This window comes from Lathyrus oleraceus, chromosome 4 (genome assembly GCF_024323335.1).
Source record: "Lathyrus oleraceus cultivar Zhongwan6 chromosome 4, CAAS_Psat_ZW6_1.0, whole genome shotgun sequence".
In the NCBI taxonomy this organism is placed as follows: Eukaryota; Viridiplantae; Streptophyta; class Magnoliopsida; order Fabales; family Fabaceae; genus Lathyrus; species Lathyrus oleraceus.
In genome coordinates, this window is record NC_066582.1 from 367,099,100 (window position 1) to 367,171,188 (window position 72,089).

General features: G+C 38.7%; 1 non-coding gene across 1 annotated transcript; it reads left to right on the forward strand.

Annotated features, from left to right (window-relative positions):
- Positions 1 to 40,162: 40,162 nt before the first annotated feature.
- Positions 40,163 to 40,269, forward strand: LOC127077529 (small nucleolar RNA R71). The gene has a single exon (XR_007787327.1). It is a non-coding gene; the product is annotated as a small nucleolar RNA R71 (small nucleolar RNA).
- The last annotated feature ends 31,820 nt before the right edge of the window (positions 40,270 to 72,089 follow it).

Here is a 72,089-nt window from a genome sequence, read left to right on the forward strand (position 1 = left end):
TGTTTTGATAATATTAAAATGACTAATATGTTAATAAATGTAATGGTTTATACGTTTGGTTGATGGATCGTTGCATTGTTGTAATATCATGGTGTGATAATTATGTTGTTATGTCGATGATGTTAAGATGTTGAAGAGTTGCTGCTATTTTGTTTATATTATTCATATGGTAACATGAATTGGTTGTTGCACGATGAATGATGTGATGCATAAATGATGAGATGTATGTGGGGATCCTTTAGGTGAACTTTGTTGTGTTGATGCATGTTATTTGAGAGTCATACATCTTGGTGTACGACCTTCGATCCAATTCTGGTGAGCCTCGATTCTATGGTGATAGATCGGGTGTGAGTAGCTAATTCTTATTATGAGGGATTAGTGAAGTGTTACCTATGTTGATGGTAACGAGTTTTTGTGAGCCTTGATCCCATTGTGATGGATCGAGTGCGAGTAGCTAATTCCTATTATGGGGGATTAATGATGCATTGCATATGGTGATGGTAGCGATTTTGGTGTGCTCCGGTTCCAAGAGGGAATCGATCCTATGGTGGGGATCATGGAGTGAGATGAACCTGAGTGTTCATATTTGGTACCACATGCATGTCGAGTCGGTGTCTAGTATATTACATAAGTGTTGTACTTGTATTGGTTGTTGTTGATGTGTTGTTGGATGAGATATTGTTGCATATGATGTTAATGATAATTGAGATATGGTTGTGTATAATGTTGATTATAATTTGGATGTAAGAATGTGGTATATTGTTGTGCATGATTGTGTAGATGTTGTACTGTATTCTTCATTCTATATCGTTATTATTGAAATGAATTCTCACCCCTTATGTTTGAATGTTGCCTTTACATAGGCATCATGCATATACTCAAGATTAGTATTGTTGAAGTAAGTGGAAGGTAGCTCTTGGATTACTTCTTTATTTTGTCGCTTTTACTAGTGGTATCTTGCTTTGATCATGTAACATCGGGTTGGGTTAAACGATTTTTTTATTCCTTATGTCTGATTATGTTTAAGTCATAAGACTAATTTTGTTGTTGATAATTCTTAAGATGTTGAGTTGATTGATTACAAATATCTTATTTTGTTATTATAATTGAAGTTAAGACTAGATGTTATTACTTGCTTTATCTTCCATAATTGTGATGATAATTCTGTTGCAATGATACTTTAAAATGGAAGTGAGCATGCAGTGACAAGTTATAAATGTCTTATTATGTGAATATATAATACCGATCAGGTGAGATGGATGCCGTGTAAACATCCCAGGTATGATTCAGATAAGTGGGATGTCATGTAAACATCCTTATTATAAATATGTGTATTGAAATTTACTATTGAAACCCGTGTTACGGAGCAAGTCATGTGTGTTATGAATGTGTGACACCCTACGTGGTTTTATTTTATATATAATTTACGCAATAAATTATGTGTGGGGTTTTGGGTGTTACATTAGTGGTATCAGAGCAGGTCGGTCCGTCCGGCGAGGTTGTTTAATTATGTTTGTTCCCTAGTATGCGACATATGTGTGAGAACATTGTCGATGCTTGTTTTGTTTTCCATTTGCAGGTTGGGAATGAAACAAGTGGCGGAGAAACGTTTGCTTCTCTTTGATGTTCCAAATGTATAGAGCTTGGACATCATGTTGCTGCATACAAGAGTGCGGTGTTGACTAGTTAACTTGTTTTGAGAATGTTATAATTTTCCTGAACCCAAAGAAAGGTCGGATTCGAGGATGGTGTCGGTTAGCAAAATGGTGTGATCCTTGAGGGAATACGGCCAGGTGTTCTCGTTGGTCGCTTCCTTGTGTGGGGGAAGGCATGTTTTGGCAAGAGATGAGCTAGTGGTTTGTTAAGTATCATGACGTGTTCCCTGAGGATGTGTACAATTTTTATTTTGTTGGGACAAGTTGACATTATTCTTGGAATGAATTGGTTAGAGTTAAACCAAGTGTTTACCAATTGTTTTGATAAGTTGGTGTAGTGTACCGCTGATTGCAAGAGCTCAGGCGATGGTAAAGTTGTGTTGTTCCTAACACTGAAGATGTTGTAGATTCGAGATTCCTGTCTGTCGGTCAAGTTGGGAAATATTTAGGTAAAACGATAAGGTATTGTTAATGTTATTTCTCGGAGAGTAGAGAGCAATGTGACAACTAGTGTTATGCCAGTGGTGTGTGATTCTTGATGTTTTCTTGAAGATGTTTGCGACTTGCCTCCAGAGTGTGAGTTTAAATTCAATGGAGGTGAAGAGTTTTGATGCTTGTATCAACTAAGCAAGTGAGAGAGTCTGTGAAGGATATGGCACAAGTGTTTATGATGTTAGCTTCGTTGGAAGCTAGATAAAAAGGTGTAGTTCGGGTTCTTCCTAGAGTGTGTGAATTTCTTAAAAGTGTTTCCTGAAGACATCAGTGATTTGCCTCTAGAGCGCGAAGTGGATTTTCTAGTCGACTTAGTACCTGGTACTAGTCCAATGTCGATGAATCCTTATAGGGTGTCTGCTTCAGAGTTGGGGAATTGAAGAAGCAACTAGAATATTTGCTTGAGAAGAAGTATGTTCAACCAAGTGTTTATCTGTGGGGTGTGTCGGCGTTATTAGTGAAGAAGAGGGACGGTAGTATAAGGCTATGAGTGATTTGAGAATTGTATTGTAGGCATTGAAAGAGAACCATTTATACGTAACGTTTTTCCAAGTAAGAGTTATGGTTAAAGTAAGTGAGTTTCCTTGGTCATGGGATTATAGTGGTGGTATAGTTATGGATCTATCGAAGATAGATGCCGTGTTACAATGGGAGACTCTGAAGTTTGCCACTGAGATTAGAAGTTTTTATTGGATTGACTGGTTACTATAGGAAGTACATTAAAGGTTTTTCAAATTTAGCACTGTCATAACTCAATTGACTCGAAAGGGTCAAGCCTATGTTTGGGATGTGCATTGAGAAAAGAGTTTCTAAGAACCTAAGAAGAAGTTGATGTGTGCTCCAGTTTTGATTTCGCCAAATCCAAGTGAGTCATTTGTTGTATATTGTAATGCTTCGAAGATGGTTCTACGAGGTGTGTTGTTGTAGAATGGTCAGGTTGTAACTTATGCTTAGATACAATTGAGATTTCATGAAAGGAATTACCCTACGCATGATCTTAAGTTGACAACAATGGTATTCATGTTGAAGATTTGGAGGCACTACCTATTTGGCTCCAAATTCGAAGTGTTCAGTGATCACAAGTGTTTGAAATATTTATTTGATGAGAAGAGTCGAACATGAGGCAGGGGAGATGGCTTAAACTTTTGAAGGGTTATGATATTAATTTGAGTTACCATTCGGGTAAAGCTAATGTCGTAGTTGATACGATGAGTAAGAAGTATTTACACAGGTCGATGTTTATGGCACGAGAGTTAGAACTGATTGAGCAATTCAAAGATATGAGTTAGTGGGTGGAGAAACTCTAAACAATGTGAAATTGGGTATGTTGAAGTTGATGAGTGGTATCCTTGAAGAGATCGAAGAAGGTGAGAGGTCTGATTTGAGTTTGATAGATTGTCTCACATTAATCGACCAAGGTAATGGATGTGATTTCTGAGTTGATGAAAATGGTGTGATGATGTTCAGAGATAGAATTTATGTTTTTGATATACCCAAACTTAAGAGGAGTGTTCTAGAGGAGTGTCACAAAACTGGATTGAGTATTCATCCTGGTGCTACGAATATGTATCAATATTTGAAGAAGATGTTTTGGTGGCCAGGAATGAAGAAAGAGGTTTCTGAATTTGTGTATGCTTGTTTGACCTTCCAGAAGTCAAAGATCGAACATCAGATGTCGTTGGGTATGATGCAACCATTAAATATTCCATAATGGAAATGGGATAGTATTTCCATGGATTTTGTAACAGGTTTATCGAAGACTTCAAAGGGATGCGATTCAATTTGGGTGATTATGGATAGATTGACTAAATCGGCTCATTTTGTATCGATGAGGATCAATTATCCTTTGTAGAAGCTGGTTGGATTGTACATTGATGAGATTGTGAAGCTGTATGGTAATCCTTCAAGTATTATGTCAGATAGAGATCTGAGATTTACATTGAGGTTCTGGGAGAGTCTGCAGACTACTTTGGGTACTAAGCTGAAGTTGAGTTCTTCTTATCTTACATAGACGGACGGTAAAATAGAGAGGATTATTCAGTCTTTGAAGGACTTGTTGAGGGCTTGTGTGCCAGAACAATGAGGTACTTGGGATAGCTATTTATCGTTGATTGAGTTTACCTACAACAACGGTTTCCATTCTAGTATCGAAATGAACCATATGAGGCGTTGCACGATATGAGGTGTAGAACTTATTTGTGTTGGTATGAGTCAAGCAAGAGTGTTGTGCTCGGACCTGAGATTCTTCACTAGACGAATGAAAAGATCAAGATGACCCAAGAAATGATGAAAGCATCGCAGAGTCGTTAGAAAAGTTACCATGACAAGAGGAGGAAAGCCCTTGAGTTCCAGGAGGGAGACCACGTGTTTTTGAGATTTACGCATGTAACTGGTGTTGGTCGAGCTTTGAAGTCTCAAAAGCTCACGCCGTGTTTTGTTGGTCCGTACCATATTTTAAAGAGGATAAGAGAGGTGGCCTATCGGATTGCTTTGTCGCTGCCGCTTGCTAATATTCATGATGTGTTTCATGTGTCTCAGTTGAGGAGATATATTTCGAATCCATCTCATGTGATCCAACTGGATGATATGTAGGTGGGAGATAATCTGACTGTTGATGTATCACTCATACGGATAGAGGATCGGGAAGTGAAGTAGATTCATGGTAAAGAGATTGTCTTAGTGGAGGTAGTTTGGGGTGGACCAGCTGGTGGGAGCATGACTTGGGAACGTGAGAAGCAGATGAAGGAGTCGTATCCAACTTTGTTTTCCGCATGTAATTTTCGAATGCAATTTTTTTTTAAGTGAGGGAGATTTGTAACACCCCATTTTTTATTAGGTATTTTATTATATTTTAATTGTTTGAATTATGGATTTTGATGATTTATTTTATGGCTGGGTGTTGGTGGGGTATGTATCCTTGAGTTAGGGGTATAGAGGGATGATAGAAGTAAGTAGAATAATTTAGAATTGTTTTGATAATTAAAAATAATGTTTTATTTATTTTTATTATATTAATCAGTGAAGATAGAATAATTGGGCCAAATATTAGAAATTGAGAAAGTTAATGGGAGGAAGAAATATGAGATAAGTAAGTTTGGGTCAAGTTGGTGATTTGGAAAAGTTTACTCTAAAATTAAAAAGTTAAGAGGAACCTAGGTTTATGGAGATTTTCACAGTACGTGACATTTGAGAGAAAAAAAAGCAAAAAGGCAATAGGAAAGGTGATTAAGAGAAGAGAATGAAGGTTTCAATTCAGAATTTTTGCAAGGAATTCAAGTAAGTCTGGGAACTTGTTCCAATAGTAATAAGTATGGTAGAAGGGTAGAATGGGGGAACCTTTAACCTCCTTAGGGTTGGACGTTTTGATTCATAATTTTGAATTTGGATGCTATGATGATTGTTATATGATGAGTTTTGTGTCCCTTATGTGCGTGTAATTTTCTGTTTTTATGATTGGACATATATCCACCATTGTTGCAATTTTGAAGGTTTTAGGCATAATTTTAAAACAATGATTAGATGATTTAATTGTGTTAAAACTGTAAATAAACTTTAGATAATTATAGTATTGCATGGTTGTAACTTTCTGAACATTTTCCTTTTTATGGAATCAAAATCGGCAGTCCAGAAGGCCTCCAATAATGAAAAATGTAGAAAATTCTGCATTCTTTCCGTCACGACCGCGCTCAGCGCCGGAGCCTTTTTTTGTATTTTTCGGTTGAAATCGTTTTGGCCATAACTTTTGATCCGTAGGTTCAAATCGAGTATCATTTGAAGTGTTGGATATTTGGAACAGAGGGATATAACTTTGTTTCAGGGATAAAATGATTTTGATGATTATTTCATGGATGTTTTTGGGTTGAAGAAGATGAAAATTGTGTTGGAAATTTTAGAAAACAACAACTTTTTAGTAACGCCTTCGCGAACGGTTTTGATCATAACTTTTAACTTGTGAATCATTTTGGGTCGGGTTTGAAGCATCGGAAAGTTGACTCTAAGAGATATAATGTGATGGTCATAAGTAAATTGATTGAGTATTATGCTTATGCCTACTATATTGGTGAAGTTTTTGTTCATACGTTCGATTAATGAATTGTTGACATATCCCAACGATTTTGGTCATAACTCTTATTCCGTAAGTTCGATTTTGATGTTGTTTGAAGCGTTAGAAAGCTAACACTTAGACCTATAACATGGTAGAGATTGTTGAGATGTTTTAACAATATTCACATGCCTAATATGTTAATAAATGTATTGGTTTATATGTTTGGTTGATGAATCGTTGCATTCTTGTAATATCATGGTGTGATAATTATGTTGTTATGTCGATGATGTTAAGATGTTGACTAATTGCTTATATTTTGTTGATATTATTCATATGGTAACATGAATTGGTTGTTGCATGATGAATGATGTGATGCATAAATGATGAGATGTGTGTGGGGATCCTTTAGGTGAACCTTGTTGTGTTGATGCATGTTATTTGAGAGTCATGCATCTTGGTGTACGGCTCCAGTCCAATTTTGGTGAGCCTCGATTCTATGGTGACGGGTCAGGTGCGAGTAGCTAATTCTTATTATGATGGATTAGTAAAGTGTTACCTATTTTGATGGTAACGAGTTTTGGTGAGCCTTGATCCCATTGTGATGGATCGAGTGCGAGTAGCTAATTCCTATTATGGGGGATTAGTGAAGTGTTGCCTATGGTGATTGTAGCGTTTTTGGTATGCTCCAGTTCCAAGAGGGAATCGATCCTATGGTGGGGATCATGGAGTGAGATGAACCTGAGTGTTCATATTTGGTACCACATGCATGTCGAGTCGGTGTTGAGTACATTGCATAAGTGTTGCCTTTGTATTGGTTGTTGTTGATGTGTTGTTAGATGAGATGTTGTTGCATATGATGTTAATGATAATTGAGATTTGGTTGTGTATGATGTTGATTATAATTTGGATGTAAGAATGTGATATATTGTTTTGTATGATTGTGTAGATGTTATACTCTATTCTTCATTCTATATCCTTATTATTGAAATGAATTCTCACCCCTTATGTTTGAATGTTGCTTTTACATGGGCATCATGCATATACTCAAAAGTAGTATTGCTGAAGTAAGTGGAAGGTAGCTCTTGGATTACTTCTTTAATTTGTCGCTTTTACTAGTGGTACCTTGCTCTGATCATGTAACATCGGGTTGGGTTAAACGCTTATTTTATTCCTTATGTCTGATTATGTTGAAGTCATAAGACTAATTTTGTTATTGATAATTCTTAAGATGTTGAGTTGATTGATTACAACTCTCTTATTTTGTTATTATAATTGAAGTTGAGATTAGATGTTATTACTTGCTTTATCTTCTATAATTCTGATGATAATTCCGCTACGATGATACCTTAAAATGGAAGTGAGCATGCAGTGAAAAGTTATGAATGTCTTATTATATGAATATATAATACCAATCAGATGAGATGGATGTCATGTAAACATCCCAGGTATGATTCATATTAGTGGGATGTCGTGTAAACATCCTTATTACAAATGTGTGTATTGAAATTTACTGTTAAAACCCGTGTTACGGAGCAGGCCATGTGTGTTATGAATGTGAGACACCCTACGTGGTTTTATTTTATATTTGATTTATGCAATAAATTATGTCCGGGGTTTAGGGTGTTACAACAAGTTCCATTGATATTGACAAGACTTGATCGGATCAACCAAGAATCAAAGGGTTTGTTGTGAGTCACGAGCATGGAGTCAGGTTAATAACCATCCCAAAGGAGTGTACTAAAGATAAAAACCTGTAGGTCATGTTCTAAAAAGTTCCCAGAGTCTTAATCCCATCTATCAGATATTATAGGTTAGGATGATTGACTCATCAACCCATAATATTCTCAAGAGAAACTCGTCTGAGTGTAGTATCGTGTAACAAATGTTATCAGGTCTACACTTGAACAGTCTCCGCACTACGTCCTAAATAGGCCAAGTTGGGTTAAATGTTCTACAGTCCTCAACTTCTCGGACCCCAAATCAGAGAAAGTAATGACTATCCACATATAACTTGTCTGACATCAGTAATTCCAAAGAGGTATCCACTGAGTAGATGGGTCTCAAGCCAACTTGTTAAGGACTACTCCACACAAGTTAAACATGACTATACCATCCTCATATCTTAATTGCACTCAAGTTCGGGTTAGAACTTATCTCACCGCTCAAAAATCACCAAGCACAACAAACAGATTATATCACACAAACAATATACAAACATCAAATATACAAATATATACACATAAAAAAGTAGGCTAAACCCAGTGAGGACTACTCCCCAGTAGAGTCGCCACTTAACTTCTGTAGTGGTAAATTCATGACCATCAAGCTATGGACAAACTTGACGTTAATAAAACCAAAGTCGCCACTGCGCTTTTATTGTTTCCAAAGGAAAGGGAAAAGTACGGACAAAACCCAAGGATAAGAAGTTTTCAAATAAAAACTAAAAAATTCCAGAGATTACAGGTAAGGGGGTTGGTTACACATAGGGAAGGTGTTAACACCTAAAGAGTCATAGTTACTCCTAGGGGGGCCTTTTTTGTGTGCATATGTTTTTGGGTATAAATGATGTTTGATCAAATAAAGAGTGTGGGGATGAGAAAATAATTCATTGATAATATTTTTGTGTTTGGCAAGACCTTCGGTATTGTGCCTATGTACCAACGTAAAATGAGGGATCAAAACCTCGTAGTTTGTGGTAAAAATTTCAAATGAGTTGATGAATTAATTTTATTAAAAGTTTAGGAAGAGGGCACAAAATGCCAAAGTTTTGAATGGGGTTGTTAACTCTTTTTGTCTTTTTGAAATTTAAGGTTAATATGGTTAAGTTATTTACAAGTTTTATTTAAGAAAAGGTTTAAAAATTCAATGGCATAAGGCTAAAGTTTCTAATTGTTAAAACATGTCTAACTTAGGAAATAAGCAAAAAAGATTTTTTGAAAAGAGGGAGAAGTTTTGAAATTTAAGAAGTGGGAGGAGATGAAGAGGCTACCCTAAGCAAAAATTAAAAATTTAAGAGTTGAAAAGATCTGATCAATGGGATGCAATCTAACTGACAAGAATGTCATATAGAAACCCATTTTCCTTTGGACTTTGATAAAGAAATAAGCAATAAGCAATGAGAAATATCCATACATCATAAAGATCAAGGCATCAAATAAAGATAGCCACATCCAAGCAAGCATTCCAATAGCAAGCAGTCTTCATTGCCTTCTAATGTATCAGATGAAATATTCCTTGATTAACTAAGAACAAAACATCAAACATAGGCAATAATAAAATAGCAATTAAGCATATAGACAAAGTAGCAGATGAATCAAAGAAATCCTCAAGTCTTGCATCATATGAAAGTCACTTTCAAAGATAGCTCAGTCTCAAAATGTTGACATTGGCCAAGTCCTTTAGCACAGAGAATGTTGCCTAATTCTAAGTCCAAAATTCAGATCAACTCCCAACAGTCCACCAAATGTTTTTTAGAGTTTTTGTTGTTATTAGGTGTTTTATGGTCCTAAGACCACAAACAAAATCAAAAGCACACAAACAAATATGTACAATCACAAGATATGGCTCAAGTGAGCAAAGTGAAAATTACTTGGAACATAAACAAGTTATATGAAATGTAAATGGAAATGAATGATAAATGACTGAAATTTAAATTGCATAAAGTAAAGGACTTGAAAGTAAAAGAGAAAATGAATAAGAGTTAGTCAATGGTTAGTCAAATGTTAGTGTTATGTTTTAATTGATTAAGTCATTCTTTGGAGAACACTCAACCATTCATTCACTAGTATGAATCCTTAAACCAAGACATCTTCCATGAGAAGGGCTCTAACTTGGATAATTAAACAAGTATGCCACTAGCTCCCATGAAAGGAAAAAAGGTCAAGTCTTCACATAATGCCATGAAGAATGGGAGATTTACAATCTCACTTACTAGAATGTTATGCCTTGAGGGTCAAATTTAGCTCTATGTTATGCAATCGTAATTGTACTTATGAAGAAGTCACAACTATCTAAGGTCGGGCAATAAAAATATAGGTGTTAATGCATGTTAGAGATTTGGTACAAATAACCAAACTCCTAAAACATACCACACACTAAAAGAAAATGGGAGGGACCTATCTCAGTCATACTTGTATTGATTTATCTGACACAATGTCATTGATGAATCAATTAACATTTATACATTAGAGATTTCATTGGTCAAATGAGGGAAATGGGGAAGAATATGGATGAATTTCATCCGATCAAAACCATCCATTCATTTTGCGAGATGAAATGTATATTTCATCAATCCCCTAAATCAAATGGTTTTGATCCAATAAAGGTCAAATCAACCATGACCACGGCCCAAACAGAAAGTCAAATATCACAAGACCATAAAAATGACTCAACATAATTTTTAAACATTTAATCAATTAAAAATCAATTTAAAAATGAATTCAAATACATTTTAATTTGGATAAAACCTCAAATCCCTTCAAAACACCAAATAAATGGTCTCTCTTAGGTCAAACAAGGTCAATTGACCTTAGAAAAAAAATTCATGATTTTTAAAAAGTCAAAAGTATTTTTAAACAATTAAAAATATGCATAAAAACATTTAATTCATGAAAAATACCATAATCAATCCAAAAAATAATTTTAATTTAGAATATGGAAGAGAAAAATATTTAAAGATTTTTGGTGAAAGGCTCATATTTTTGGGATTAAAAATGGATTTATTATGAATTAAACAAAATAAGGTAATTAAATGAAAAATAAGAAAATATGAAAAATCAAGGGCCATCAGATCTCCCTTATTAATTGAGGTGGCAAATCTAATGGCCAAGCGCGCGCTTCTGTCTGACACCTCAATCAACTGCATCACACGTGTGGTATTCAAAAGCAAGGGCCAAGATTAGAATGTGGATACATGATCAGATGGTCTGGACAATGCCAACAAACCACCGGAGCCCTAGCTCCGGTCATCTTCTCCAGTGAACCTCACCGGACTAGTCCACCATAAACCACCACAAAAATGAAAAGTAAGGACATGGTTTTAAAAGAAAAATGTTCAGGAGCTCAAATCTTACCTCCATTTTATCCAATTCCAAGTATATTGAAAGATATATGGATTTGAACATTGAGGTTCATGATCTGAGTTGCTTCTATTTGATCTCAAAGCAACTTAATCTTGTTGCCTACATTGGTAGGACTTCATCCAACCAAAAATCAAAGATAATAGTTAAGAAATGAGAGAGAATCGAAAGCTCAAAGTTCCTGAAAAATTACCTTCGGGGAGCTTGAATCTGGCTTAATCTTGATCTGAATGTGCTTGGTTCTTCCTCCTCTTGCTTGCAGTGACCAATCAAGATGAAAAAGGTAATGAATCCTTGGAGTTTGAATCTCAAAACAGAAGGTGAAGTTCAAACTCGATTTCAAAGAAACCTTCGAGGAATTCTATAGTGTGAGGTTCTGAGATCACTTGGAAAAGCTTGGGCAAGGTGTCTGTGAAGTTCTGATGCAATGCAATTGTTTAAATAGGCAAGGGAAATGCTTTCTACACCATTTGAAAGTTTTGCCAAAATTAGGAAGTTTGCTCGCATAGATGCATGGGCGTGTACATAGCCTAATTCATGATGCCAAATGATCCAACATTCTGTGTTAATCAACCTGAAATGATATCACATGGTCATGCATTATGGAAATGAATTTTGAACATAGATCTTACCAAATGAAGCCTTGTAAAGAACCCATGTGCAAGTCCTTCAAATCTTGTCCAAATGAGGTGATCTTGGACTTTTTGGAAAGGTGGAATCAAGGGAAACAACTTTTATGTTTAATACTTTTCCATTTGAAGCTTGGATCATGATTAAATTTGAGGTGGAAGTTTGAGAAATCAAACATAATTGAAATTTTTCTAAGTACCAAGTCAAATAACCAGTTCTTCCACCTTGAATAACTTTTACTATGAGCTTCAAATGGAAATGTTTCCTTCATAAACTTTTTCTCTCTTTCATCCCTCTAAAATTTGGTCGACCTCATTTGGATTTGGCATGAGGGAGTTATGCATTTTAGAAGTTGAGGAAAATTGCTTGTTCAATGGGTTTGTTGCAACATGACCTATAATGTTTCCTCTCGGCACATGTTCTTGCAAGTTGAATTTGACATTTCTCAAAGAATGGAAGTTAGAGAGTACATCTTGAAATTGATAAAGGAACTTGGATGGCCTTCATCTCATAAAAATTGAGCAAGTTATGATCCTTGGAAGTTGACCTCCTAACTAGGGCACAGACAAAATGACCTATAATCTTTCACCATAAAAAATGACTTTAAAAGAAAAACTAGATCTTGATGTCAACATGAAATTTGTTTGGAATTTCATAAAGGAGTAACTTTGCTCTTTGAAACATTTTCTATATGAGAAAAACTGTAGGAGATAGGGTCTAGGGAACCCCAATTTTAACCAGTTGACTTTCTCTAGTCAACCTCTTTGAACCAACTTGCAAACTTGAGGTCAACTTGATCTTTGGAACTCGTGGAGGATCATATATGAATAAGGCGATGTATAATGAAGTATCCTTTGATATATTGGACCAATTATTTAAGAAACTTGTTGAGGAAGTTACACAAGATACCCAAATGAATTAGGGTTTCCAATGCAAACAAGCTTCAAACTCTTGATGATTTCTTGATCCAAATGATAAATTAAGAACATGGGGATTCATATATGATGTATAGAACCATAGTGAACCATATATTGATTGATCTCCTTGTACTTAGGGTCTCAAACCCTAGTTGTGAGCTTGATAAGGCATTGGTGGATGCACACACTACCTACAAAAAGAAACAAAGTTATACATAGACATAGTTTTGGTATTTTGGTTAGTAGACAAAGGGAAAAAAGTATGATACAATCAAATATGCTTGGTGATCTCTCCCAATTCCAACCCACTGAATTAGGGGTAAGTAGGATGCCAAGGTGTGATCCCAAAGCCAATGCATATGATAAGATAGCATGAGGGATCTTAGGGTCAAAATTGGGGTCTTACATGTACCAGTGTGATATGGCTTTGAAAAATTAAAAGGCGATTGAAATCCCAGAGATGTTTCCTTTGTCAAAGTAATTTTTTGTTTTTCTTTGTTGTTTTCAAAATTCCATAGCTATGCCCAATGCTATTGGACTATTTTGTAGGGCCACATTTGAATTTTCAAGATTATATCAATGAAGGTGTTTTGTTAAATTCTTGTTTGTTCATTTACTGCTCTTTCTCTTTCACTTTTAAAGGAAAATGACAATCTTTCAAAAGCACTAAAATAAAAAGCATTTTCCTCTTGCATTCCTTTGTTTTTTCACTTTTTAATAAAAGAAAATCATTCAAACATGCAGAATAAAAGAAAACCTTGTTGAATCTAATGACTCTACTTTCACTCCTAACTTTGATTACCCATCTACCAAGCTGAAGAAGAGGGTGAGGATTGGTACAACACTTGGGGCAGACGTCAAATAAATATTGTTCAAGCTTCTATAAGAATATGCAGATGTGTTTACATGGTCGTATCAAGATAGGTCCAGTTTATACACGAATATTGTTGCTCACAAATTGCCAATCCGACCAGATTGTCTGCCAGTAAAATAGAAACTCCGAAGAACAAGACCAGACATGGCTTTGAATATTCGAGAAGAGGTCAAAAGACAATTTGATGTTGGCTTCCTCGCAGTTGGAAAGTACCCTCAATGGGTAGCTAACATTGTGCCAGTACTTAAAAAGGATGGCAAGGTCAGAATGTGTGTGGACTATAGGGATTTGAACAAAGCTAGTCTGAAGGACGGTTTCCCTCTCCCGCATATTCACACCTCGGTTGATAGCACTGCTAGGTTTGTTGTTTTCTCCTTCATGGATGCGTTTCCATGTTATAATCAGATCAAGATGGATCCTGATGACATGGAAAATACCACCTTCATCACACCATGGGGAACTTACTACTACAAGGTTATTCCTTTTGGTCTCAAGAACGCAAGGGCAACCTATCAAAGGGTGATGGTCACCCTCTTTCATGACATGATGCATAAGAAGATTGGGGTCTATGGGAACGATATGATTTCTATATCACAGAGTGAAGAGGATCATTTGGACCATTTATTAAAACTATTTGAGCGCCTCAGAAAATTTAGATTGCGTCTGAATCCAACTAATTGTACATTTGGGGTCCGATCGGGGAAGTTACTTGGTTTCATTGTTAGTCAATGAGGAATTGAAGTAGATCCACAAAAGGTTAGAGCGATACAAGAAATTCCAGCTCCACAAACTGAAAATCAAGTTAGAGGTTTTCTTGGAAGATTGAACTACATTTCCATGTTTATTTCCAACATTACTGCTACATGTGAGCCTATATTCAAATTGCTCCGAAAGGATCAAGCAATTGAATGGAATTCTGATTGTCAGCAGGCTTTTGAGAAGATTAAATATTATTTGCAACATCCTCCTATATTGAGTCCACTCATTCTAGGGAAGCCTCTCTTCATGTATTTGATTGTGCTCGAAGGATCCATGGGTTGCGTACTAGGTAAACATGATCAAACTGGAAAGAAAGAACATGACATTTACTACTTGAGCAAGAAGTTTACTGATTTTGAAAGCAGATATTCGCTTTTAGAGAAAACTTGTTGTGCTTTAGCCTGGGATGCCATACGTCTTAGGTAGTATATGATTTGTCACACTACTTTGTTGATCTCCAAAATGGATCAAATAAAGTATATCTCTGAGAAGCCTACTCTGATTGGAAGACTTGCCTATTGTCATATGTTGTTATCTGAATACGACATCCAGTACGTAACCCAAAAATCTATCAAAGGAAGTATTTTGTCTGACTACCTCGCTAAGCATCCTGTTGAAGACTATGAGCCATTGAAGTTTGATTTCCCAGATGAAGACATTATATTGGTGAAAGATTGTGAAACTCCAAGCCTAGATGAAGGTCCTGAGCCAGGTTCCCGCTGGAAGATGATGTTTGATGGTTCCTCCAATTGCATGGGGCATGGTGTGGGAGCTGTGTTGATGAATCCCAATGGTGGGTATACTCCTTTCATATCAATATTTTATTTTGAGTGTACCAACAGCATTGCAGAGTATGAAGCATGTATCTTGGGTATTGAATTTGCAATTGACACCCGAATCAAGATATTTGAAGTGTATGGAGACTCAGCCTTGGTGATCTACCAAGTCAAAGGTGAATGGGAAACCCGTGATGAGAAGTGAATCCTATATCGTGCCCATATTGTGGAATTGATAGAGTACTTTGATGAAATCACCTTCCATCATGTTCCGAGAGCAGAAAATCAGATAACAAAAACTTTGGCTATGTTAGCCTCTATGTTCCAAGTCAGATTTCTCAATCAGGCTCCACTCATCATAATTGAGCGGAAAACTACGTCAGCTTGTTATCTATTGGTTGAATAAGAAACTGATGAGAAATCGTGGTTCTATGATATCAAGAACTACTTGCAAAATCAAGAATACCCAGTGAATGCAACAGTCCTAGATAAGAAGACTCTGAGGAGGTTGGCATCCAAATTCTTCCTTAGCAACAAGGTGATATATAAAATAAATTATGACATGGCTCTGCTCAAATGCATGGACAAATATGAAGCAGACCTGTTGATCAAAGAGATTCATGAAGGATCATTTTGAACTCACGCCAAATGACATGCCATGTCTAGGAATATCTTGAGAGCTGGTTATTACTGGTTGACCATGGAGTATGATTGTTTCAACTATGCCAGAAAATGTCACAAATGTCAAATCTATTCTAACAAGGTGCACGTGCCTCCGACACTATTGAATGTTTTATCATCACCTTGGCCTTTCTCAATGTGGGGCATTGACATGATTGGGGAAATTGAGCCCAAAGCTTCTAATGGTCACCATTTCATCTTGGTTGCAATTGACTACTTCATCAAATGGTAGAAGTTGCTTCCTACGCTAATGTGATGAAACAAGTGGTTGCCCGCTTCATCAAGAACCAGATTATTTGTCGCTACGGAGTTCCAAGCAGAATCATCACGGATAATGGGACAAATCTGAATAATAAAACAATGAAAGAGTTGTGTGAGACCTTCAAAATTCAACATTACAACTCTTCTCCAATCGTCTGAAGATGAATGGAGCTGTTGAAGCTGCAGATAAGAATATCAAGAAACTCCTACAAAAGATGGTGAAAACTTATAAAGATTGGCATGAAATATTACCCTTTGCTTTGCATGGATACAGAACCTCAGTTCGCACTTCAATAGGGGAAACCTCTTTCTCTCTAGTGTATGGGATGTATGCAGTTCTCCCAATTGAAGTAGAGATGCCATCTTTGAGAGTCTTGATAGAGACCAAGCTAGAGGAAGTTGAATGGGTCCAGAACAAATATGACCAATTGAACCTCATTGATGAGAAGAGAATAACTGCTATAGGCCATGGTCAGTTGTACCATAAGCGGATCAAGTGGGCGTTTGACAAGAAAGTCCATCTTCATGAATTCAAAGAAGGAGATCTCGTACTCAAGAAGATCTTACCAGTACACAAGGATATGTGTGGAAAGTGGAGTCCCAACTATGAAGGCCCATATGTTGTGAAGAAAGCATTCTCTGGAGGTTCCTTGATTCTCACAGCTATGGATGGTGAAGAGCTTGCACACCCTATGAACTCTGATGCGATCAAAAAATATTATGCCTAAATTCGCTAATTCGAAAACCTGAAAAGGCGACTTAGGCAAAAATGGGTATCCCGGTGGATCATAACCTATGAAGGAGATCCAGGCAAAAGTTAGGGGTAAAAATAAAAATTGAAAGCTCGCTAAGTAAAAAACCCAAAAGCGAAGCTTAGGCAAAAAAAAAGAGTCCCGGAGGATTGAAAACCTGAAAGGACGGTCCAGGCAAAAATTAGGGACAAAAGGCATTTGACTGTATCAGATGGTGTTTACCATTACTGGAGAATCAAAGTTGAAGATCAATCCAGTTGCTATCGTCAGATCAAAGTTTTGGGAAAATCTTAGTTACTAGGGATAGTAATGGTTATTGGATTCAATGTAAACCTTTCCTTATTGTCACTTTTAAAATGTAACACTCCATGGAGATTTTTCCATTTGCAAGCTACCATTCTTTAATAAAAACAAACTTTGTCTATCAATTTTGTCATTTGTACTTCTCTTACATTTCCTTGTTATGCAAAACTTCATTTGTTTATTAATAATGATTTTGAAAATGAAAAGGTTTTGAAAAGAAAATGTTTTGAAAACACTTTCAAAAACATAATTTTTCTTTGATATATGGAAACATAGAAAGGGAAATCTTTTGTCTCCCCAAGAAGTCTCAAGGTTGCATAAGCACTTTTACATTGTCATTACAGAAATCTCCATTAAAGTCTAAATTGACAAGCACTCTTGGATAAATCCTTTGACTGTGTGAGACTCCCAAGTTTGAGGATCTCCCTAGTGTCCATCTTATGATAAGTATTTGAGTTACTGGTGTTGAAGATGTATTCCCCATTGAGTTTCCATAAAACTCTTTGTCTCTCTAGAGTTAACATTTGCATATCCTGATCATTCACATCATGCTCAATCATGCGCATTTGACATTTAATCTAAATCTTTGTTGTTAGTTTTCATTCTTCTAACTCTAAAAGTCCAGCTATCACTGGCACTTTAGTTGAAAATCCAATTGTTGTTGGTACCTCAAAGTTTGGACATGACCTATGTCTTTTTCCCTAGTAAGTTATTGGCGTCCCCTGTGAAAGTCCAATTGGTTAACCCCAATATTCCCCTTGAAGTCCAGTTGTTGCTAGCATTCTATTTTGAAAGTCCAATTATTATTGGCATCATTGTTAAAGTCCAGATGTTCCTGGCATTAAATCCGTTAGAAGCTGGTTGTGATACCTTTGCTTGTGGTCTAAGTCTAATTTGATTTGGCACATACATAAGAGTTTAATTACCCTGTATTCTTCCTGATGATTCCTGAAGTTCATGTTTGAACTCTCCATTTTAAGGAATTTCCAGAGGATTGGATATTTTACGTTGTTTGAAAACTCCAATGAGGATATTTCTAAGTGTCAACGGGTCATGCCTTAACCTGTTGATCAATCACTTTGAATACTTTCAGTTTGCTATTTTTAGTGTCATTCGGTCATACCTGAATCAGTTGATTAATCACTTTGAATACTTGCAGTTTGCTATTTTTAGTGTCATTCGGTCATACCTGAACCTGGTGATCATTCACTTTGAATATTCCCAGTTTGTTTATTTCTTGTTATTCTCAGTGTCACCCGGTCATGCCTGAACTTAGTGATCAATCACTTTGAATATTTCTAGTTTGTTTATTTCTTGTTGTTCTCAACGTCATTTGGCCATGCCTGAACCTGGTGATCAATCACTTTGAATATTCCCAGTTTGTTTTTTCCCCAGTATATGTTATCCATAGTAAGTTGTTGCTCATGGTCATTGACATTATACTTTATCTCCATCATTTCCTACATATCATATTTATCATTCATCAAAAATCATCATGCTAGAATTCATTTCATTTTGCATCATATCCCCAGCAGATCAAAAAATATATACCAAAAAGAGAGTTTGTTTGTCCATAGCATAGCATGCCACTGCATCTTTTTTACTTAATAGGTAACGAATGGCAGCATGATCGGTGTAAACTATACTTTTGGCTCCTACTAGATAAGATCTAAATTTGTCTATAGCAAAAACTACAGCTAGTAGTTCCTTTTCAGTTGTTGCGTATTTAAGTTGGGCAGCGTCTAGGGTTCTACTGGCATAATAAATCACATGTAATTTTTTATCATTCCTTTGTCCTAGAACGGCTCCAACGGCATAATCACTAGCGTCGCACATTATCTCAAAAGGTTCTGACCAATCAGGGGGTTAAATAATAGGTGCCAAAATCAACGCTTGTTTTAAAAGATTAAATGCTTCATTACATTTTCCATCGAAAATGAATTCAGCATATTTCATTAAAAGGCCAGTTAAAGGTTTAGTTATTTTAGAGAAGTCCTTGATAAAACACCGGTAGAATCCAGCATGTCCAAGGAAACTTCGGACTTCTCTGATAGTTTTGGGAGGTTTTAGGTTCTCTATGACTTCTATCTTAGCTCTATCTACCTCAACAACTTTTTCGGAAACTATATGTCCTAAAACAATCCCTTCGGTGACCATGAAATGACACTTTTCCCAGTTTAGCACGAGGTTCACCTCCATGCATCTTTCTAGGATTTTCTCAAGGTTAGCAAGACAATTGTGGAAATCAAACCCACAAACCAAGAAATCATCCATAAATACTTCCATGATACTATCTAGGTAATCTGCAAAGATTGACATCATGTAGTAGTTGGGGCGTTACAGAGATCGAATGGCATTCGTCTGTAGGCAAAAGTTCCATAAGGGCATGTAAAGGTAGTTTTTTCTTGATTTTCAGGGTGGATAGGTATTTGGAAGAATCCAGAGTATCCATCTAGATAGCAGAAGTAAGAGTGTCTAGCTAGACGCTCCAACATCTGGTCTATAAATGGTAAAGGGAAATGATCCTTCATGGTTTCTTTATTTAACTTTTTGTAGTCTATGCACATCCGCCATCCTCCTTCTATCCGTTTTGCTACATGTTCGCCTTTATCGTTTTGCACTACTATGATGCCTCCCTTTTTAGGTACTACATGCACAGGGCTCACCCACTTACTATCTGAGATCTGATAGATTATACCTGCCTCAAGTAACTTAAGAACTTCTTTTTTAACAACATCACTCATTATAGGGTTTATTCTTCTCTGATATTCTCTAGAGGGATTTGAATCTTCTTCGAGCGAAATCCGATTCATGCATACGGATGGGCTTATACCTTTCAGATCAGAGATATTATATCCTAAGGCTGAGGGATATCTTCGTAAAACATCTAGGAGTTGGTATGTTTCCTCTTGGCTCAAGGTAACACTGACTATAATTGGACGGTTCATCTCTTCATCGAGGAACTCATATCTCAGGTTCTTAGGCAGTTCCTTAAGTTCTAAGGTTGGTTTCTTAGGGCATGGCATAGGATCTGGGGTAAGGGATAAACATTAGTAAAGGTTGTCATCGATGTAGGGCTTCCTAAAGTTATCATCTTCCAGTATGAGAGTTGGTGGCAACTTAATTGTTTTTATGATTTCTTCTTGTTCTATTTCCCTAACGCATTCATCAATGATATATATGGCACAACATGCGTCTCCCATCACAGGTGCCATAAGAAATTTTGAAAGTATAAATTCTATCTTCTCGTCACCTACCTTAAAGGTCAAATTTCCTCTCTTGACATCTATTATGGCTCCTGCAGTTGATAAGAACGGTCTACCTAGAAGGATTGGTATATCATTGTCCTCTTTGATGTCCATGACAACAAAATCAATAGGGATAAATAACTGACCTATCCTAACAGGAACATCTTCTAATATGCCTATCGGATACTTAACAGATCTATCGGCTAATTGAAGTTACATCTTAGTAGGCTGTAATTCTCCTAAGTTTCACCTCTCACAAACTTCTAAGGGCATTAGGCTTACACTAGCTCCTAAGTCTAGAAAAGCTTTTTCGATGACATGACTTCCCAAAAGACAAGGAATGGAGAAATTTCTAGGATCTTTATCTTTTTTGGCTAAGTTATTCTCGGAAATAGAATTGCATTCCAAGGGCTTCAGATCGCCGAGTCTACGTTTGTTGGTAAGGATGTCTTTGAGAAACTTTGCATAAGAAGGTATTTGGGTGATGGCTTCTGTGAAATGGATTTCTACGTGAAGTTTTTCTATAACCTTAATGAATTTCTGATACTAGTTATTGATCTGGGTTTGTTTGAGTCTTTGCGGATATGGTATCAGTGGTTTGTATGGCGGGGGTGACAGATAAGTTTTGTCTTTAGGTTCTTCTCCTTTTTCTAAACCTTCCTATTTTTCAGATTCCTCTGGTTCCTTTACTTCGTCCGTGGGTTCGGTATATTCCTTAGAAGTTTTGGGTTCACTAAATCTTGAGTCAAATGGCTCACTATAAGCAGTCCCACTTCGTAGGGTAATGGCATTGGCTTGTCCTCTCGGATTCTGTTGAGGTTGTCCAGGGAACTGTCCTCCAGGCGTAGTCTGGGGGGCTTGGTTTAAAGCTACCTGAGAGATCTGGGCTTCAAGCATCTTAGTATGAGTAATTATTTGGTCAACCTTGGTTCCTAACTGGGTAATCAGTTCGTTAACGTGAATGTTCTGGTGCATGAACTCTTTGTTTTGTTGGGTTTGAGCAGTGATAAAATTTTCCATAAATTTCTCAAGGCTCGGCTCTGGTGGGACAGGTTGCATAGGTTGATTTGGTCTTGGGGCTTGGTAACCTGTTTGTCTCGGAGGTGCATTATTTTGGATAGGGTTATTGTTCTTATAGGAGAAGTTCGGGTGATTCCTCCATCCAGGTTTATAGGTATTTGAATATGGGTTCCCTTGGGCATAGTTCACTTGCTCAGAGTTGGTTTCGTTTACAAGACTGCATTCTGCAGATTGGTGTCCTTTGGTTCCACATATCTCACAATACGACGAAACTGCAGCTGCAGTATTCGGGTTTATGCACATATGCTCGACCTTGAGGGCCAATGCGTCCATTTTAGCTTGCAGCATGTCTATAGAGCTTAACTCATGTACTCCTCCTTGGGCTTCCTTCTTCTCAACTGTCGCTCGTTCGACTCCCCATGATTGATGGTTTTGAGCCATATCTTCGATGAGGGCACTAGCTTCAGGATAAGGTTTCTTCATCGGTGCACCGCCTGCGGAAACGTCGATGGTCATCTTAGTGTTATAGTGAAGTCCATTATAGAAGGTCTGAATGATTAACCAATTTTATAAACCATGATGTGGGCATGCTCTTAACAGCTATTTATATCTCTCCCAAGCTTCGAACAGTAATTCTCCTTGGTTCTGGGTAAATATGGTTATGTGGTTTCGAAGAACGGCGGTCTTACTTGGGGGAAAGCATCTAGCAAGGAATACTTTTCTAAGGTTGTCCCAAGTTGTTATGGAATTGGGTGGAAGGGAATCTAACCATGATAGGGCTTTATCTCTGAGGGAGAAAGGGAATAATCTTAAACGGATTGCCTCAGGAGAAGCTTCATTGGTTTTAAAAGTGTCTGCTAATTGGAGAAAGATTTTTAAATGTTGGTTTGGGTTCTAGGTAGCAAGACCTGCGAATTGTCTCTGTTGCACTAGTTGCAACAGGGAGGGTTTAAGTTCGAAATTATTAGTTGGGCTGGTTGGGTTTACTATACTTGAACTAGGTTCTTCGTTGGATGGTTGGGCGAAGTCCTTAAGAGGTCTATGATTTTGATCTTCGGCCATAACTCTCCTAATTCTATGGAAAAATAAACGTGCGCGAGCATAACGTTCAGGTTCCGCCAGAGGATATACTAAGCTTCCGGTGCTGCGAGTTCTTCGTATTGACCGGTAGTACACAAAGAATTGAGTCTTTATCCATTTCATCATGCCATTTTTTGAATATTTTGCATAAAGCTTGATATCCATTTGCATAAAGGATCACTTTTCAACAACTCTTACATTGAGTCTCTAAATTGTTTCCTCTTATCACACTTAACCTGTAAAGCCATAAGCAACCTCCTAGAATTCAGAAAATCATGGCCAAGATCCTTGATTCACTCCACCTTTTCATCATAAAGCCAACGTGCATTTTTGTGCAAAATGAAACCAAACATCCAAACCAGCATTCAAATTAAACTAAGATCAAATTCTGCAAGTTACTTGAGCCCTTTAGAGCCTCTATAAATAGAAGGCAAAACCTCACAACTCAAGACACCAAGAATTGCATCCAAAACTCCATTGTTGCAACTTCCAAACCTCAAACTTCCAAATTCCATTTCTGTTGAAAATTCTTCAAACCAAACATCCAAACGCCTTCTAAACATCAAATAGAAGTTGTTCAAACCATTAAAACACAACTTTAATACCTTTATCATCATTTTCCAACTCTCACTTTGCACACTTGCAAGTTGAGTTGGTCAAAAGAATCCAGGGTTTCTCAAGCACAACTGAGCATTTAAACAGCTTCTCTAGGGTCCAAGCAAGCTCACCAGATCATCAATTCTCATTTGTAACTAGTAGAAGAAACATTGGACTCTCTCCAATAAGTAAGTGCCCTTACACTTGAAAACTCTTGTGCATGCATCATTCTTGAATATTTATTGCAATAAAAATATAGTACATAGTGTGTTTGTTATATGTTTGTTACTATATGCACTATACCATACTCATACATTGAGATTTTATTGTTAGAAAGTTAAAAGTGTAGTTCTGGTTTTTCCCTTGGCATGCTTTGTACATTGAGTTTTAGGATGAGATCATGATACCATTAGATTCCTTGCGAAAAATAGAGCAATTTAGTTCTTACAGTTTTTAACTTCATGGAAAATTGAGAGAGTTATGGTTGTTGGAAGTTTGAGAAAAAAATGAAAAGAAATTGGAACATATTGTTGTAAGAGTGTGAGGTTAGTGATGATGACGTGGCGCTGACCTTGTCATCTTCAGTCTTGTTTTCAAATTATATTAATGAATGTGATTAAATAACTAGATGTATTACCACCCAAGTGGTTGAGGTGCGTGTGTTAAGGCTTTGTGTTTGCAAAAGGTCTGGGGTTTGAATCCCCCTCGCCCCCAACCCATTTTATTCATTATTTTTTTTACCTATTTATTTTTGTTTTTTTATTCATAACTTCAAAAGCTCATAACTTGATGATCCCTAAGCCTTTTTGAGCCACTCTTTTTGCTATGTGCTTGTAATTTTGCCTATTTTATGATGGTGAAAATAAACTCCAGAAATGATTTGTTTTTCATATACTTATGCTTGTCCAAAGTTGGTATCTTTTTAGGATTGTTTTAGGGTTTCAAATGACCTTCTTTGGTTGATACTTTAACTTCTTTTTTATTACCATGACTTGTATGAATGTTGTGTATCATATATGAACTTTATTTGATGTTTTTAATATGCGCCTCTCGGTTTTGACCTAATTTTAACTTACTTTAATGTATGTTTAAATGTTTATGTGCTTTGAACTTTGTTATTATACCATGAACTTTTGTGTGTTTACTTTGCCATTGATCCATGATTCACATGTAATTATTTCATGTCTTGTTAAATCTTTGTGTGCATGTGTGCCCTTGTGTCTGTCTTTGTTTATGTGTTTGAAAATGCGTTAAACTTGTGATAACATGTCTTTGTATGACTTGTATTCTTACATGTTCAAACCTTTTGTATGATGTTAAACATTTGATTGTGATCATATTGAACCTTAACATGCATGTCTTGAATATATTAACTTGTTTTCATGATTAAGTTGATGTTATGTCTAAACCATGTCTTACTTCATGCATATACATGTTCATTCATACTTATTATGACATCTATATACATGTTCATGTATTGTTATGCCATTCATCTTTGTTTCTTCATGATGATATATCCATGTAATTCATATTCATGTTAAGTTTATACATCTTTGATTGATGTTGTCATATCTTTGTTCATGTTCACGTGTTTTACATATGTGTTTACAAACCATGCTTGATGTTGTTATGATCATGCTTCCATATCTTTGTATTGATGTCATGTATGTAAATCTTCTTCATTTGCTTATCTTTGTAGATGTCATGCTTTAACATTTTCTTTATCATGTGTTTAGCTTTATGGATGTCATGCTTGAACATCTTCTTCATCCTTGTTTGTCCTTGTTGATGTAATGCTTGAACATCTTCTTTACCATTTGTTTATCTTTATTGATGTCATGCTTGAACATCTTCTTTATCATGTGCTTATATTTGTTGATGTCATGCTTGAACATCTTCTTCATTTGCTTATCTTTGTGGATGTCATGCTTGAACATCTTCTTTACCATTTGTTTACCTTTGTTGATGTCATGCTTAAACATCTTCTTTATCATGTGCTTATCTTTGTTGATGTCATGCTTGAAATTCTTCTTCATTTGCTTATCTTTGTGGATGTAATGCTTGAACATCTTTCTTTACCATTTGTTTACCTTTTATGTCATGCTTGGACATCTTTCTTTATCATTTGCTTATATTTGTGGATGTCATGCTTGAACATCCTACTTATATTTTGTTTATATTTTTGGCCAAATCCAAGGGGAATAAATATTTATTGACTTAATATCATAGGTAGTTTAGCAATCCCTAGTTCCCATTTGACCTTGTTAGAGTCATTTTCACTTTCAACTTAGATTTAAGTAAGAGTTTGTAACTCTTGTAAGTGTGTTTGTTTTGAACACTTACTTCCCCCTTTGGAACCTTCATCACAATCAAGTTTTCTTTCACCCTTAGTTAGGTGAACTACAGTTTCTCTGATTCCATCCTTATAAGGATACATAGGGACATGACCGCGAAGTTTTGGCGAGAAAACTTAATAAAATATTTAGGTCATTCCCAATAAAACATTTCCAAACAATAGCAAACAAATAATAACATAACATAAATACTTTCAAAAGGTTCCTATAGGATACTATAGATACTTATGATGTTAATACCTTCCCTTAGTATAACCAGCCCCCGAACCTTAGATCTTTTCGTATTGTTTTTACATTGCTTAATTAGGGTTTTATTCGATCTTTTCCCTTTCCCTTGGATAAATTAAAGTTCGTTAGTGAACAATCAATGTTTTGTGATTCAAGTTAATGCAATAGTTTGATATCTGATTCTCACTGTGACACCTGGAAAACAGAAAAAAGGGTTAGAAGAAGAGTGCTCGAGGAGGATTTGGGACCTCATGCCTACGTATTCTCTAGGTGCAATGAGAAAGTTAGAGTCTCATATTTCGGAGAACTAAAGATAGAAAAGGGAAAAGAAATAAAAGTGCTCGCTAAAGATTCGTATCCTCGTGCCTACGTATTCTCATAGTGCAATGAGAAAGTGAGAGCTCCATAGCTCAGAGGACAAAGACTGAGAAAGAGATAACATTGAGGGTTGTGGTGTTTAAACCAAAAGAAAACATGGGGGTTAATCATATGGGTGTGTTCAAAAATAAAAGGAATTGCAATGGTGTTTAAACCAACAGAAATGAAACTTGTCAAAGTCTGATACTCACATGACAAGGGTCTTACCAAATCACTAGGTCTAACATGGTAAGGAAGAAAAGCAGGAACTTGTCAGCCGGAGACTCACATGAAAAGGGTATTACTAAAGCACTAGGACTGACATGGTAAAAGGGGAAGCAAAAGCCTGTAAAAAATTGGGTCTCACATTACAGGGACCTTACCAAGGCACTAGGACTGATATGGTAAGGAAGAGGGAATAACCATAAAGGTTTCAACCCAAGGAATAAACATAAAAGTGTCAAACCTTAAAGAAGTGATTATAAATAGTGTTTAAACCAACAAGTAACTTATCAAATCCAAAGACTCACATGACAATGGTCTTACCAAGGCACATGGACTGATGTGGCAAGGAAAAAGGGAATAACCATAAATGTTTCAAGCTAGGGAATAAACATAAAGGTGTCAAACCTCAAAGAAATGATTGCAAATGGTGTCAAAACCAATAAGATCTGGAGATAGGAGCTACATATGCCAAGGGGAGACTTGACATTGAACTAACTAGAATTGCACTAAAGCCTATGAATAGAGGCAAATACTATGAGCAATTGGGTCACTTGTCCTGTACCCTAAGATATTCTAGAAAAGTGTATGGAAGATCCCCTCTCATCATTCTCTATTGCTTAAGGATCATGGCATGCAAGCCTAGTCAATGACTGACAAGTTATTGAAGCAGGGTTTCAAAGATGCTTGTGGGGATGACTCAGATGAATGATTGTTGAGGAATGTTGTAGTCTGATGCGTGCTTTTCGTAAGTATACGAACGTGTCAGAGTAATATAAAAGATTTTCGAATCCACAAAGACCAAGTGTCAATCTATCGTTATCTATTGTTACGGTGTTTATCTAAGGTAATCGAAATAGGGGTTTTAAGAGTGCACAATGAAAAATAAGTATTAAATAAAATTCAATTAATAAAGACAGGTTCGAATGTAATTTACATAATCAATTAATAATCCAAGTACTAGCTAATAGAATTACTTATGGGCAGTGTTTCCTACTTTGAAAAAAACCAATTTAACGGGAACTGTCGCTTTCGCGTATTCAGAACTGAATTATACTCCCTAATCAAACCCTCTTATTGTCACTTATAAAAAGGTGCGCGTTGCGTTAGAGTAGTAAACCTATTTTTAAGAAATATAGTATCTTGACTAAGTTGAAAAGTATTTTGACCTGGATTTCTTAACCAAAAGAGGTTCTCACGAACCAGACTCTAAACTTTTAAACGCGTCCGAAAATAGTTTTAAAATCACTTTTCTTTTTAAGTTAAAAACTCCTAATGAACTAAACAAAGCGCTTTCGCTGTATTTGAAATAGTTAAAAACAACTAAGTTAAAAAATACGTTGGACGGCTTTCGATCTTACCCAACAGAAATTAAGTGCGGGAAAACTTAAGTTGAAAGTCAAAATAGCCCTTAAGTGCTTCTACGAACAATTGTGTGGGTTATCGGTTCAATTACGATCCTTACATTCTAACCTTTATAGGTTTAGCTAGACATGGTAAAGTAAAGGTGCATTTTTATTTAAATAAAAGTAGTGCGAGTGCGGAAAGTAAATAAAGTAGTGCGAGTGTGGAAAATAAACAAAGTAGTGCGAGTGCGGGAAATAAACAAAGTAGTGCGAGTGCGAGAAATAAAATAAAGTAGTGCGAGTACGGAAAATAAATAAAAGTAGTGCGAGTGCGAGAAATAAACGAAGTAAAGGCAGTGCGGGAAAGTAAACAAAGTAAAGACAGTGTGAGAAATAAATAAAGTAAAGTGCGAGTGTGGGAAAGTAAAGTAGACAAAGGTAAAGCAATAAAACCTGCTCCAATCGGAGGGTTGAATAAAGTGCATAACAGAAATGAAAATGGAGGCAGGATTAACTTCCTTCCAAAGTGCTCCAAACTCGATTACACAGTGTGGCAACACTCCGATGTGAAGCGATTACCACTTTTACAGTACTGAATATATGCCTAGTTGTGACTAAGTTTTGATCTAAGTTTGGATCAAGAAATAAATGAAATCAAGTCTCTATTTATAAGCAAGGAAAAATAATGGAAATGACAAAGATGCCCCTAAGTTTGAATTTGGGAGGGAAACTTCTTTGTTCTTGTGGCGCCCGCCACAACACCATGGCGCCCGCCATAGGACTAAATTGTGGCGCCAAAATGGAGATAGTGGGAGATGTGGCTGTTGAGGAGAAGTTTAACTATGACACGTCATGGTTGGACCCATGGCGCCACCCACAGTGGGAGCCACAAGTGCAAAATGCTGATTTTTAGGCTTTTTAGCTCATTTTCACTCCTTTTCTCGATCGGGGCTCTGATTAGACTGAAAACCTGAAAACAAAGAAAAACATAGTAATAACATAACAAAATAACAATAAAACAACTAAAATTCATGCGAAATCGGAGTCGAAAATACGGTGAATTTCAATGTCATCAAATTCTCCCATACTTAAACCCTTGCTTGTCCTCAAGCAGAACACTTAAAAGCTCAAAGAAGAAAAACCGGCGTCAACGAGTGATTCGGGCTAGAAAGGCTTCTAAGTTCAAGTCGGGATGCAGTGATAGGTACTAACTGAGTGAACTAAGGGTATCGTGATGACACTTATCCGCAGACACGAACATAAACTCCATTCCTATATTAACCAACCGATATTATCCCACAATACTTAGGCCTACCTCTTCATCTATTCTTGGGTCTTTTTCATTCAGGCGCAGTCACATTAAGCCCGTTATCCGTACATGCTTCATAGTAGAGTGACCGGTTAGTGATTCTGATCTTAAACATGGGGTTTCTGGCACATAAATCTGTGTAAACTGTAACACCCTTCTAAAATACCCCAAATATTTAATTAAAACAACATATATAAATCAGAGTAATTATGCAGTTAAGGGTGTCACACAAACAACTTCACACCATTCATCAAAGTAGCTTGTCATGCTCATTTATTTATCAAATAAAACATTTGCATAATACGCAGCGGATAGAGATCAAATCGATCATTCAAAACATGTAACACATTACATGTAGAATTATTCAACAAGGTAAAACATCCCGTCCCGATGTTACATCTATCAGAGCATGACTCACTAAAGAAACTACACTAGACTCCAAGCACTAGCTTCTACTCAATCACTGCTCGTTACCTGAAAAATAGTTGTAAGGGTGAGTTCCTCAATCGATATAATAAGCATTATAAAATATCATGTAATGCTAAGTAATTTAACACATTAATCACCCTAATCATATCACACATTCAGTAGCGGCACATCAACTCAAATATCATACTCAACACCAACACAATTCATACTCATGCTCAATGCCAACACAAACACACGTATAATATTTGAATACATCCATTCATATTATACGCCATACATACATTATGCAATGAGACTCCATGCATGCGGTACCGACTATTCGTGAACATATAGTTCAACTTCACCGACCAAATCCAGGTACGGCTACCAAGCCCACTAGTCCCACTCATTTGAGACCTAGTGACTCACATGACTAATTCCTCACCATGGGAATTAGCTACCACCCCAAGGGCCATGCTATGCACGCTAATCACCTAGCATGCAAACATCAACAACAGTCCAAAATGACCAACATCACTAATTCCTCACCATGGGAATTAGCTACCACCATAAAGGCCACAATATGCATGCTAATTCACCTAGCAATGCAACATTATCAACACTATAAGCCATAAAACAGTCCATTCACAAATACATGCATAATATATACATTCACAACATTATGCATATTTTCATACATCATCAACACATTTATCAAAACATCACATCATGTCAAATAATTAATAACAGTATTAGCACACTCTACTAATACCTATACTGCTCAAAACAGCGGGAAATGATCCCTATTACATCATACGCCAATATAGGCCAAACACCAATTAGGTACACATTATTCAAATATTAATTTTTTCACTTTCCCAACAGTGTTAACCGGTTAACGCCCTGGGTTAACCGGTTAACGCAACACAGAACACGCTTTCTGGCAAAACTCAACAGTGTTAACCGGTTAACGCCCTGGGTTAACCGGTTAACGCAAACAGAACAGCAATTTTCACAAATCACAACAGTGTTAACCGGTTAACGCCCTGGGTTAACCGGTTAACGCAAGCAAAACAGCAATACTTCACAATTCCTAACAGTGTTAACCGGTTAACACCCTGGGTTAACCGGTTAACGCAAGACAGAAAGCTGTTCTGCGCTAACACGAAGCAGAATGCAGAATTCTCCGCATTTTCCGCCGTTGGAGGACTTCCGGACCTCCGATTCCAATTCCGTAAAAAGCTACACTTTCGGAAAATCACTACCCATCCAATTACAGATCCAATTACAGCTTTAACACAACTTATCCAACACAATTTTTCAGCATTCAACATTCCAATTAGGGTCAATTCAACGGTTTATCACTACCCATTACATGTTAACCCATAATACCCATTAAACGACGATAACCCCCCCTTACCTGAGTTAATCCGGCGATCCTTTAGCTTCAAGCTCTTCTCTTTTCCAACCTTCTTCCTCTTGCTCTGCCTCTTTGCCCTTTCTCCACTTTTCACTTTTCAGCCGCTTCTCTGTTTTTCACGTGAAAACCCTCTTTACCAAAAAATGAGACTCTTTTTACTTATTCCAACTTATATACCAACTCCAAATTATTTTATTCCAATAATAATAATAATCCAATAATATTAATCCAATAATTCCAATTATTTAATTAAATTAATAAATATAATATTAACTTAAATTAAATAATTATCTTATTTTTATCGGGGTGTTACATAAACCCTTTTATTTGACCCAAATGCAGTTGTGGGGGATCGGATCGTAATCTTCCCTACCGAGTTCAGCGCTAGATACCTCTGAACCAACTAACAGCGGGTGAGTTTTTCTTTTTCTTTTCCTTTTGCAGCAAATTTTTATAACTTTTTGGTTTAAATGACTTTGTGAGAGTCACCTATACCGGAGTTGCCTTTTTTTCTTTTATTTATTTCACTGGATCATTCACTTATGTTCATCGGTCCCCTGCGTAGAGGATGCGTAGGTCGGAGCTGACTGCTAGAATAAACTACTGAGGACTATACTGAAATGATGATTAAGGCCATGGTATATGGGGTTTCGGGAGTGATTCCTATATTCATGAAGTCTATGGTGCTAAAACTATACTGATGTTTCAAAAAGTTCTCCCAAGTCACCACATCCTAACTCGAATGGGGAGATTAGAATGTACTAAAGATAAGGGCTAAAGGAATGGGGAGATTAGAATGTACTAAAGATATACTATACTGGTGACTCGTCAGACACATGAATTATCTAAAACACTCTAAAAAGCAAAATAAAACAAAGTAAACAACTAAAAAGTAATAAAAATAAACAATCTAAAAAACAACAAAGGAAAAGTAGAAAGCGATAAAATCTCCTCCCACACTTAAACCGAACATTGTCCCCAATGTTTCGAAATAAGATAAGGGGAGAGTAACCTGTCACACTACTGTTGACCACTGGTTCCTTCGCCATCCTGAGGTGGACGACGGGATCGGCTGCGACGACAGTCTCTCTGATCCATCTTGGCCTGTAAGGCATCCTGAGAAGTCCTCACCTCTCGAAGGTTGCTTAAAATGGAACCATGAGTGGCCTCTATCAGCACAGAATGCTGACGGTGGTAGTGCTGCTGACGGGATTGCTCGTTTGTGATCACGAGCAGGGTCTGTGCAATAGTTTCATAGGATCGATCTGACCTCCGCTATGATTCTTGCATGAAGCTCATGTTGTCCGCCAGTTGTTGCTGAATGGTAGAGAGTAGGTCATCACGCCTTTGTCCTCTAGCCATGTGTTCGCGCCACATCTCTTCTGTAATATAGAATCTGGGAGCAGAACCTGCTAAAGAAGAAGATGGTGCGGTGTGTGGTGGTGAAGGGTGATGGGGGGACACATGAGGTGCGGGAGATTTCTCTCTGATCAAACTCTTCATCAGTGTTGTGTCCCTCCTCATCAAGAATATTAGGAGGAAGTGGACCCAAAACAGGTGGAGCATCTAAAACATAGGTTCAATTCCTTTCATTACGTACGACAGTACGTCTAGTGCACGGTAAGACAACAGATGGGATAGCTATACCATGAATCATAAGCACATAACCTCCCTCTTTTCTCACTCGGCACAATTTCATATCTCTCAGAAATTTAAGGTTGATTGTGCGAGGAGCTAAGGGATCTAAAGTAGCTATCTCATTCTTCAGGTTAAGAGCCCGAGCAATAGACGTAATGAGTCCTCCAAAAACAATGGGTCCCGCTTTATTAAGAGTTAAAGCCATATGAGTAATCATAAATGGGACCGAAATAATTCTCCTATTTGTGAGGCTTCCTTGTAAAAATAGAAGCTCCCGAGCATTAACCTTGTTTGGATTCTCCCGGCCAAAAATAGTACTTGCCAACAGATATCTAAAAACTCTGATGGTCGGGTTATGGATGGTCGAGGGAAGAATTCCTTCAAAAGAATTTATTGAAGTATTAAATAATCTCTGTCAGAAGGAAAACACCTCGACTGACCAATCTGAATCCAAATGGGCCTCACAAATAGCACCTTCCCCATGAGGAATTCCTAACAGACCTGCTAGTTCGTCGGTACTAAACTCATACTCAACAGCAAACATTCGAAATCGAACAGTACCAACTGTACTAGCAGTGTTAGGACTGACAATATAAATTAAAGAACTTAAAAACTCGATTGCCAATCGCTCAAAGGTAGGTTCTCTGTTTGAAAAGATAGTGTGTAAGCCTAAAATATCTAACAAATGAGAAACATTATGGTAGATACCCAAAGTATAAAGACAGTTATCATCTACGTACCTCGTCGGGAGAATTTCCCGATTTTGTAACCTTTTGATAATCCTTCTCTACCTATCTCCAGGCTTCCCGTCGCGAAGAATAAATCCGTTGAACTCCATTGTTTTTCTCTTGGAATGTGATGAAGAAGATGAAGATGGGTTTGTATAAAAAGGTGAGATTTTTATGGAAATTGATGGATGAAAATTAAAATGGAAGTTGGAAAGGTAACTTGTATGGTGGGAAGATGAGAAATGTATGAGCTTTTATCGGGTTCAAGGGAGTTTTTGGGAGAGGAAAAAATGGGTTTTGGAGGTTGAAAAGGTTAAAAATGGTGAAATATGTGAATCTGCCCGGAGCTTTATCAGACGCTATGGCGGGCGCCACCTGAGTAATTTCAGCTGGGCTGGATTTTGACTCATTTGGTATGGGCTTCTCCATGTTCTTTTTGGTGTGGGGGTCCGGATAGCATTTTCATTGTTTTTCCTAATGAAATAAGGTTTGCACAATTTATAAAAATAAAATTTAAACATTAAACAAATGCTATTATATTATAATATGAATAAAAAATGAAATAAGCACACATAATATATATATATATATATATATATATATATATATATATATATATATATATATATATATATATATATAGATATGAAAATATCAAAGTGCTAACATAATTAGAAAATATACCGAATGCAATAATATAGAATAATTCAGGGAAATGCGAAAAATAATATAAGCATAAATGAGAAAAAATAAACGAGACGGTGAACTCAAACAGCAGGGGGCTCCTCTGCCTGACTGGATCCACGAAGTACAGTTATCTCCTGACGAAGCTATACGATCTCTTGGTACAAACAATCAACCTCAGTAGCATGTGTAAGATCAGATACCGCCATCTGTAAGGTAAGGTCAGCCACCTCCTGCCTAAGCTCGGTAATCTCTCTGCGACACTCGGCAATCTGCGTGCGGATATCTGGGGTCTGCAAAGATAAATTATTAGAGAGCACAGTAATTCTGGGTGAAGGCGGTGTAGGAGTATACTCAGCAACAGAAGGGGATCTAGGCTCCTCAACAGTCTCTCCATGACCCTCCAAAGGATAACTCCAGTTAGCTGAGTCATGAACACTGGTCATCATCGGATCTGGCAGTGTAAAGTAGTGTATCGTCTCGCTATCAATCAATAATCTGAACTATCTGGGATTGAAGGAGGATCTCCTCATCAATCCTCTGGTCAACCAAAAATCAATATCAATAGTAGTATAGCCACAAAAAGTCTTGAGATGGAGCAGCTTCCAGAACCTAAGGCAATGGCAATCTGCGTGACAATTCCTCCTACATGAATAACTCCTTCGGATGATCTGGAAACACTGCTAAGGCCACACAGCAGAAAGTTCCCACATGCCACAGGGCGTGACTGGGATGCACAAAATAACAAAAGTATCTCCTCCTCACTCAGCAGAGTCTCAGCATCTGGTCTTCAAAGAAAAGAGTGTGCCAGTATCATCTGGAAATACCTCATAGCAGGGTTGTGGATAGCCTGGGACAACTGAGTGGAAGGATCCTGACTCCCTCCACCAGAGATATCGCTCCAGAATTTCTCCATTTCCTTACCCAAAAAGTATCCCATCGGCGTCTCAGGGATAGCGTCGGGGGTAGTCTGAAAACCTAATAAGTCACCGAACTCCTTCTGAAAGAAAGAGTACTCAATCCCGAATATCCTGAAAATAACATGTCCATCTGGTCTGGAGTAAGGGTCATAATCAAACGAGCTGAGGAACTCCAAGGTCAAGTTCCTGTAGGTGTTGCTCAGGTCATTAGCGAATTCATCCCATTGGAGTTGGTGGTACAAGAATCTGATGCTTGGCTCAACGCCTAAGGCTTCCATGCAATCCTGGTCTGGATAGCGTGTAGTTTCCATAGGGCGCTAGTAGAGAGCTATGTAACGCTCCCTCTGGGCGTCATCTCTGAAAGCTACGTGCATGTCATCAAAGTTCTGCATCCTGCAAAGGTTTGGGAAAAGGATCCTGAAAACACAAACATTGCAAATGATATTTAGTCCTGACGAAAATATGATTAAAAATAAAATAAAGTAAATAAATGCAAAAAAGTAAAACAAGATAAGAAAATTGTGGGTTGCCTCCCAAGCAGCGCTTGTTTAACGTCATTAGCTTGACGATCGGAATTTATACACCTGTCGTAGGAATCGGTGTATCTATCAGAGTGTGGCTGGAGTAGTCTGTTGGAATGTCTCCTCCTTCGTAGAGCTTCAGTATTTGCCCATTCACAATGAATGGACTACAGGTTTCGTTCTTGATTTCTACAGCTTCGGATCTCAGAATCTTAGATACTTTGAAAGGGCCAGTCCATCTTGAACGCAGCTTCCCAGGGAAAAGTCGTAACCTGGAGTTGAACAGGAGAACATGGTCGCCTATATTGAAATCTTTTTTCACAATTCTTTTGTCATGCCAAGCTTTTGTTCTCTCTTTGTATATTTTGGCATTCTCGTAGGCAGATTGCCTGAGTTCTTCCAGTTTGTGGATGTCAAGGATACGTTTTCACCAGCGGTCAGGTAATCCAAATTCAAATTTTAATGGCCCAATAGGCCTTATGCTCTAATTCAAAAGGTAAATGACAGGATTTTCCATAGACTAGTTGGTAGGGAGTTGTTCCTATAGGGGTTTTGAAAGTGGATATGTAGGCCCATAACGCTTCTTGGAGCTTCTGAGACCAGTCTCTTCTAGATATTGAAACAGTTTTTTCTAGAATTTGTTTTATCTCCTTCTTGGATACTTCTACTTGGCCACTAGTCTGTGGGTGGTATGGTGTTGCTACTCTATGCCTAACTCCATATTTGCTTAAACGTTTATCAAATATTCTCGATATGAAGTGCGATCCTCCATCACTTATGACTAAACGGGGTGTTCCAAATCTGGGGAATATGTAGTTTTTAAATAACTTGATCACAACTCTAGTGTCGTTTGCGGGTGCAGCTATAGCTTCAATCCACTGAGACACGTAGTCCATAGCTACTAAGATATACTTGTTTCCTAAAGATGGTGGGAAAGGTCCCATGAAATCTATACCCCAAACGTAGAAGAGTTATACTTCTTGAATGTTTCTTAGAGGCATTTCGTCACGTCTTGAAATATTTCCCGTGTGTTGGCATCTATCACATTTGACAATGTAAGCATGGACATCGCCCCACATGGTAGGCCAGAATAGGTCAGCTTGAAGAATCTTGGCGTATGTCTTAGAGGTGCTCGCATGTCCACCATATGGTGCAGAGTGACAATGCTCAATTATACTTTTTACCTCCTCTTCTAGAACGCAACGGCGAAAAATGCCATCTTTACCCCTTTTGAAAAGGAGCGATTCGTCCCAATAAAAGTTTCTCACATCGTCAAAGAACTTCTTCTTCCGGTGGTAGTCAAGATCAGGAGGTATGATATCAACAGCTAGGTAATTAACAAAGTCTGCATACCATGGTACGTTACTTACAACTAAGGATTTTTGGAAGTGCTCATGAGGGCCTAGGCTATCGTCTTCAATGGATTCTAGTTTAGCTATCAGTCTATCATAGGCAAAATCATCATTTATGGGTACGGAGTCTAGTTTTAGGTGTTCTAGCCTAGAAAGGTGATCAGCTACTACATTTTCAGTGCCTTTTTTATCTCTGATATCTAAATCAAACTCTTGTAGTAACAGAATCCATCGGAGTAGCCTGGGCTTGGCATCTATTTTACTTAATAGATAACGAATGGCAGCATGATCGGTGAAACTATAATTTTGGCTCCTACTAGATAAGATCTAAATTTGTCTATAGCAAAAACTACAGCTAGTAGTTCCTTTTCAGTTGTTGCGTAGTTAAGTTGGGCAGCGTCTAGGGTTCTACTGGCATGATAAATCACATGTCATTTTTTATCTTTCCTTTGTCCTAGAACGGCTCCAACGGCATAATCACTAGCGTCGCACATTATCTCAAAAGGTTCTGACCAATCAGGGGGTTGCATAATAGGTGCCGAAATCAACGCTTGTTTTAAAAGATTAAATGCTTCATTATATTTTCCATCAAAAATGAATTCAGCATCTTTCATTAAAAGGCCAGTTAAAGGTTTAGTTATTTTAGAGAAGTCCTTGATAAAACGTCGGTAGAATCCAACATGTCCAAGGAAACTTCGGACTTCTCTGATAGTTTTGGGAGGTTTTAGGTTCTCTATGACTTCTATCTTAGCTCTATCTACCTCAATACCTTTTTCGGAAACTATATATCCTAAAACAATCCCTTCGGTGACCATGAAATGACATTTTTCCCAATTTAGCACGAGGTTCGCCTCCATGCATCTTTCCAGGATTTTCTCAAGGTTAGCAAGACAATTATGGAAATCAAACCCGCAAACCGAGAAATCATCCATAAATACTTCCATGATACTATCTAGGTAATCTGCAAAGATTGACATCATGTAGCGTTGGAAAGTAGTTGGGGCGTTACAGAGATCGAATGGCATTCGTCTGTAGGCAAAAGTTCCATAAGGGCATGTAAAGGTAGTTTTTTCTTGATTTTCAGGGTGGATAGGTATTTGGAAGAATCCAGAGTATCCATCTAGATAGCAGAAGTAAGAGTGTCTAGCTAGACGCTCCAACATCTGGTCTATAAATGGTAAAGGGAAATGATCCTTCATGGTTGCTTTATTTAACTTTCTGTAGTCTATGCACATCCTCCATCCTCCTTCTATCCGTTTTGCTACATGTTCGCCTTTATCGTTTTGCACTACTGTGATGCCTCCCTTTTTAGGTACTACATGCACAGGGCTCACGCACTTACTATCCGTGATCTGATAGATTATACCTGCCTCAAGTAACTTAAGAACTTCTTTTTTAACAACATCACTCATTATAGGGTTTGTTCTTCTCTGATATTCTCTAGAGGGCTTTGAATCTTCTTCGAGCAAAATCCGATGCATGCATTCGGATGGGCTTATACCTTTCAGATCAGAGATATTATATCCTAAGGTTGAGGGATATCTTCGTAAAACATCTAGGAGTTGGTATGTTTCCTCTTAGCTCAAGGTAGCACTGACTATAACTGGATAATTCATCTCTTCAATGAGGAACTCATATCTCAGGTTCTTAGGCAGTTCCTTAAGTTCTAAGGTTGGTTTCATAGGGAATGGCATAGGATCTAGGGTAAGGGATAAACATTCGTAAAGGTTATCATCGATGTAGGGCTTCCTAAAGTTATCATCTTCCAGTATGAGAGTTGATGGCAACTTAATTGTTTTTATGATTTCTTCTTGTTCTATTTCCCTAACGCATTCATCAATGATATCTGTGGCACAACATGCGTCTCCCATCACAGGTTCCATAAAAAAATTTGAAAGTATAAATTATATCTTCTCGTCACACACCTTAAAGTTCAACTTTCCTCTCTTGACATCTATTATGGCTCCTGCAGTTGATAAGAACGGTCTACCTAGAAGGATTGGTATATCATTGTCCTCTTTGATGTCCATGACAACAAAATCAGTAGGGATAAATAACTGACCTATCCTAACAGGGACATCTTCTAATATGCCTATTGGATACTTGACAGATCTATCGGCTAATTGAAGTGACATCTTAGTAGGCTGTAATTCTCCTAAGTTTAACCTCTCACAAACTGCTAAGGGCATTAGGCTCACACTAGCTCCTAAGTTTAGAAAAGCTTTTTCGATGACATGACTTCCCAAAAGACAAGGAATGGAGAAATTTCCAGGATCTTTATCTTTTTTGGCTAACTTATTCTCGGAAATAGAATTGCATTCCAAGGGCTTCGGATCGTCGAGTCTACGTTTGTTGGTAAGGATGTCTTTGAGAAACTTTGCATAAGAAGGTATTTGGGTGATGGCTTCTGTGAAATGGATTTCTACGTGAAGTTTTTCTATAACCTTAATGAATTTCTGATATTGGTTATTGATCTGGGTTTGTTTGAGTCTTTGCGGATATGGTATCGGTGGTTTGTATGGCGGGGGTGGTACATAAGTTTTGTCTTTAGGTTCTTCTCCTTTTTCTTGACCTTCCTGTTTTTCAGATTCCTCTGGTTCCTTTACTTCGTCTGTGGGTTCGGTATATTCCTTAGAAGTTTTGGGTTCACTCAATCTTGGGTTAAATGGCTCATCATAAGCGTTCCCACTTCGTAGGGTAATGGCATTGGCTTGTCCTCTCGGATTCTGTTGAGGTTGTCCAGGGAACTGTCCTCCAGGCGTAGTCTGGGGGGCTTAGTTTAAAGCTATCTGAGAGATCTGGGTTTCAAGCATCTTAGTATGAGTAACTATTTGGTCAACCTTGGTTCCTACCTGGGTAATCAGTTCGTTAACGTGAATGTTCTGGTTCATGAACTCTTTGTTTTGTTGGGTTTGAGCAGTGATAAAATTTTCCATAATTTTCTCAAAGCTCGGCTTTGGTGGGACAGGTTGCATAGGTTGATTTGGTCTTAGGGCTTGGTAACCTGTTTGTCTCGGAGGTGCATTATTTTGGACAGGGTTATTGTTCTTATAGGAGAAGTTCGGGTGATTCCTCCATCCAGGGTTATAGGTATTCGAATATGGGTTCCCTTGGGCGTAGTTCACTTGCTCAGAGTTGGTTTCGTTTAAGAGACTGCATTCTGCAGATTGGTGTCCTTTGGTTCCACATATCTCACAATACGATGAAACTACAGCTGCAGTATTCGGGTTTATGCATATATGCTCGACCTTGAGGGCCAACGCGTCCATTTTAGCTTGCATCATGTCTATAGAGCTTAACTCATGTACTCCTCCTTGGGCTTCCTTCTTCTCAATGGTCGCTCGTTCGGCTCCCCGTGATTGATGGTTTTGAGCCATATCTTCGATGAGGGCACTAGCTTCAGGATAAGGTTTGTTCATCAGTGCACCGCCTGCGGCAGCGTCGATGGTCATCTTAGTGTTATAGTTAAGTATATTATAGAAGGTCTGAATGATTAACCAATTTTTTAAACCATCATGTGGGCATGCTATTAACAGCTCTTTATATCTCTCCCAAGCTTCGAACAGCGATTCTCCTTGGTTCTGGGTAAATCTGGTTATGTGGTTTCGAAGAACGGTGGTCTTACATGGTGTAGCGGTGTATTCGTCACATTATGATTTATTGACTAAATCAAAAGCAAAGCATACAAAGATAGAGTCGCCACCGCACTTCTATTTATCCAAAGGAATGGCTAGAAAGCGAACAAAAGCCTAAGAAGTTTTACACAAAGAAAACTAATAAAAGGTCAGAGATCTGGGTAAGGGGGTAATTATGTTGTGGGAAGGTGTTAGGCACCCACAACATCCTAGGTACTCCTAGGGAGCCTCTCTTCACAACTTGTTGTATTATTATCTGTTTATGAAATATTTTTGTGCAAACATGATTGAAGGGATGAGAAAAGAATATACAATTTTTATTATTTTTGTGTTTGAATGGATGAACCCATTGCCTACGTACCTTTTCATGAAAGATAAGGAACAAAACGCCGTAGTTCGGCTAAAAGATTTCCAAAAAGTGAGTGGATTGATTTTAAACAAAAGCCTTAAGGTCTTTCGTTATCAAAGGGAGAAAACTCAACCTGAACAACCACAAGTCCACCATATGAGAATAGCTTCAACGTGCTAGTGAGGGGTTAACCCTATAATAAGCAAGGAAGTCTTACAATTCAATCACTAAGGACAAAAGGTGAGATTCACATCAACCACTAAGATAACTCAGATCTATGGCTAATGCATGAAAATTTGATTAGGAAGTGGACAAGGGCCACAAAAGCAATTGAGTGGGTTGAATTAACCAATTATGAGTATTCACAAGGATGGTCAAAGTGACATTAAATTCAATTCAGAAGAAGTATTGTGAAAAATGAAATTTGAAAATCAGAGGCTTAAGGCCTAGGTTTCTAGTTTTGAAAACAAGTGTAAAATGTTTGCACAAAAGTTTTCTGCTTTTGGATAAAGATGAAAACAAGGTTCAAAGTTAATCACAAAAGGGTCCTGGTCCAAAATAGGAATACCCTCTAAGCCAATGAACGGCACCTGGTCCAGAATAGGAATACCCACAAGATGAGCATACTTCTCAAGGGTAGGCAATAGCTGAAAGTCCGGAAAAGAGAAGCAGTGATACAGAGGATCATAGAACTGCACCAAAGTACCCATCAACCCTTCATCAACCTGAGTAGTCAGAAGAGGCAAAAGCTTCCCATAACGAGCTTTGAAACCCAAGGGATCTAATACATAGGATGTCAGATTCCTTAACTCTTTCAGATTGGGTTGTCTAAAGTTGTACTTCTTTGTATGCCTTTTTTGTCTTTCCATGTCTGAAAATTTTGCAAATAAACCCTTTAAGTTCCTTGAAAATTTTCTGATTTTTCTGATGACATGAATGCAGATGAATGCATGAATGCATGAATGCATGAATGCAATAATCACACTCAAGGATCAAGCAAAGCACACCAGACAAAGGTCATGGAAAAGCTCATAGCATCCTTAATATCAATCATCCATTTTGGTGGATTATGGTTTACACCTTATCAACACCCAAGTTCCATTGATATTAACGATACATGAACCGGCTCAATCATCCTTAATATCAATCATCCATTTTGGTGGATTATGGTTTACACCTTATCAACACCCAAGTTCCATTGATATTAAGGATGTCTGAACGACTCAACCATGAATCACGGGTTTGTTGTGAGTCACGAGCATGGAGTCTCGGTTAAGAACCACCCAAAGGGAGTGTACTATGGTTTAAACCTGCCGAACATGTTCTACCAGAGGTTCCCATAGTCATCATCCCATCTTTCGAATATTATCGGAGGAACGAATACTCGTATTCTAAAAATATTCTCAAGAGAGACTCTTATGAGTGTAGTATCGCGTAACAATCGCATCAAATCTGACATTTGAACGACCTCCGCACTACGTCCTAAAAAAATAGGCCAAGATGGGCTTGGTAAACTAAGGTCCTTGGCTTCTAAGGCACACATTGAAAGAATAATGCCTAACCACAAATGACTTGTGTGACATCATTAATCCAACATGACCTCCACCAAGTGAATGGACTCGCAAGTCAACTTGCTAAGGAATAACTCCACACAAGTCAACGAGACTATGCCATTCTCCTATCATAGGGTGCACTCGTTCGGGTATAGAACTCATCTCACAGAGATCACCAAAGCAATGCAAGCATTTGATATATCAAGCAATTCAAACATTACAATCAATACAGTAATCCCAAATTGCACAAAAATATGTCACATAAACAAATATAATACAACAAAGTGTGAAAAGTAGGCAAACCCACTAGGAAAAAATTTTCCCCAACAAAGTCGCCACTTTTCTGTAGCGGTGTATTCGTCACTTTATGATTTATTGACTAAATCAAAAGCAAAGCATACAAAGATAGAGTCGCCACCGCACTTCTATTTATCCAAAGGAATGGCTAGAAAGCGAACAAAAGCCTAAGAAGTTTTACACAAAGAAAACTAATAAAAGGTCAGAGATCTGGGTAAGGGGGTAATTATGTTGTGGGAAGGTGTTAGGCACCCACAACATCCTAGGTACTCCTAGGGAACCTCTCTTCATAACTTGTTGTATTATTATCTGTTTATGAAATATTTTTGTGCAAACATGATTGAAGGGGTGAGAAAAGAATATACAATTTTTATTATTTTTGTGTTTGAATGGATGAACCCATTGCCTACGTACCTTTTCATGAAAGATAAGGAACAAAACGCCGTAGTTCGGCTAAAAGATTTCCAAAAAGTGAGTGGATTGATTTTAAACAAAAGCCTTAAGGTCTTTCGTTATCAAAGGGAGAAAACTCAACCGGAACAACCACAAGTCCACCATATGAGAATAGCTTCAACGTGCTAGTGAGGGGTTAACCCTATAATAAGCAGGGAAGTCTTACAATTCAATCACTAAGGACAAAAGGTGAGATTCACATCAACCACTAAGATAACTCAGATCTATGGCTAATGCATGAAAATTTGATTAGGAAGTGGACAAGGGCCACAAAAGCAATTGAGTGGGTTGAATTAACCAATTATGAGTATTCACAAGGATGGTCAAATTGACATTAAATTCAATTCAGAAGAAGTATTGTGAAAAATGAAATTTGAAAATCAGAGGCTTAAGGCCTACGTTTCTAGTTTTGAAAACAAGTGAAAAATGTTTGCACAAAAGTTTTCTAGTTTTGGTTAAAGATGAAAACAAGGTTCAAAGTTAATCACAAAAGGGTCCTGGTCCAGAATAGGAATACCCTCTAAGCCATTGAACGGCACCTGGTCCAGAATAGGAATACCCACAAGATGAGCATACTCCTCAAGGGTAGGCAATAGCTGAAAGTCCGGAAAAGAGAAGCAGTGATACAGAGGATCATAGAACTGCACCAAAGTACCCATCAACCCTTCATCAATCTGAGTAGTCAAAAGAGGCAAAAGCTTCCCATAACGAGCTTTGAAACCCAAGGGATCTAATACATAGGATGTCAGATTCCTTAACTCTTTCAGATCGGGTTGTCTAAAGTTGTACTTCTTTGTATGCCTTTTTTGTCTTTCCATGTCTGAAAATTTTGCAAATAAACCCTTTAAGTTCCTTGAAAATTTTCTGATTTTTCTGATGACATGAATGCAGATGAATGCATGAATGCATGAATGCAATAATCACACTCAAGGATCAAGCAAAGCACACCAGACAAAGGTCATGGAAAAGCTCATAGCATCCTTAATATCAATCATCCATTTTGGTGGATTATGGTTTACACCTTATCAACACCCAAGTTCCATTGATATTAACGATACATGAACCGGCTCAATCATCCTTAATATCAATCATCCATTTTGGTGGATTATGGTTTACACCTTATCAACACCCAAGTTCCATTGATATTAAGGATGTCTGAACGACTCAACCATGAATCACGGGTTTGTTGTGAGTCACGAGCATGGAGTCTCGGTTAAGAACCACCCAAAGGGAGTGTACTATGGTTTAAACCTGCCGAACATGTTCTACCAGAGGTTCCCATAGTCATCATCCCATCTTTCGAATATTATCGGAGGAACGAATACTCGTATTCTAAAAATATTCTCAAGAGAGACTCTTATGAGTGTAGTATCGCGTAACAATCGCATCAAATCTGACATTTGAACGACCTCCGCACTACGTCCTAAAAAAATAGGCCAAGATGGGCTTGGTAAACTAAGGTCCTTGGCTTCTAAGGCACACATTGAAAGAATAATGTCTAACCACAAATGACTTGTGTGACATCATTAATCCAACATGACCTCCACCAAGTGAATGGACTCGTAAGTCAACTTGCTAAGGAATAACTCCACACAAGTCAACGAGACTATGCCATTCTCTTATCATAGGGTGCACTCGTTCGGGTATAGAACTCATCTCACAGAGATCACCAAAGCAATGCAAGCATTTGATATATCAAGCAATTCAAACATTACAATCAATACAGTAATCCCAAATTGCACAAAAATATGTCACATAAACAAATATAATACAACAAAGTGTGAAAAGTAGGCAAACCCACTAGGAAAAATTTTTCCCCAACAAAGTCGCCACTTTTCTGTAGCGGTGTATTCGTCACTTTATGATTTATTGACTAAATCAAAAGCAAAGCATACAAAGATAGAGTCGCCACCGCACTTCTATTTATCCAAAGGAATGGCTAGAAAGCGAACAAAAGCCTAAGAAGTTTTACACAAAGAAAACTAATAAAAGGTCAGAGATCTGGGTAAGGGGGTAATTATGTTGTGGGAAGGTGTTAGGCACCCACAACATCCTAGGTACTCCTAGGGAACCTCTCTTCACAACTTGTTGTATTATTATCTGTTTATGAAATATTTTTGTGCAAACATGATTGAAGGGATGAGAAAAGAATATACAATTTTTATTATTTTTGTGTTTGAATGGATGAACCCATTGCCTACGTACCTTTTCATGAAAGATAAGGAACAAAACGCCGTAGTTCGGCTAAAAGATTTCCAAAAAGTGAGTGGATTGATTTTAAACAAAAGCCTTAAGGTCTTTCGTTATCAAAGGGAGAAAACTCAACCTGAACAACCACAAGTCCACCATATGAGAATAGCTTCAACGTGCTAGTGAGGGGTTAACCGTATAATAAGCAGGGAAGTCTTACAATTCAATCACTAAGGACAAAAGGTGAGATTCACATAAACCACTAAGATAACTCAGATCTATGGCTAATGCATGAAAATTTGATTAGGAAGTGGACAAGGGCCACAAAAGCAATTGAGTGGGTTGAATTAACCAATTATGAGTATTCACAAGGATGGTCAAAGTGACATTAAATTCAATTCAGAAGAAGTATTGTGAAAAATGAAATTTGAAAATCAGAGGCTTAAGGCCTACGTTTCTAGTTTTGAAAACAAGTGAAAAATGTTTGCACAAAAGTTTTCTAGTTTTGGTTAAAGATGAAAACAAGGTTCAAAGTTAATCACAAAAGGGTCCTGGTCCAGAATAGGAATACCCTCTAAGCCATTGAACGGCACCTGGTCCAGAATAGGAATACCCACAAGATGAGCATACTCCTCAAGGGTAGGCAATAGCTGAAAGTCCGGAAAAGAGAAGCAGTGATACAGAGGATCATAGAACTGCACCAAAGTACCCATCAACCCTTCATCAACCTGAGTAGTCAGAAGAGGCAAAAGCTTCCCATAACGAGCTTTGAAACCCAAGGGATCTAATACATAGGATGTCAGATTCCTTAACTCTTTCAGATTGGGTTGTCTAAAGTTGTACTTCTTTGTATGCCTTTTTTGTCTTTCCATGTCTGAAAATTTTGCAAATAAACCCTTTAAGTTCCTTGAAAATTTTCTGATTTTTCTGATGACATGAATGCAGATGAATGCATGAATGCATGAATGCATGAATGCAATAATCACACTCAAGGATCAAGCAAAGCACACCAGACAAAGGTCATGGAAAAGCTCATAGCATCCTTAATATCAATCATCCATTTTGGTGGATTATGGTTTACACCTTATCAACACCCAAGTTCCATTGATATTAACGATACATGAACCGGCTCAATCATCCTTAATATCAATCATCCATTTTGGTGGATTATGGTTTACACCTTATCAACACCCAAGTTCCATTGATATTAAGGATGTCTGAACGACTCAACCATGAATCACGGGTTTGTTGTGAGTCACGAGCATGGAGTCTCGGTTAAGAACCACCCAAAGGGAGTGTACTATGGTTTAAACCTGCCGAACATGTTCTACCAGAGGTTCCCATAGTCATCATCCCATCTTTCGAATATTATCGGAGGAACGAATACTCGTATTCTAAAAATATTCTCAAGAGAGACTCTTATGAGTGTAGTATCGCGTAACAATCGCATCAAATCTGACATTTGAACGACCTCCGCACTACGTCCTAAAAAAATAGGCCAAGATGGGCTTGGTAAACTAAGGTCCTTGGCTTCTAAGGCACACATTGAAAGAATAATGCCTAACCACAAATGACTTGTGTGACATCATTAATCCAACATGACCTCCACCAAGTGAATGGACTCGCAAGTCAACTTGCTAAGGAATAACTCCACACAAGTCAACGAGACTATGCCATTCTCCTATCATAGGGTGCACTCGTTCGGGTATAGAACTCATCTCACAGAGATCACCAAAGCAATGCAAGCATTTGATATATCAAGCAATTCAAACATTACAATCAATACAGTAATCCCAAATTGCACAAAAATATGTCACATAAACAAATATAATACAACAAAGTGTGAAAAGTAGGCAAACCCACTAGGAAAAATTTTTCCCCAACAAAGTCGCCACTTTTCTGTAGCGGTGTATTCCTCACTTTATGATTTATTGACTAAATCAAAAGCAAAGCATACAAAGATAGAGTCGCCACCGCACTTCTATTTATCCAAAGGAATGGCTAGAAAGCGAACAAAACCTTAAGAAGTTTTACACAAAGAAAACTAATAAAAGGTCAGAGATCTGGGTAAGGGGGTAATTATGTTGTGGGAAGGTGTTAGGCACCCACAACATCCTAGGTACTCCTAGGGAACCTCTCTTCACAACTTGTTGTATTATTATCTGTTTATGAAATATTTTTGTGCAAACATGATTGAAGGGATGAGAAAAGAATATACAATTTTTATTATTTTTGTGTTTGAATGGATGAACCCATTGCCTACGTACCTTTTCATGAAAGATAAGGAACAAAACGCCGTAGTTCGGCTAAAAGATTTCCAAAAAGTGAGTGGATTGATTTTAAACAAAAGCCTTAAGGTCTTTCGTTATCAAAGGGAGAAAACTCAACCTGAACAACCACAAGTCCACCATATGAGAATAGCTTCAACGTGCTAGTGAGGGGTTAACCCTATAATAAGCAGGGAAGTCTTACAATTCAATCACTAAGGACAAAAGGTGAGATTCACATCAACTACTAAGATAACTCAGATCTATGGCTAATGCATGAAAATTTGATTAGGAAGTGGACAAGGGCCACAAAAGCAATTGAGTGGGTTGAATTAACCAATTATGAGTATTCACAAGGATGGTCAAAGTGACATTAAATTCAATTCAGAAGAAGTATTGTGAAAAATGAAATTTGAAAATCAGAGGCTTAAGGCCTACGTTTCTAGTTTTGAAAACAAGTGAAAAATGTTTGCACAAAAGTTTTCTAGTTTTGGTTAAAGATGAAAACAAGGTTCAAAGTTAATCACAAAAGGGTGAGGGTTAAGGTTAAGGGACAAAGCCACAGGCAAGATTGCTTTCTCAAGATCATAGAAATGATCCAAGTAAGTTCCTTTGGAATAAGGCAACCCCAAGCAGTAAGCAAGTAAAACGTGTATCAGAGATAGCCAAAACAAAAGGAAACCAGATGCCAATCAATGGATCTACACTAGACTCACAAAACAAAGATGGATACCAGATGCCAATCAATGGACATACATTCGCCTCACAAAGCAAAGAAAACATGGAAACCAGATGCCAATCAATGGACTTACACTAGCCTCACAAAGCAAAGAAAACATGGAAACCAGATGCCAATCAATGGACTTACACTAGCCTCACAAAGCAAAGAAAACATGGAAACCAGATGCCAATCAATAGACTTACACTTGACTCCAAGGAAATGGAATGCCAATCAATGGTCTTAGTTCCAACTCCTACCAGATCCCAGGAAACAAATGCCAATAACTGGACTTACAATTGACTCCTCAATGGACAAAACAAAGTGTCACAAAGTATGAACAATGATCATGAAAATGATATACAATTAATGCTCAAAGATGAAAACAATGCACAGAGGCACACACAAACAATTATACACAGATGGACAAATAAGCAAACAAGCAGTCAATTATCACACACTATACACAACCAAGGGGCTCAAGCAAGGTTGGGCTTTAGTCAAGGGGTCATATCGACCTTGACAAACAAGCCATTGTATCAGTGTAAACAGAAGCTCTTAACCTCTAACATTGAGAGTTAGGGTGAGCAGATGAAATGGGAGATGAGGATTAGACCTCATAGCTCTTAACCCTGGCCTGGGTGAGCTTGAATCAAAGAATGTGTGGGAGTCCAGAATGAGGAACTCTATTCCACAATGACTGACACAACAAGATTTTGGGATGTTTATTCAAAATGCATCAACACTTAGTGTGAGCAAGATGAATGACTCAACTGAATAGCAGGGGATGGATTGCACATCCCTTTTATCTGCCAATGCCTCTTCACTTAGGAGGTCTTTGAAGTACATGGCACAAATATAAATAAGCAAAAACATGGCCTCTTAAGGAGGGCTTCAGACAGGTGCCTACCAAATGGTAGGTCTTCCAGACTACATGGAGAAAAGAAGTTACCTAAGTGGTATGCCAACCATAAGCAAAGCAAAGCAACTCAAATAATGAGTTAAAGCTACTAAAGTACCTGTAAGAAAAGCTAAACCAGTCAATATTTACATTCAGACAAATCAAACAATCAACAACAGTCAAACAACCAATCATCAGACAACAATGGTGCAAGGCATAAGATGCAAGCAAACTAAATTGATTCACCATCCAAAAGACTTACAAAACATCAAGGTTAGTCAACCAAAATAACTTGTATCTCAAGTGATGAGATCATATCAACCAATGTGGCTAATTGCTTGAAACCTCTTGAAGAGCATAACAATGAAATCTGGTGATTCAAGGCTTGGCACGTGTGCAAATCCACTCCTGATCACTTGTTATGAAGCCTGATGAATGAATTGAGGCTTGGAACAACTTAGATCTTGCTCAACAATCAGCTTCCATCTTCACCTTCATGAACTTGCCATGCTTGATTTCTGCTCGAATTCAATGATCCAAGGCTTGATCTACACCAAATCAATATCACAGAACAAGAATATGGAAGAAAATCACAATGCTATGTGGAAGAAATTTGAATTTCAATAGAGAGAGAAATTTGGAGGGAAGAAGAATTTAGATCTAGAAATGGTGAATCCTCAGAAATTCTGTTATGATTATGTATTTATATGACATGTTAATCCTACTGAAAATGTTAATTAGCATTGGTTAATTTGGAATTAGCAAAAATAAGGTGCATGAGCAAAATGACAATTTGTGTGGTGCATGGCAAATGCAAACGTGAACAGTACCATGTACATGGTCAAATTCACTCAAAATCATTTTATCAACACAATGGCAATGGAAATTAGTTCATGTAATGCACCAATTTTAAATTTGTAAAATTCCCTCCAAAATGTTCATGCATGAGCAAATGGCCATATGATGAAATTTCATGCAATGTGATGAATGATTTGGAAAGTTCATGTCATGAGAAGAATTATGCAAAAAGGAGCACTCATTTTGGAGTTATGAGTCAAAAGTTATGGCCTTTCTAAGTTCCATGCACACTTGGAAATGATTGCATCATATCTCTTCAACCATCCATCAGATGCTTATGATCTTGGACTTTTTGGAAATGGGAGAAAGAGATCTTCAACTTTCATGTAAGACAAAATTTCATTTGAAGCTTCCTTAATGTTGGAAAGTTGAGTTGAAGTTGGTCCAAAAACTTTCCATTTTTGGAAACTTGAAATTATAGGTCACTTTCCATTTTGGGAAACTTTTAACTTGACCTCAAATTCTTCAATGTAGATGCTTGACATGATGAACAAGCATTGTTGGAACATGAATGGGATGAAGAAATCCAATTTCCACACTTAAAGACCACAGTTGACTTTCAGTTGACTTGCATAGGTCCTTAGATGACCTTAAAATGTTCAGATGAACTTGGGCCTCAACCACCTGGGGAATTTGCTTCACAATGAACCTCTAGCTCATATAAGCTCAAAATAATGATCACATGATCCATATATCAATGGAACCCTTATCTCTTGCACAAAGGATTCACTTGAATTGCCTTGACCTGTTGACTGCTTAAGCTGCAAGATAAATGTTAGATGACATATTTTTGTACATTTTTGGTTAGTGATTAAAACAAAAGCAATGATATACAATGCAAGCAACGCTTGGTGATCAAGAATCACTCTCAAGAAAGATCCCACCCACAGGGAAGGAAGCAAGGTGTCCAATGATCCTTGAGGTAATGCAATGTTATGATATGATGCCATGAGGGATCTTAGGGACAAAATTGGGGTCTTACAGATGCCCCTATTTAAGGTCATTCTAGCCGGAGGAATGAAGGTTAAAATCTTCATCTCGACGCGGTAGAATGGGCTTAAATAACAACAATGAGACAAATTTTGGTCCCTAAGAGACCTCATGATGCAAATGTATGAATGCAAAAGAAACAAACTCTGTGGGAATATGTCCACAAAGAAGAAAAGACGATCCATCGGAGTAATACACTCACCAGGAACAGAGACTCTAATGGGACTCTTATGGGGATAAGAAGAAAAATGCGTGAGCAGGACACGACTCTGAATTAGGGGGAAAAAGAACTTGACACCGCGTAAGCAGGACATGACTCGACTAGAGACCTTACTGGGGAGTAAAGGACTGTCACTGGGGAAAAGAGTTCCAAAGGAAGACACATCCATTGGAAAGACTCAAGCTGACTCAAAAATGTGTGTGCTGGTAAAATGCCAACATAACAAAACTATCCACAAAGGATACTTCGGATAAAAATTCGGACTCAGGCTGGGGAAAGATTCACACAGAACCTCCCTGCCGGGGGAAATTGCATATATTAGGGAAAACGCCAATATAGCAAAAGGGAAATCACAACAGAAACTCCGTTGGGGAATGTCTAACAAAGACTCTCCAGAGGAAACAAGAGGATGAGGCGTTACCGGTTACTGGGTAACAAGCTCAAAGAGACATGTGATCTGAACACCGGTTACTGGGTGAAAGAACAACAAGCTCAGGAAGAATGAATATCTAAGACCGGTATAAGGGTGAGAGATATCAATCAACCAACATCTGAGGAAGACCTGAAAAAGGTACATCAACTCAGGAAAACCAGAGATACCGGGTTGTAGGCATATAACAGGTGACCAACCAAAGCGTGAATTGGGGTCTTACTCAAATGGGGAAGGACAAAAGGCTTCAACCAAAGAGCGCATGAGATATATTATCCATTATCGTCAGAACATGGATAGTATACTCGCATGGAAGGAACACCAGGGATACCGGTTACTGGGTATATAATAGGTGACCTACCGAAAAGAGAAACGATCGTTACCAACAACAATAGGGTAGACGAGAGATAACTCACTGGGGATAAATTGCAAGCATACGGCAATTATCCAGGAAACATATCACCGATTACTGGGAGATACGCTCAAAAAGGGGTAGAAAGGAATATTCGATTCCGTAAAGGAAAACACGAATCTTACTCGACCAGGGAAACACAACAGGCTTCGACTGAAGAGTGCATGAGATATATTATCCATTACCGTCAGAACGTGGATAGTACACTCGCATGGAAGATTATCCACAACCGGTTACTGGGTTAATAAAGGATAAATCATCCGAAAAGAAAGGCATCGGGATACCAAAACTAGGCATATAAAGATGACCGATCAAAAGGAGCAACCATCATTACCAACAAAAGGGTAAATGAAAGAGGACTCACCGGGGATGCATTGATAAGAATCAAAGATCTGGGGAACAAATCACTGGAAAACGGTGAAAGGACCCGCTGAGGATAAAATTGCTAGCATACGGCAATTATCCATAAAAAGACCTGCTGGGAATACAATTGCTTACTCAAAGCAACTACCCAGGAGAGGGTGAGGCAAGATCAACATCGAATATAGGATATTGACAACCACAAAGAGGGGATTACATCTACCGAATACTGGGTAGAAAACCACGGACGAGTAACCGTCATCGGTTAGAATGAACAACAAGGTTAACTCCGCACAGGGGAGAACAAAGGATTTACAACCACCGAATACTGGGTAGAAGACCAAAGACTCAGCTGAGGATAATGATTAATGATTGCCGGTTACTGAGCAATTATCCAACTATTCCACAAGAAAGCACGGATTCCGTTGGGGAGACAACAACAACATAGGATTTACAACTACCGAATACTGGGTAGAAGACCGCAAAATCCACCATCAACCAGGATGAACCACAAAGGTTACCTCTGCTAGGGGATACAAGTAGGATTTATAATTACCGAATACGGGGTAGAAAACCATAAAGATAGGACTTACAACTACCGAATACTGGGTAGAAGCCAAAGCCTATGCGTGGGGAGCGAAAAGGATCACAACTCCGCATGGGGGAAACAAATAGGGTTCATAAATACCGGTTACTGGGTAGAAAACCACAAACTCTGCTGGAGAGCAAGAAAAATAGGATTTACAAGTACCGGTTACTGGGTAGAAAACCACCGACTCTTGCTGAGGAACAAAAGGTTCACAAATACCAATCTCTGGGTAAACAACCACGGATTCCGCAAAGAGGAAAAAAAGGTATATAGGATTTACAACTACCGGTTACTGGGTAGAAAACCACAAAGGATAGGACTTACAACTACCGGGTACTGGGTAGAAGGCTACCAATTCCGCTGAAGATAAAGTGAATGCTTGCCGGTTACTGAGCAACTATTCATTTATTCCACAGGGAAGCACAAGAGACAGTTGAGAAAAGGCCAATTCAGGGTCAAACCAAAAAGGCAAACAGAATCAAGACTCGTCCTAATGAGGATATAACTCAATAGGGAAAACCTGTCCCAATATATGTGTTGGGAGGAAACGGAAACAACCGTCATCCACGAGGATATATCTCAGTGGGGAACTGCAAAAGGGAAAGACAGACGTTTTCTGCTTATGGGGCTGACTCTATGTTGAGAGATTAGACACCCGACATCTGCTTGGGGAGATCTACTAGGGAGATCTATATCACCATTAGCAGGAGACAACAAATAAAAGATATATGGCAAAAAATGCAACATGAATATCTAAATGTTGAAAGTATGCATGAATATGCGTGATTTATGTTTGATGAATGCTGACAAAACAGACATATCTAACACAAACAAGTCCAGGAATCAAAGGCCCGGTACTACACCACAGGAGAGAAAGCCAGGATCACCGGAGAATAAATAATTTGCCGGGATCAGGAAACAACAAGATCTCTTCAAGGATGGATCATCAGTCTCATCTGGGAAAAAGAGCTCACTGCACAGGCAAGAACTACTACGAAAACAGAACACACAAGTAGAATCTGGCCGCAGAAGCAACTCTACTGGGGATACTGTCAGCAACTCCTCTGGGGATAAATCCACTGAGGGAGCAAAGATCACACAAGTAGATCCTGCCAAACAAGCCGCTCTACTGGGGATCAGAAGTATCAGGCAATCACCAAAGCTCTGCAGGGGAGGAAGGCATCAAGAAGTTTCTGGAGGGATCGTCAGTCACAACCGGAGAAAAGAGTTCAATGCACAGGCAGAAACACCACAACAGCAACTCACGCTAGGGATCAGAGACGCCAGGAAGCAACCAGATCTCTGATGGGGATAGATAGCACAAATGAGGTTCATCATACCAACAACTCCGCTAGGGATCTATCCGAGGAAATGACAAAGTACTGGGATGTCAACCCACCAACTACCGAATCTTCCAAGGAAAAGCACCCATGCTGGGGAGAGAATAATGCTGGAGAGGAAAGTTGAAGTCTTCAACAAGCACTCTGCTCGGGACTGGCCCACAAAAATATTCAAACAGCCCTCTACTGGGGATGAAAACCACAATAGGGCTGGAACAGCACTTCACTGGGGATTAAAACCACCATGGGGCTAGTAGAGGCTAGGAGGAAGGATGTTGTACTGCCGGGGAAATGAAGCTGAACAACTTCAACCAACACTACACTGAGCAACCTCGCTGAGGAGAAACCATAAAAGGTTCTATAGGAAAAAGATACAGTTATTCTGGAGATATGAACAAATGCCTTACCCTGTTGGAAATCATACCACCCTTGGGAGAGCACTGAGAATCTCCTGAGTATCCTTCAATCATTGTGAATGTTCACTTTGTTTAAAAGCTGTTTTTTGTGAAAAATTTGTTTATTTTGAAAACAATGATATTTTTATCAATTAAAAACATGCAAAACATTTGTTGAGTAGAAACAAATAAGAGTGCAAATAATTGGATAAAAGCTCAAATTGATTTGATGGAATGGTAGTCTGCAAATGGCAAGACTCCATAGATCTGTACAAATTTGAAATCGGTGATATATATTGGAAAAGGGCTACATTGAACATAATGACCATTTCTCTACCAATTTGAATCTGATGTATTTGGAGCTTCAGTTGACAATGACTGAGCGAGAATCTCTGACGAAAAGACAGTTGTGAAACAGAAAGTCTTGTCAGGACGCAGTTACTTGCCAAATCCCTAATTTTGGCCTAGATTGCCCCAATGTGATGTACTCAATCTAGCGGGATGCAAATTCTTTCTTTCTTTCATGTCTCTAACTTTTGCCTGGATCGCCCTTTCGGGTTATCCACCGAGACGCTCATTTTTGCCTAAGCTGCCCTTTCGGGTTTTCAACTTAGCAAGCTATTCTGTTTTTCTTTTAGGCGAAGTATTTCTTGACTGCATCTGAATTCACAGGACGAGTGAAATCCTCCCCATCCATAGTTGTGAGCATCAAAGCACCTCCTGAAAAGGCTCTCTTGACAACATATGGACCTTCATAGTTTGGAGTCCACTTGCCCCTGGAATCGGGCGCGAAAGACAAGACTTTCTTGAGCACAAGGTCACCTTCTCGGAACACACGAGGCTTGACCTTCTTATCGAATGCTTTCTTCATTCTCAGCTGATATAACTGACCATGACACATGGCAGTTAATCTCTTCTTTTCGATCAGATTCACTTGGTCGTAACGACTCTGAATCCATTCAGCATCAGTCAACTTGGGGTTTGAGGGTATACTTCTTTTATTTTTCTTTCTTTTTTATTTTTTTCGATTTTGATTTTGATTTTGATTCTTTTATTTTTTCACCCCCTCCTTTTTGTTTATTACATTTGTAATGCCCCAGTTTGACTGTTTGCTGATTCTCAAGATACAGTTGAATGATCTTCTTTTCCATGCTCAAGAAGACGGGTAATCTCGTTAGGAATCCCTTCAACATCATCTTCCTCTGCTTCGAATACAGGGAATCCACAATTGGGAGATGGCGTTGGATCATTATGTTCAATGGGTTTAGAAATCCCTGCATAATGATTTTGGATAATGAAAAGCTTTAGAATTTAAACAAGCAAATAATTATGCAGATGAAAAGATTGTTTTTATTCTTGTTTTTCAGGGTTTTTTGTGATCACCGATTTCATGCAAAAAAGCAAAAAGTGAAAACAATTGGAAAAACAAATGTTTAACATGCATTTATTGAATGAAAACATCATTGTATTTATGCTTGCCAACAATGTCATCACTTCTCCTTTTGGCATGGGAAAAGAGTTTTTAAACAAAGCAAACATATTACGCTGACTTATGAATGACCGTAGGAACATCCACAGCGACCCAATTGTGGCAGATCCCGCCAGGGATAACAAAGTTGTTAGTATCCTCTGCATCTTCTTCCAGAATAGCAGCAGCTTCCTCAGCTTGATCGGCATGGATGAAACTTCCACTCTTGAACAATCCTTTGTCGTTGAAGACCCCTGAAGAATAGCCAATGCCAGCCCGGGACTTGTTATCTTCAAGCTCGATCATTTTTCCTAGACCAGCAACTGCACCACATTCAATGGCCAGTTTCGCATCACGATAGGAAGCAAATGAAGGAGACTTCTTCTCAACAGGCTCGGCTATAGACAAAGCTTGGAAAGGCGTTCCAACTTCATCCTCAGCATCTATGTATGAGAAAGAAGACAAGTGGCTAACCAGGAGAGCCTTTTCTCCCCCTACCACAACCAGTTTCTTGTTCTTAACGAATTTCAGCTTCTGGTGTAGGGTGGATGTCACGGCGCCAGCCTCATGAATCCATGGTCTACCAAGGAGGCAGCTATAAGATGGGTGGATATCCATAACCTGAAAGGTAACTTGGAAATCACTTGGTCCAATCTTAATTGGGAGATCAACTTCCCCAATCAAAGTCTTACGCGACCCATCAAAAGCTTTCACAACAACTCCACTCTGCCTCATGGGAGGCCCTTGATATGACAATCTAGAAAGAGTGGATTTTGGCAATACATTCAGAGATGACCCAGTGTCCACCAGCACGTTGGACATGGCGTCGTTCTTGCAATTCATGGATATATGTAAAGCCATGTTGTGGTCTCTTCCCTCCTCAGGGAGACCAGAGTCACAGAAACTTAAAGTGTTGTAAGCAGTAATGTTTGCAACAATGTTGTCAAACTGTTCAATTGTGACATCATGATCGACATAAGCCACATCCAAAACTTATTGCAGAGCCTCTCTATGCGATTCTGAATTCAGAAGCAACGATAACACGAAGATCTTGGATGGTGTTTGTAGAAGCTGGTCTACAACTTTGTACTCACTCTTCTTGATGAGCCTCAATATCTCATCACAGTCTTCATTCACAATGCCACTAGGGCCAATAGAAGAAGTAGGAGTCTTTTGTACATAGAAGGGTTTAACAACAGGTGCCGGATTCGGAGAATTAACTGCATTCCCCACCGGACGCTCAACAGAGTCAGCTCTAGCCTGAGGCTTCGAAGGTGAAAACACGCGACCGCTACGGGTCAACCCACTGACATCAGCTATATTCACAACGGAGGATGAAGGCAACGACACTTCTTTCCCATCTTCCACAGCAACAGCACTGTAACAAAAGGGAACTGCTTTATCAGACGAATAAGGCACAGGACCGACAGGTTTGATAATCAGGGAAGGAGAAACCTTCTGCTTGCTACCATCATGACGAATGACAACAAGCTCAGGGATCTTGAACACAGGAGAAATCACATTAACCTCTGGTTCATCTTCATTAACATTCCTGTTCTGAAGAATCTCAATGGTTCCATCATCCAACAATTCTTGCAGATCTTTCCGCACTTGGCGACATCCCAATCTGTTAACATAACAAATACGACACTTATCATGATCATGCTCCAAATGACTGTAATCACACAGCAGACGGTGAAACTCAACAAGCGACTATCGAATATGGCTAACATATTTGACATTGTATTTGTCGGGGCAACCCTGGACCATGTTAACAGACTTCCCATGCTCGGGCAATGGGTTCTTCGTAACATTAGGACCTGAGTCCCTAAAGCTCAGAATACCGCATCTCATAAGGTCTTGAACCTTAGTCTTCAACGGAAAGCAGTTTTCTACATTATGACCGGGAGCACCCGAATGATAAACACAATGCTGATCGGGCTTGTACCACCACTGAGGGTTAGCAGGTACAGCCGGTGGGTCCCTGGGAGTAATCAGTTTCCGCTCTATCAAAGAGGGATACAGCTCTGCGTATGATACATGAATAGGATCGAAAGTGATCTTCTTTCTCTCATAACTCGTACTAGCTAGATTACTGTTGCGAGGCTGGTAAGCCTGCTGTTGAGGGTGATGCTGTTGTTGATACTGCTGTTGAGATTGTTGTTGATTATGCTGCTGATTGTCTCTGAAAACAGGTGCTATATGAGCCACATGATGCTGATTACCGGCTGGGCGTGCGGTCTTCCTCCTGGCAGAGGGTCTTCTGGGTTTCACATGGGATTGCACAGCATGTGCCTCCCCATCTTTCTTCTTCGCAAACGCCCCATATCGCTTGCTAGAAGAGCCTTCATCCTTGGTCATCCGTCCTTCACGGACTCCCTCCTCTAGACGCATCCCCATGTTCACCATCTCGATACTGTCAGAAGGAGCGCTAGCAATCATCCGCTCATAATAAAATGAACTCAAAGTCTTCAAAAAGATTTTGGTCATTTCCTTCTCTTCTAGCGGAGGAGTAATCTGAGCTGCCAGCTCTCGCCACCTCTGGGCATACTCTTTAAACGTCTCTTTGTCCTTCTGGGACATGGCTCTGAGCTGATCCCGATCGGGAGCCATATCAACGTTATATTTGTACTGCTTGACGAAGGCTTTGCCAAGATCATTGAAGGAACGGATGTTTGCACTGTCCAAACTCATATACCATCGCAGTGCAGCACCGGACAGACTGTCCTGGAAATAATGAATGAGCAGTTGATCATTATCCGTTTGAGTAGACATTTTCCTGGCATACATGACCAGGTGGCTGAGAGGGCAGGTGTTCCCCTTGTACTTCTCAAAGTCTGGGACTTTGAATTTGACAGGAATTTTCACACCGGGAACTAAGCACAACTCGGCAGCAGACTTGCCGAACAAATCCTTTCCTCGAAGGGTCTTCAATTCCTTGCGGAGTTCAAGAAATTGGTCATTCATCGCATCCATCTTCTCATGAAAATTTGGGCCCTCAGACGGCTCCGAATGATAGATGGTGTCGTCTACCCTAGGAACGGTATGCACGACAGGAGGAGGCACAGCAATGACCGGGCTAGATGCCGGCATGGAAGCAAATGTTGGCGCAGGAATATCAGGCATAAAACCAGGAGGCATCCCCCACGGAAACCCGGGAGGCATGGCTGTTGGCACGAAATGGGCACTGGCAGCTGGCACAGTTGCAGAAACAACCTCAAAAATAACAGTCCTCTGGGGAGGAGTTACAGGTGTTGGAGACTGTTAATACCTTAGGATTGGCATTAATTTTAGTAAAACAAATAATGTATTCACCTCTGTTGTTTTAATATGTTGGGTTGAAGAAGTTCAACATCTGGACCAACATGTCATGTACGATGTCACGACATCAAGTTTGTGACATCGCACATGTGTAGAAAACTGAATTAATTAATTCAGTATATATTTCTGGGATTAGCAAGGATATCTGGTGAATATCCTAACTCTCATGTGGAGGTCTTAAAGACTTAATCAGAATATATATAGGCTCTAAATATGGAGATATATATGGAGAGATTCTAGGATTGAAGACCTTGTTTGTAGCAGAATTTTTCTGCTGAAGTTGTAACAGCAAAGAACAAGTCTGTTGCGACTTCTGAAGGCCCAAATCCAGTTGGGTGATTAGGTTATAAATAGATAATTGTAACCTAGTTTTTGTAATCCTCTTAGAATGAATTTTTAGGGGTGTGTGTGAGGTAAACCTCCCAATCTGTGGGAAGGTTACCATGTGTTTCTCAGTGGTCAAAGCTGAGAGTATTTGTAACTCAAAGCCTGTAGGCAAGAGTGATTTTGTTCTTGAATGAAGCTGTGAAGCAAGTTCAAGGTGTGTTAACATTACATTGTATTTGTAGTGATAGGAATGGAAACTGGAGGTTTCTATCTAGGAGTTCCTAGGTATAGATTGCATTGGGTAGGGATTAAGTGAAGAGTTGTAAACGGGGGAGTTTAACTCTGAATTAATACTGCTAATAGTGGATCTTCTTCCTGGCTTGGTAGCCCCCAGATGTAGGTCATGTTGGACTGAACTGGGTTAACAATTTCCTGTGTTTGTTTTCCTTCTGCATGTGTTCTTATTACTGTCATAACTCAGCTGGTTTTCCAGTCAGCTTATCAAGATGATAACAGACCTGGGATATAGCCTTCTGTTTGAATGTCAATCAGAATGTTGTAACATTCATCAGTGACAGCGTATACTGAATAATAAGCAGGTTAGTTTCAGTTCAGTATTTATTTAAGTCTGTTCTTTTCAAGGATAACAGACCTGGCCGAAGGACCATTGTGAAACTGTCAAACTGGATGTTTTGACAGTTGATACTGAAGGCTGATACTGAAGTAGAGACTAGTTGGCCTTTTAAAGTACTGCAAACTTAGCACAGTCCGTTTCCAGGAACATAGCAGAATCAGCATATGTTCTGGCTGTCGAACTGAATGTTGTGACATTCATTCCCAACAGCATGGGCTAAAGTGTAGGATGATTGGTTTTTCTGTTTCAGTATTTTTCTCAGGCTATTCTTCAGGGATTCAACAGCTGAGCTAAAATCCAGGAAACCAACTACTAACCTACAATTAATGAACCTAACAAATAACCTAGTTGTTAGCAATCTAATAAGTGGAAATTAGATTAACGTGTTCAACCTTTAATTCAGGAAATACAAGTAAAAGACAAACACACTGGAACAATGTAACAGATGATGTCCAAAATCAACAGTAAGACATCGTGCTGATAATTGTGTAAGAAAACAACAGAAGTGAGTGCTAGGATTGATCTCTGTTGATTCTTTCTTCCTGATGCACAGAACCGGGTGTTCATCCATTCTAGGGTGACATAGAATGAGATGTCGTGACATCTGTGAACGTGTGCACATTAGTACAGTGGTTAATAACTGTCTTGCTGTATTAGTTACAATGTTAGATCAGATGTCATGACTTGGAGTAGAACATATGAATTCTTACTACACCAGAATTTCAATTGGTATCAGAGCAGGCATCCTGTTCTGTTTCTGGATGAGGTCCATGGCTGATACTTTCTGGTATCTGGCAAGAAGTTATGTTAGTACTGATGTTGGAACCTGTAGATGGTTCTGTGGTTTCCCTGAATGGTCCCTTGAAGTAGGTGGATGGATCATTCATGACAGGAACTGTGTGCACCTGTCTCTGGAGATTGGCAATTGGCCTTTGTGTGGGACAGCTGGGCAAGTATTGAATCATATTCAAACTTGGTATGCTCTTGGAGGCTGATCTGATGAAGTGTGTGTTCATTGATTGAGTTGTATTATGATTTCCGCTGCATAATACCTGGCAAAACTCAAACTCTGATGTAGTTTCCCCTCATGTGGATGAAAGGTTGTTGTATTCAAGACTTCATCATAACCTCTGAAGATGTCAAAGATACTTGAGTCCCCTCAAGTCCACTCATCATGATGTTCTCACATCAGGATAGTAAGAATCATCTGATCACTGATTCTTTTACACTCTTGGGTAGTGTATATGAAGACCTTGAAGACTTTCAAGGAGGGTTGTTCCAAGGAGGTGGAACCAATGTTCTATGTGATGTTAGAACATGTTGTTCAACAAGTATGCAGCTGCTGGTTGAAGAACAGATGCTTTTAGGTGTCAAACAAAGGGATACTCTTGTTTGGAACCTACTCCTGACCTGGAAGAGGAGACATCTGTGTGTGCTCAGTTGAAAAGGACAGGGTCAACCGGGTGTGTGCTCAAGAAGGTCACTCATAGAAGTCTGATCTCTAGAAGTGGAGCTGGTTGAGGTGTGACATTGTGCAATTTCCTGCTGGTTGTCCTACTTCTGTAGATTGATCAGGGTGAGATAGTTGTTCCCTGAAGTACTATGTAGTGGTGGAAGACAAGTCCCCTGAATGTTAGAGGTCAATATTGAGGTAACCTGATAACTATATCATTTAAGAGGATTGGAACCATGAATCTTGTTGTTCAAACACCATGTTCAGAAGTGGCAGTTCTTTCAAGGAGTGAGAATATGAAGATTCAGAGGTTAGTTGAGGTAGTGTGCTCTGGCAATGCATATCTACTATGGACTGGTGTTGATGTCTTTCACTAGTACTTATGGTCAGCTGAAGTCTGATTGGTTTGATTGGAGTATGTATAGGTATAACTCATAGAGTTAGGTGTCACCGGTAGGGATGGTGTATGTCATGTTGAGACATATTTGTACAATGCATGGATATTGGTGAGAAATTTCCATGATTGTTAATTTGAGGGGGAGTTTTGGTTAACCTCCTCACATTTGGTCAGCCTAGGGTCTGGTTGGCTGTTGACCTGTGACACATGGGTTCTGGTGGTTGTGTGACACATTTGCAGGGAAGAATTCATCTCTCTCATTCCTAAGGGTGAATTTAATCTGGGAAGACTTTCAAAATTGTCGAGGTGCTTGCAAGCAAAAGATGTTGACACTAGAAGAGTATGTTTAAAGTAGTCTTACGGTGGAAGTATCTGAAAGGAATATTGGGAAAGGATTTAAGATCAATGTCAACTTGTGCCAAGTACAAGTATAAAATTGATTATCCTTGGAACTCAATATAATTGATGTTCTAAAAGATGTTGGAACATCTCTTCTTCAAGACCCTGTGCAGAATCATAAGAAGGATAGTACATTGGTTGATGATCTATCTCTTTGGTGGCAGAAAAAGTATATGATCTCTGAAAAGGTTTCCTGGCAAGAAACATGTATAGCCTTGGTATGTACAAGAAGAAGAAGACATCATAGTCTTGATGGTGGTTACTTGGATCAACTTATTCCTGATCTAAGTAAGGAAGTGCATTGGCTAATGCACACTATGAAGTTAAGAACAAGTGGCAGCTTTCTTAACATCATGGAAACAGTCGTGTTTTAGGAAGTAGAATCCTTGGTATAGCTGAAGGGTTAGTTGCTAACTGGTCCTTCTGAAGACTCATGCACCAGAGTGTCTGATGTCTTTGGAGAAGAAGCAGGGATTCATCAAGGTGTGAACTCGGATGACTTAACTGCAAACATGCAGGATGGAGGTTGTTCACTCAAACTTGGTTCCACAATCAAGTCTATGAGAACCTTGAACTCTTGTTCTGTGAAGGGAGGAAGCTCTTTCAAGTGGCAGAAGAAGGAGCTGAATTCAACAGCTGGATGTCAAAACAATGTTGTGACATTTGGTTCAACATCAGATTCTTAGTTGGTGAAGTGGCACATCAACTTGAGATAGAAGGGTCTGCAGGGTTGTAGATTGGACACTTCAAAAGGCTTGAAGTTCAAATCTCACTTGGAAGGTCAGAATATCTTTGGGAGAAGTCTGATAAACTTGGGGAGGTCAAAAGGTGGCATTTGACTTTTTCATATGAGGATTCATGAAGGAGGTAATCAACCAGTGGCAGTTGGTCTACCTCAGAAGTGAGTTCGAAGAATCAAGATAATCAACATATGGCAGCTGATTATTCTTGAGAAAAGTCTGAAACAAATTACTTTTGAGCAGAAAAGTATTAAGTTGAAGACAAAAGGAGGTGTGTTCTATTCATCCCTTGGAGCTTGTGGTAGGAGTTCTAAGCCATCTATGGAAGATTATCTCTTGTAATGGGATGGAAATGTATATGTCCCAATGTATGTCTGGGTTATTCTTGATCAAGCATGTGACTCAGTGATATCTGAAGACTATCAGATGGTGTGCCTTGTCTTGCTATGAAGGATGTCCCAGCTGATGTTAGAACATCTTGTGAAGTGGTCTTCTGTTCTGGTTAGAAGAGAGATTGACACAGAGTGTGAATGTGTTCAGCTAAGAGGGTTGAACAGAGGGTGTGCTCTTGAAGACATGAAGATGCGTCTTATGTTTTCCATTCATCAAGTGGTCTGGATTCTCTTTGAATCAGGAAGTATGTGGAGGTCCAACCTTGGGATGTTGGATATGCCCATGTGTGATCTCCAAGTTTCAAAAGGAGAATGGGTTGTTCATGACAGGGGGAGTTTTGTCTGTGTGCTGCAAGAAATCATCAAGCTTGTGGTCTACGTATTCTCAGATAACTAGATATGGCACCTTGTCAGTTATCAGGATACTGTGATGTATGTCAAGGCTGAGTGAGCAGAAGAATGTCTGACCGGATGTCATGACATTGCCCTGAACAATGCTATAAATTCCTTCTGAGTCTTAAAGTCATTAGGAATTATAAGGGTGATGTGTCAAATTCTGACAAATCAGAATAAGCCTGATGTTTACAGCTGTGTGGTACAGGGGGAGTAACCATCTGCTGAAGTGTGGGAATGTGGCTGTAGCAGTGCCAGATGTCAAGTCTCTACTGGAGGTATGACAGGGGTCTTGGGAAATGTTGAATACTGGCAGAATGCAGGAAAAAGCCGCGTGGAATGTTACGACATCGCGTGCAACGTGTCTGACTGCATATATGGAATAGTCTCCATGCACTGGAACTGCTGTTTTGGAAAAGAAACAGTCTAAGAGCTATAAAAGGTATTCAAAGATAGTCTGAGATTTTGTTGGTGATTCTCTGACTGTTTCTCAGCAAAAATTAATGAATCTTGACCAAGCATTTATTCCTACCGTTAATTCCTAAGCACGGGCTGGACTATTTAAAGGATGTAATAGCCCTCTTTTTCTCACAAGAGAAACACTCCATTCCCTCAGAATCATGGGGTATGTTAAGGTTTGGGCAAGCTGCGCCTGGATCTGGTCTTGTGAGGGGTGCCTTTACAAATGTTTAGCTAAAAAGGGGGAGAGAAATATAGTCCTGGGGTTGAAAATGTACCAGAAGCAAGCCAACTGTGGGTGTGGTAGCAAACAGAAGTTGGCGTCAGGCACAAAATCCACCAACTGGGTTTACCACTTGTGTCTTGTGATCTGAGTTAAGAAGACAGTTGTGTCTTGTGATCTGAGTTACATTGTCTATGTACTCAGCATTACATATTCTTCAGGAAGCTCTCCTGTTGAGGGGAAGGGTTCTGGTACAACTGATTCTTGTTCCTCTACTTCCTCATGTACACCAACTTTGGTGTTTGTGGTGGTGGAGAAAATGACAGAGGCTCATTTGTTTTAGCTAAAATTTGCCAAAGGGGGAGATTGTTAATACCTTAGGATTGGCATTAATTTTAGTAAAACAAATAATGTATTCACCTCTGTTGTTTTAATATGTTGGGTTGAAGAAGTTCAACATCTGGACCAACATGTCATGTACGATGTCACGACATCAAGTCTGTGACATCGCACATGTGTAGAAAACTGAATTAATTAATTCAGTATATATTTCTGGGATTAGCAAGGATATCTGGTGAATATCCTAACTCCCATGTGGAGGTCTTAAAGACTTAATCAGAATATATATAGGCTCTAAATATGGAGATATATATGGAGAGATTCTAGGATTGAAGACCTTGTTTGTAGCAGAATTTTTCTGCTGAAGTTGTAACAGCAAAGAACAAGTCTGTTGCGACTTCTGAAGGCCCAAATCCAGTTGGGTGATTAGGTTATAAATAGCTAATTGTAACCTAGTTTTTGTAAGCCCCTTAGAATGAATTTTTAGGGGTGTGTGTGAGGTAAACCTCCCAATCTGTGGGAAGGTTACCATGTGTTTCTCAGTGGTCAAAGCTGAGAGTATTTGTAACTCAAAGCCTGTAGGCAAGAGTGATTTTGTTCTTGAATGAAGCTGTGAAGCAAGTTCAAGGTGTATTAACATTACATTGTATTTGTAGTGATAGGAATGGAAACTGGAGGTTTCTATCTAGGAGTTCCTAGGTATAGATTGCATTGGGTAGGGATTAAGTGAAGAGTTGTAAACGGGGGAGTTTAACTCTGAATTAATATTGCTAATAGTGGATCTTCTTCCTGGCTTGGTAGCCCCCGGATGTAGGTCATGTTGGACTGAACTGGGTTAACAATTTCCTGTGTTTGTTTTCCTTCTACATGTGTTCTTATTACTGTCATAACTCAGCTGGTTTTCCAGTCAGCTTATCAAGATGATAACAGACCTGGGATATAGCCTTCTGTTTGAATGTTAATCAGAATGTTGTAACATTCATCAGTGACAGCGTATACTGAATAATAAGCAGGTTAGTTTCAGTTCAGTATTTATTTAAGTCTGTTCTTTTCAAGGATAACAGACCTGGCCGAAGGACCATTGTGAAACTGTCAAACTGGATGTTTTGACAGTTGATACTGAAGGCTGATACTGAAGTAGAGACTAGTTGGCCTTTTACAGTACTGCACACTTAGCACAGTCCGTTTCCAGGAACATAGCAGAATCAGCATATGTTCTGGCTGTCGAACTGAATGTTGTGACATTCATTCCCAACAGCATGTGCTAAAGTGTAGGATGATTGGTTTTTCTGTTTCAGTATTTTTCTCAGGCTATTCTTCAGGGATTCAACAGCTGAGCCAAAATCCAGGAAACCAACTACTAACCTACAATTAATGAACCTAACAAATAACCTAGTTGTTAGCAATCTAATAAGTGGAAATTAGATTAACGTGTTCAACCTTTAATTCAGGAAATACAAGTAAAAGACAAACACACTGGAACAATGTAACAGATGATGTCCAAAATCAACAGTAAGACATCGTGCTGATAACTGTGTAAGAAAACAACATAAGTGAGTGCTAGGATTGATCTCTGTTGATTCTTTCTTCCTGAAGCACAGAACCAGGTGTTCATCCATTCTAGGGTGACATAGAATGAGATGTCGTGACATCTGTGAACGTGTGCACATTAGTACAGTGGTTAATAACTGTCTTGCTGTATTAGTTACAATGTTAGATCAGATGTCATGACTTGGAGTAGAACATCTGAATTCTGACTACACCAGAATTTCAGAGACGGCTAATTCTGAGCTGCCAGGAAAGACTCTGTCAAAGCACTCAGTCTGGCGACTTCCTCTTTGAGCTCGCGGTTCTCTTGCTCAAGATGATCCATCAATCTAGAAGAGTTGGCTCTGGTGTAGTACCGATGAGTCAGCTTGTCTTCAAAATAAATGAAGAGCACAGAGTTAGGCCACAGACAAGAAGACCGGAACAAACACCTGCTTATGCAAATGATGCATGCAATGCTGGTGCATATGATTTGTTCTTATTTTTGAAGGAACTTTTAGGGTATTATTTGCAATCTTTGAATATTAAGCATTTTATCGCATATGGAAAATATCTCATCAAATATATTTGAGAAAAAGAAGTACAGCATGGTCAATTATTACAAGAGAAAAGGAAAATAAACATCCTATGGATCCCTAGAAGCTCGGGATGCCGCAAGATAAGCTGCACGAAGCCTCTTAATCTCTCTCTCATATGCTGCTTCCATATCCGCCTTCTCTTTGGCGAGTCTGTCATACCTCCTTTTCCAGAACTTGGAAGACTGAGGAAGTAGAGAAGTCCATGCATCGTTCGGATCATCAATCACCTGATGCTCGAGGAAATCGATCAGAGCATCCTTCTCCTTAAGCAGTTGAAGCAACTCTTCTCTTTCACGGATCCAGGCACGTGAAAGGTCTTCGTCTCTCGACTCCTCTACGCCTTGGTTAGGGAGGGTTGAAGGCCCAGCCACAACCAAAGGTGTAGGTCTCGGATAATCATAAGGCATGAGATACTCGGATGCTCTCTTCCTCACCCAAGTAGTATACGGCTCCAAAGCTATGCAGTTCTTCGGACCCAACTTACTTCTACCCTTCTTGTGGATCTTGCGCCAAGCGCGGACCATCCTGGCTTTCAAGCCTTGGGAATCTTTACCCTCCTGAAAGAACACACCTTCTAACAGAATGTTATTAGGTTTATCCTTTAGGGGGAACCCAAGCTGACGACGTGCTAAGATAGGGTTGTAGCTAATCCCACCACATGTACCAAGAAGAGGCACATTGGAGAATTCACCACAAGAGTCAATAATTTGAATTCCATCATACGCACGATCATACCAAGAGATATCATCATTAGTGAGAGACATAAGTCTCGTGGACCACCGTAGACATCCCTTGTTCTCCTTGAAAGCGACCGTCTGAGGTAAGTGAGAAATAAACCACTTATACAACAGAGGCAAACAGCACACAATAGCGCCACTACCCTTTGCATTCCTCAGGTGCAAAGAGAAATAGGTATCACCCAACAGAGTCGGAACGGGATTAAGAACAGAGAAGATCCTAATAGTGTTCACATCCACAAATTTGTCGATGTTGGGGAACAATACCAATCCATAGATGAGCAGCACGAATATGGCCTCAAAGGCATCCTCACTCATGGCTTTCCCATAAACGGTAGCTTGAGCAATGAGGAACTCAGAAGGAAGACCTTGAATTCCACCTTTGGTAGTCATATGAGCTTTAACCAAGGATTCATCTATGTGCAACATGTCAGCTATCTCTCGAGAAGTCAAAATACTCTCTAAGCCACTGAACGACACCTGGTCCAGAATAGGAATACCCACAAGATGAGCATACTCCTCAAGGGTAGGCAATAGCTGAAAGTCCGGAAAAGAGAAGCAGTGATACAGAGGATCATAGAACTGCACCAAAGTACCCATCAACCCTTCATCAACCTGAGTAGTCAGAAGAGGCAGAAGCTTCCCATAACGAGCTTTGAAACCCAAGGGATCTAATACATAGGATGTCAGATTCCTTAACTCTTTCAGATCGGGTTGTCTGAAGTTGTACTTCTTTGTATGCCTTTTTTGTCTTTCCATGTCTGAAAATTTTGCAAATAAACCCTTTAAGTTCCTTGAAAATTTTCTGATTTTTCTGATGACATGAATGCAGATGAATGCATGAATGCATGAATGCATGAATGCAACAATCACACTCAAGGATCAAGCAAAGCACACCGGACAAAGGTCATGGAAAAGCTCATAGCATCCTTAATATCAATCATCCATTTTGGTGGATTATGGTTTACACCTTATCAACACCCAAGTTCCATTGATATTAACGATATATGAACCGGCTCAATCATCCTTAATATCAATCATCCATTTTGGTGGATTATGGTTTACACCTTATCAACACCCGAGTTCCATTGATATTAAGGATGTCTGAACGACTCAACCATGAATCACGGGTTTTTTGTGAGTCACGAGCATGGAGTCTCGGTTAAGAACCACCCAAAGGGAGTGTACTATGGTTTAAACCTGCCGAACATGTTCTACCAGAGGTTCCCATAGTCATCATCCCATCTTTCGAATATTATCGGAGGAACGAATACTCGTATTCCAAAAATATTCTCAAGAGAGACTCTTATGAGTGTAGTATCGCGTAACAATCGCATCAAATCTGACATTTGAACGACCTCCGCACTACGTCCTAAAAAAATAGGCCAAGATGGGCTTGGTAAACTAAGGTCCTTGGCTTCTAAGGCACACATTGAAAGAATAATGCCTAACCACAAATGACTTGTGTGACATCATTGAGCCAACATGACCTCCACCAAGTTAATGGACTCGCAAGTCAACTTGCTAAGGAATAACTCCACACAAGTCAACGAGACTATGCCATTCTTCTATCATAGGGTGCACTCGAGTTCGGGTATAGAACTCATCTCATAGAGATCACCAAAGCAATGCAAGCATTTGATATATCAAGCAATTCAAACATTACAATCAATACAGTAATCCCAAATTGCACAAAAATATGTCACATAAACAAATATAATACAACAAAGTGTGAAAAGTAGGCAAACCCACTAGGAAATTTTTTTCCCCAACAAAGTCGCCACTTTTCTGTAGCGGTGTATTCGTCACTTTATGATTTATTGACTAAATCAAAAGCAAAGCATACAAAGATAGAGTCGCCACTGCACTTCTATTTATCCAAAGGAATGGCTAGAAAGCGAACAAAAGCCTAAGAAGTTTTACACAAAGAAAACTAATAAAAGGTCAGAGATCTGGGTAAGGGGGTAATTATGTTGTGGGAAGGTGTTAGGCACCCACAACTTCCTAGGTACTCCAAGGGAACCTCTCTTCACAACTTGTTGTATTATTATCTGTTTATGAAATATTTTTGTGCAAACATGATTGAAGGGATGAGAAAAGAATATAAAAATTTTATTATTTTTGTGTTTGAATGGATGAACCCATTGCCTACGTACCTTTTCATGAAAGATAGGGATCAAAATGCCGTAGTTCGGCTAAAAGAATTCCAAAAAGTGAGTGGATTTATTTTAAACAAAAGCCTTAAGGTCTTTCGTTATCAAAGGGAGAAAACTCAACCTGAACAACCACAAGTCCACTATATGAGAATAGCTTCAACGTGCTAGTGAGGGGTTAACCCTATAATAAGCAGGGAAGTCTTACAATTCAATCACTAAGGACAAAAGGTGAGATTCACATCAACCACTAAGATAACTCAGATCTATGGCTAATGCATGAAAATTTGATTAGGAAGTGGACAAGGGCCACAAAAGCAATTGAGTGGGTTGAATTAACCAATTATGAGTATTCACAAGGATGGTCAAAGTGACATTAAATTCAATTCAGAAGAAGTATTGTGAAAAATGAAATTTGAAAATCAGAGGCTTAAGGCCTAGGTTTCTAGTTTTGAAAACAAGTGAAAAATGTTTGCACAAAAGTTTTCTGGTTTTGGTTAAAGATGAAAACAAGGTTCAAAGTTAATCACAAAAGGGTGAGGGTTAAGGTTAAGGGACAAAGCCACAGGCAGGATTGCTTTCTCAAGATCATAGAAATGATCCAAGTAAGTTCCTTTGGAATAAGGCAACACCAAGCAGTAAGCAAGTAAAACGTGTATCAGAGATAGCCAAAACAAAAGGGAACCAGATGCCAATCAATGGACTTACACTAGACTCACAAAACAAAGATGGATACCAGAAGCCAATCAATGGACTTACATTCGCCTCACAAAGCAAAGAAAACATGGAAACCAGATGCCAATCAATGGACTTACACTAGCCTCACAAAGCAAATAAAACATGGAAACCAGATGCCAATCAATGGACTTACACTAGCCTCAAAAAGCAAAGAAAACATGGAAACCAGATGCCAATCAATGGACTTACACTTGACTCCAAGGAAATGGAATGCCAATCAATGGTCTTAGTTCCAACTCCTACCAGATCCCAGGAAACAAATGCCAATAACTGGACTTACAATTGACTCCTCAATGGACAAAACAAAGTGTCACAAAGTATGAACAATGATCATGAAAATGATATACAATTAATGCTCAAAGATGAAAACAATGCACAGAGGCACACACAAACAATTATACACAGATGGACAAATAAGCAAACAAGCAGTCAATTATCACACATTATACACAACCAAGGGGCTCAAGCAAGGTTGGGCTTTAGTCAAGGGGTCATATCGACCTTGACAAACAAGCCATTGTATCAGTGTAAACAGAAGCTCTTAACCTCTAACATTGAGAGTTAGGGTGAGCAGATGAAATGGGAGATGAGGATTAGACCTCATAGCTCTTAACCCTGGCCTGGGTGAGCTTGAATCAAAGAATGTGTGGGAGTCCAGAATGAGGAACTATATTCCACAATGACTGACACAACAAGATTTTGGGATGTTTATTCAAAATGCATCAACACTTAGTGTGAGCAAGATGAATGACTCAACTAAATAGCAGGGGATGGATTGCACATCCCTTTTATCTGCCAATGCCTCTTCACTTAGAAGGTCTTTGAAGTACATGGCACAAATATAAACAAGCAAAAACATGGCCTCTTAAGGAGGGCTTCAGACAGGTGCCTACCAAATGGTAGGTCTTCCAGACTACATGGAGAAAAGAAGTTACCTAAGTGGTATGCCAACCACAAGCAAAGCAAAGCAACTCAAATAATGAGTTAAAGCTACTAAAGTACCTGTAAGAAAAGCTAAACCAGTCAATATTTACATTCAGACAAATCAAACAATCAACAACAGTCAGACAACCAATCATCAGACAACAATGGTGCAAGGCATAAGATGCAAGCAAACTAAATTGATTCACCATCCAAATGACTTACAAAACAGCAAGGTTAGTCAACCAAAATAACTT